We start from the raw sequence: 64687 nt of genomic DNA on the forward strand, positions 1-64687 counted from the left end.
ACACTCTCTTTTTACTACAATCAATTTCTTTGCAGTCTTTTTGCTTTCTGTGGGTGTGGATATTCCCTGTCACAAGTTAGACAGGACACAAGTACTTTTGAGATACTCCAGAGTTCTGCTGGCATAGGCATGTAGGTCATGGTGGCTAATCCCCTAATATAAATGCAGCTTTACTAGCCTGATTTTGCTTTTTTTGGTCACAGTACCTAATCCCCTAACAGAGATGCAATTTTACTAGCCTAATTTTGCCTTTTTTTTTTTTTTTTTTTTTAACTGCTGCAGTCTGTGGAAAGCAATCCTGTAGCTGATGATGGGCATTTACAGCCATAGTGCTTCACTGGTGTGTTACGCCACTCTCCCTATTTTGGTAGTATCTTCCTAGTCTAGTCATGACAAAAATATCCACCACAGCACTGCCAATGTACGCACGAGCAGCTCGAGCATGTATAAGTCAGGCATCATATAGAACTATTTGTACATGCAAACCCTGACCCACAGTGTGTTATTTGCAGCCCTCCACCAGATATCTACATTTGACCCTTCAATGTCAACAGAAATATCTGACTACCAGAACCTGGTTGTCATCTCCTTTCATTATCACAGGATTTTCTTGGGCCTTTTTCTGTTCTTCATATTCACAATGCTAAGCTTCCATATTAATTAAATGTCAACATTCACTAGTCTGAGACTATGCTATCCAATAAATACCTGCCTGAAGCCAACTACATGAAGGGTGGAACTTGCAGGATTTTTAATACAAATTATTTGTTCACAATGTTTGATCAAATTAATCAGTAGCAGAATAAATGGGAGCTGTAACCACAGCTGAAAAGGATGTGAAAAAAGTATTAATGCTGCTGTTGTAACTCATCTCTCCACTTTGCCTCTGACAGCCTTCATTTTGGGGGTCTTTATCTTCCTCTGGGTTGTTCCCTGTCTGCAAAACAGAACAGTTACTGGAAAGCTTCACACAAATAGAGCCTTATTTAGATCCTGTGGGGTTCTTTTTCTTTTCCAGGTGTCTCATTTTCAGTTCACTTAGCTCTTTATCAATCAAAAGTAGAAAAAACCCCCAAATCTTGATGGGAAGCCTAACAATGCACGTCCCTTTTCTCTCATTTGGTTTGACAATTTAAGCCACTGGCTGTAAGTGATGAAGCTCCCACGGGCCGATATTATTATCCTGATCCTCGAGGTGAGGAAGCTGAGTAAGGGAGGGGAGGGGTGCTGCCTGTCCGCCCCAGCCCCATGGAGTGGCCTGCTTCCAGGGGAGCCCCACGCTGGGGCTGCCCTTAATCTGCTCAGATAAGCAGCACTTTTGGGCAGGTCAGAAATGGCGTGTGGTGACACAGACCTGCCGAGAGCCCCAGGCCCGCTCTTCTCAGCAGCTTCTTACCGGGCAGTGACTTAGATTCTGCCCCATACCGGATCAGTCTCCTGCAGCTGGGAATTAATGGCTTCCGTGCAGGAGGAACGATACTTTCCTCATCAGTGCTGCAGATGGAGCTCCAAGCAACGGCCAAGGACGGGGACTTCCAACCCCCTGCTAACCGGAGGCAAATCGAAGCCGGGCTCGGCAGCGACTTCCTGAGCCTCTGCGCCACCCAGCTGCACTGCCAGCACCTGGGAATCTCAGGAGCCATCCAGGTGATCACAGGAATGGTGAGCCCAGGGTGTGCTGCAGGACTGGAGGTCGTACCTCTTTATCCGGCTCTTAGGGCTATTTCCCGCCCTCCATATGCTAGATTGCCTTCGTTTCAATGGGGTTTGCTGGGATTCGTGGGAGAAGCAGCCCCAACCAGCACCTGCTGCCCCTGAAGCCACCAAAGCACGAGGTGAACGGATTCTGCCATGATGGGATCCTGCGTCATTCACAGCCCTGCGCCTTCACTGCATCCCAACCGAGAGAAATTCGTTTAATTGTTTGTTGTTGCCTGTCCTTCAGGGGCATCAGGGAAGGACGAGGCAGCCCCGAGGCTGAGGTGTGTGTATGAGTTCAATGCTGCCTCTGAGTCTGGCTAACACGTTTCTTGTTCCTGTGCACTATTCCCATCCTGCCTTATTGCTGCCTGCTGCCGTGCTCCAATCTATGGCAGAGTTGAAAGCAGGAGGGTGGCAGCATCTCATAAACGGTGCTTCAAAAGTCCTCGGAAAGGACCTGGGATTTCAAAACAAAATGCTGCCACTAGCAGCACCGCAGCATTTTAATTACAATTCCACAGTATCTGTATCACAAAACCTGGCAATTTTAATGACAGAGTATTGTGATGCCACAAAGTATTTTTAGAACTAATAAGCCCTCTGCAGAATATTTCCCTGGAATGTATTAAGATCCAATTTCTGCATTCATTAGTAATATGAAATAGCATGTGGTAGATGGTTGTTTGGAAAAAATGCATTCAATGTAAATTGATTTTGTATTATCAGGAATAATGTGGAGAGGGGCTTTTCCAGCATCTTGAAGCTTCAGCCATTCCACTGCCTGCTGCAGTTTATGCCCTAATCTTGTGAGATTTACATAGCATTTTAATTTTCAGTCTTGCCCACGTTCGCCAGCTGAGGGATTCTTATTATACTTTAGATTAATTCCAAATTCACGCCACAACAATAGCAAAAAATAGAGTACTGACAAACCGAGAGGCCAAACATGACTCCATTAAAATAATATGTATCACTATTAATCACCTCTGCCTGTCCGTCTACATTCCTGCCGCGGTGCCTCCCTCTGCAGCAGCAGCAGCAGCAGCATCTATGAGTAAAGCCAGCTCTCATCCCTCGGCTCCTCCCTCCTCCCGCCGCCTTCCCGAGTGATGATGAAGAGCCGGGGAGAGTGGGAAGAGCTCAAAAGGGAGAAGCCCAGGCTGAAGAGGAGCCAGGCCAGTGCCGTTGTGTGCTGGGCTGCCCTTCCCACCTCCCCTGCTGCCTCATCGGAAAGAGTCCGCTCGTGTCGGCCGCCAAACCGAGCGAGCAGCCTTGTGCCAGCAGCCCTGTTGTCCTCGGATTTGTGCAGAGCTCAGCTGGTTGCCAAAGCTTAATGCTTCACATTGTTATTAACAGTTAATGCACATAAAAAATAAGGCAGGACTGATGACAAAGAACAAAAGCAGAGCAATAATAACCACGCTCCGCAAAATAAACCCCCCTGGCTAAGTGAGCCAAAGAGGGCAGGGCTCCCGCACAATTTGCCACCAGCCAGCCATCAGTTTAATCGGAGACCGGGCAGCGACCGGCAGTGACAAAGGGGACACTGGGGGCTCAGGCAGGAGGGCTGGCCCTGGCTGTCACCTCCTCAGTCCCTGCCACGGTCCGTGATGCAGAAAGGGAGCTGAGGAGCAGAAACAGGGCCTCGGCCCAGGGCAGCTGCTGGCAGCTGGAAAACAGGGCGATGAGTTGGGAGCTGTTCCTCTCGGAAGCAGCCAACAGACTGACAAGCCCAAAATCTGCTCAGTGCACAGCCTTGCCTGGCCCTGACCGTCATGTAGTCCAGGTTTAACACAGACCGTTTGGATCGGTCTCTCCCCCTTTCTGTGCTCTACACAATTACCGCCATTTGCTCCAGGTGGGAACATAGGACTTCTGGATCCAGCTAACAGCAGCCCTGTGCCTACAGGGATGGTGGGAGCCCTACTGCAAGGGAAAGCCCTCTCACAGCAATGGGGAGCAGGGCTGGCACGTCTCTTCATGACAGCAAAAACAGAGCCCCACACGCTGCAGACTTGCCCAAATGTGATTTTTGAAGGTCATAATATGAGGCTGGAATTGTAACGCCTGTTTGTGAAATTATGAGGCTTTAGAAGAACAATCTTACTGCTCTCCTGCAACTGTCTAGCCAAAGGCAGGTTCTGTTTCATCCCCCATATCATTAAAATATGATGCAGGAAGCTTCTCGTGGAAGGAGCTTTGGCAAGGTCTCAACCTTTGATAGAAATGGCCAGGACTGTGTGTGCAGGAAGTGATGTCTTCTGCTCCCCTCTCTTTTTCCAGACAAGTCCTCTATGTGTCAGTGTTAGCTGGAGCCTATAGCACGGAGGCAGCATTCACCAGAAACCACAGACATCTTGGTTCAAAGGAGAGCAAGGAAAACCACGCGACATTTACAGTGAGCATACATGTTTGATCTGGCTGTGCTAGCTGCTCACAAAGCACCCCAGCCCAGTGCGTATGGGCTCCATTTCATTTGAATAAAAACGCTTTGGGTAGCCATGGAGGAAAAGAAACAACTCGCGAGAAGCGCCTGCTAGTTTCACATGAGTAATCACTCATCTGAAACTGGTAACAAGAACATGCCCCTGTAGCCAAGCACATCAAACTTCAGCTTGACTAATTTGTGACTGGTTATCTCTTTGTGAATGGTATGTTGAATCAAATCTGGGGAAAAGTGGGTAATTAATGAATCAGTCAATGACACCAGCTCAGTTAGAGACAAAGCTCATCATCTCTGTCAGCTTGGGACTGTCATTTGTTGAAAATGAACAAACACCTAAAGAACGAACATATTTGCTGAAAAACATACTGAGCCAGGCAGATCCTGAAACGTTTGCAACACAGCTGGGCTTGGCTGCTTCCCTGGGTTACTGCTATACCACAGCTTTCCTCTACTGAAACAGCAACATGAGATGACGCATTAGGCAGGTTAGTAGTAAAAAATTATTTTTCTCTCAGTTCTCATTGCTGAAACCGCTGAGAGAGGCATTTCCGATTTCCTTCTGCAGTAGCAGCTCTGGCCATCATGTAGTTTATCTGACCTTTGGCTATGCCACACCATGAAATCAGACACCAGTAGGAGGGGGGCCAGAACAAAGCCTGGAGAGATTAATAAGAGCATTATTTGCGATGTGGCACAGGGCCATGAGTCACCGTGCAGCCAGGCTGCTGCACCTTCTGGCTACAGGAACAGCCCAAGTTCTGCATCAAGCTTTCTGCTTAGGAAAAAAAAAACCAAACAAAAAACCAAAAAACCCACACAAACAACAACCAAAAAACCCACACAAACAACAACAAAAAAACCCACACGAACAAAAACCCCAAGCAAAAACAAACAAATGAGAAAAAAACAAAACAAACAAACCCCAACAAAAATGAAAACAAACAAACAAAAAAACAACAAACTATACTTCTGTTCATTTACACCAAAACCTGACCAAATGAATGAATCAGAGAAGAAGGAAAAAAACCCACTCAACTGGTGTGGAAGCAAAATATAAAACATAAAGTTAATGTGTGACTTTCATTCAAAAGAGTCTATTCTTTGCATGATTGTTTGGGGCTTTGGGAGATTAACCAATAAAGAAAAAAATTCTTCTTGTTCAGCCCAATGTTAATGTTGGTGCGGTACTTTCATTAGCACAAAGATTTGCTCACACGCCCCTCTCATACCTTCCACCATCACAGTTGTAGCTTACTAGGGTGCAAATGCAGCTCTCTATGGCAAATGGAACTTCATCTTCTGATGTCATCATGTGCAGATGGCTTGACTTGAAGAACACTAAATTCTGTGCAGGTCAGGTTCAAAGAGCTTGAGGATAAAGAAATATATGTAATTATTATTATTAAAGTTCTATACCAAGCCCAGATAATAAGAAAAGGAATTAGATTTTTCTTCGACTGCATTTGACTGTAAGGTTAGAGATCAGTGACATCTTGATTAGGAAACAAGGATGATATGAATCAAGAGATTCAAAATTAATTAAGATGATGTGAATCACGGTGAATTGAACTTGAATATGAGTTGTGCTCTGTGTTAAGAAGTTCCCTGACTACCAAGCTCCAGCAGGAAAGACAAGACCAGGAGGAAGTCTGGGTGAGGAGCAGAGGGGATAGATCTGCTGGAAACACGGCAGCCTTTCACAGTGCACCCAGCCAGGAGGAGCCTGTAAACAGGGCTTCCTACAGGCAACTGGCATAAGTGTCCTTCTAACCCACCCTGATCCTTAGGGAGCATTTCAACCATCCAGGCATCTACTCAAAGGGCAACACAGCACTGAGCAGACAATCCAGGGGCTCTTCATACTGCACGAGTGATATTATATCATGTGAATGCTAGAGGCAACAGCTGGGGGATACCCTTAACTTGACTTCTAGTGGTGAATGTGGTCACATTATCAGCCTGGTTTTATCTTCTGTCACCATAATTAAATTCAGAATGCAGAAGAAGGCTGGGAAGGTAAGCTTCAGAGTTATAACTGAATATCAGAAGAAACCTCAGTTTACTCACAGAGTTGCTAAATAAAATCCCTTGGGACGCAACCATGAAGTGGAAATGTGGCCAGAAGATCCAAATGATTTTTAAAGACAACTTACTGAGAGGTCAGCAAAAAACAATCCTGCTTTGCAGAAAGATTTCATCGGAATACTTAATTGGCTACAGAAGCATCTTCCTGATGAAAACAGATGCAAAAAGGGAACATACAAGCGATGGACATGAGGGACAGTACCCATTTCCAGAAAGAACTGGCCAGTGGAATTGTAAGACTGCTGTCTATGACAGCTACAGTGACTGGGGAAGTCCCTGATGGTTGGAAAAAGTCTGACATTTCATCTGTCTTTAAAAAGACAAGAAAGGAAACAGAGACATTATTTGCTGATTACCGTCATCTCAGTCACTAGATCAGGGAGGGTGTCCCTCTTGGCATCCAGTTCTAAGGCCATAAAGGACAAGAAGGTATTTGGGAATAGGTAGTATGGATTTTCTGATAGCAAACCAAATTTTACCCACCACCTGCTTTCTAAAGATGAAATTACTGAATGTGAGAAAATTAATGTGCTGGGTGTAATGTACCCTGATGTTAGTAAGGCTTCGATACCAATCCACATAACATCATTTGGACGTCTAGAGGGTGTAGGCTAGAAAGACAGATTGTGTGGGGGGCTGAAAACTGGCTGGTCATGTCTGGCAGGTCACCAGAAAGCCGAGGTGCACCAAGGGGTCAGTACCGAGATCCACACTGTTCAGTATCTTCATCAAATACCTTGATGGTGACACAGTCAGATTTGTTGATTACTTAAACTGTCTGGACTGGCAAATGGCAAAGTTTCAATGCAGAGACTTCTTTGTACACCAGATCTGGGCCAACAGACACCTCATGAGGTTCAGCAAGGAAACATGATCTGTTCCAGGCTGGGAAGCACCTCACTGAGGAGTCATCCTGGTTAAAAGGAGTTGGGGATTAGAGAGGACACGAGGCCAAATGTGTCAAACTGGAAACAGTCCAGTGAAGCACTGCTGAGATCTGAGGCCTAGAGCAATGTGAGAGGGGCTGAGGGAGCTGTGTCTGTTTAATCTGATCAAGAGGAGGGTAAGGGCTGCTGGAACAGCTGCCCACAGCACTTTGAAGGGTGGTGTGAGGAAAGAGTCAAACTTGTCTTCTCAGTGCTAAAGGCTGTAAAAGTGGCCACATGCTGAGGTCTGGACATGAGAATACATGTTGACCAGAACAGTGTAACCCTGAAACAGGTTGCCCAGAGAGATGTGGAGCTTCTGCTTCTGGAGGTGCTTCAAGATTTAGCTGGAGTGTGGCTGACCTCTTCCACTGTTGATCGCTGCCCCATTTCAAGTAGGATGTTGGACTAGATAAACTCCAGAGGTCCCTTGATTCTACAAGTAACTAATTAAAATTACAACTATATGAAATTATAACAAAATATTATTATAAATAAAATCAAGTGTATTCATTTCCAATTTACAAAAGTTAGCTTAATATGCACTATTTCATATTTTTGCACTTCACCAGAAGCAACTATGCATTCCTGAGTAATGTTTAAAAAAACTCCAAAACCAGGGGAACAGTAAGTAACGACGAGGAAAGATTGTACCCCAAAGAGTCAACTTGATAGTTTGCATGGGAACAGTGAAACCATAAGCTTTCCAATGCTGCCAAAAGCAAGCTCAGACATACAGAAGGATGAAAGATTTACAGCGGAAGAGAGTCCATGCTGATGAGCAAAGATTAGAGAAAAGGCTTGGAGAATACAGTAAATGAATTTGAATTTGCAGAACATATTGCTGTCACAAAAGGAGCTAATATACAAAGATGAGTGCTCACCAACACGGATAAAAGGAAATGCCAAGTATGATGCAGTAGGTTACGTCACCTCTGACATCGGCATCCACGGGCTGTTCTGGTGGCCACCTCCTGAGTGGAATATAAATGAACTGGAGAGAGTCCTAGAGAGTCCTAGAGAGTACAGAGTGTCTTACAGTAAGAGATGGAAACATTTCAGTATGGTAGCTTTCCAAAGGTGAACATACTGGGGATTTCTGCACTGGTTCAAAGAGACAATTCTACATTTCTCAGCAACACAGGGGCAAAACTCGAGTTTTGCTGCTTCCTATTTGAAAGAAAAAGAGCTTTTACAGGAACTGTGGTGTCTTTTCCTCCACCTCCTGCACAAAGGCAGAGCCGCAAGCCCATGTGAAGCCCATCAAACCTGTACCAAGCCCTGCAAACCCCTGCTCCTGCCTCTGCCCCAGCACTGGGTGGCAAACTCGAAGTGGGACTGGACATGGGCAGAAGGGACATGGTTTTCCTTCTGCAGAACTGTTTCGCTGCTTCCTGGGGCATCTGCCTGTTCTACCCTTACCCAGCACAGAGTTTGATCTCTGCATATTTAGTCAAGGAACACAAACTCAGCATCTCTTAAAGCTTTCCCAAAGGTTGGAAGTTGGAGCTAGATCAGCTGAAACAAGAAACAAGCCACAGTTATGTACCCAACATATATATGAAATAAATAACGGTCGTTAACTATAGAAATAAATTACTGATGATTGGTGAGCAAACGCTATTAAATTAAATGCATGTTTGTCCCAAAAGCCAGTATTTTCTGCAGCTATTAGGCTTGAAACATGACTTATCCCTGGGTTGGCTAGGCAGGAGGTCAGCTAGATGTGCATGCTGGGTCTTTCCGGCCTCAAATTCTGTGACTCTGTGGAAATTATGTGTCAGAGGGTTTTTCTCATCGTAGCCAGACTGAGAGCTTGAAATCCACATGGTTACTGACAACTCCCAACTGTCAGTAAAGCTGTTTTACAGAAAGTGTTACATGACTGATGTCTCTACAACTGCACTTTTCCAAACAGATGGGGGAAAAAAAAGGCACCGGTCTCAAATCAAATTAGTCTTGATGGATTACGCAAAAGAAACTTAACACATGCTCCAAATTTTGAGAAACTTCTAAATATAACATCTCCATTGAAAACACAGTATATGACGGTGCTAGAAATATGTAAATACACACCCATAAAACTATTTTCACATTACAGAAGGAGGACCACTATTAGGGGCTGGAAAAATGACATTTTCTTTATGCAGGAGCCCCATGTCAGGGTTACCACACCTTGTTCAGCCTGAGAGATAAGCTCATTTTTGAAAGCTCACTATTCAACTTCTAGAGGTTTGTCCCTACAGAACACAGGGCAAACATAAAAATATTCCCATTGTAACTGATGTCATCATTGCATTTAGATATAATAAATCTGTGATATTATGGAAAAAATGAAAATAACCCACAAGAGAAAATATTAAACTCAGTTGCAGCTGGAAACATACTGTAATAAAGAATTAACTAGTGAGTCTTGGTCTACACCCTGGTTTTCATTCATTATAATTAGGCAGGGTATAATCTTATTTTGCCAAAGTAATTATGCTGGTAAAACATTCACTGCACATGCAATTTTACTCACATAAAGGTATGATGCATGAGTATATGTTAGGCCATCACCATTTCAGGAAAGAGAAGCAGCAATGTAAGAGTAATACACTAGTATACCTATATACCTCCAAGCAATTGAACTGGTTTAAAGGGAGCCATGGAGTTACAGGGGTACACTGTGTATGTTTAAATAGGTTCTTGAAAAATTAAAGAGTTATATTCTGAAGATAATAAGTCTTTTACAATTATTTGTAGGAATTAATAATAGTAAAAAACCAGTCTCAGATATAGGATTTGCAGAACAAAAATGCAGAATTGAAATCTGTAAGAACAAAAAAGACTGGGTTTTTTTTTCTGAATAATTTCAAATTACACGGGTAAAACAGGCCCTGAGAAGTATAGCAAAAAGAGTGTGTATAACAGAGGAATGATTTTCTCAAGAAAATTACATTTGGATTCATTTATAGCCATTTCAGTACTCCAAGTGATAAAAAGCAAATCACATCTCTAGGTTCTTTACTCCATGTAGAACTTGCTTTGAAAAAAAAAGAGAACAATGACAGCTTCCTAATTATTATTTTGAAGGCAGTTTTTAAAATAAGAAAAAAAATCTCCCATGTAATTCTCAAAAAGAATTCATATCCTTTCAGGAACAGCAGCAAAAAAATTGTACTGTAGCCTCCTACCTGGTGCAGGGCCTGGGACTTTTCTTTGGTAAGACTGTGGCAGGCAGAAGGGGCATAAAAACCATTGGAGCAGTAGACATTAAGAACATTAGCATGAGGGACAATTTTGGTCCTCTTGTCAGTGAACACATACAAGATCATCTTACCTGACTCAATAAAGACCACAGTGTGGCTCTGTGTGAGTGGCAGAAGAACATCCATTTTTCCACGAGAAGCACCCAGAGTACCACTGCAAGGAAAGGCACTTGCAGCTCTTGCAACAACAGAATTATAATTGGGGGCGTTGAAAAAATATTAACTAGTGCCTAAGTAGCGCCTTTTATTTTTTGTCTTCAGTATGTTTTACAAACATTAATTTTGATTCAGTGATGGATTATGCCAGCTTGCAGCAGCAGCCAGATGGGGCTCATTGCCACACCAGGCACCTACAAGGCTTTGCAGGGACTTTTATACAGTGGGAGGTGCTGCCTGGGAAAGGACCTTGTTCAGGCATGTGCTGAGTCAATGTATTTCTCTGGCAGCCTGCAATGGCAGAACAATTATAGCGGCCAAAGAGTTATTTATAACTGTCCTCCTGCAACAGGATTCTTGAGGGAGGATGTTGGTATGAACATTACTATTCTGTGTACACACACAGATACACACACCGCAGCTGTGCCACTATTTAATGCATGCACAGTACTCCTCTGACATGAGTCCTGGGGTTTATTTTCCGAGGAGGTCACTTATACATGGGGAGAAAAGAATGCAGCTCCAACCGCAGTCAGTCCACACCTCTTCCAAAAGCCTGGAGGCCTCCCCACAAATTGCTGTAAGTTCTTCATGAACTCATCAGGACTGACAGCGTGGGTAAGCCTCTGACCATACAAACAAACCTGAATGGTAATGTGGCTTCACTCACTTTGGCTTGCCTCAGTCTCACCTCCTCTCAGAAAGCAGCCACCACACAGCTTCTGAAGCTCATATAAGAGTGGGGAAAAGGAAGCTTATCCTTGAAAAACCCAGGGCTCCAAACCTGTCACCCTGCAGGAAAGCCACCCCCACTGGATCCTTGCTGGCTGCAGCACCCCCCGCTTGCTCATGTGGAACAACTTACAAAATCAGAACAGCGCTTAACAAGTTTAGCTAGTAATCTACCACAGATGAAGAATTACTTTCACAGTATTCTTACTTTGTAGTATTCTGGAATATGGATGAACCAGGTAGAAAAATGAAATGATCTGAATGGCAAATGCTTCACGTGCAAAATGCAGTCGTGTGTATGGGGCCTTCACACAACAGCGCCTTTGTTATTGTCCTGACTGTGAGCAGGTTAGTAAGGAACAGAAATAGTCCTTGGGCACTCCAGAATGTGTGCCTGTGAGTTTATTTTCTTTTTTTTGCAGTTTCCAATGCGAGTGTGCAGCCTGCCTGTCTGCTGCGAGAAGGCTCTGCAGTGGAGGAGATGCTGCTTCTCGCACTGAGGTTTTGTACATTTTCCTTTCCTGGCATTTCCCTGTGCAGGGGGAAAAAATGTGCATTTTGCATTTTGTGCACAGAAAATGTGAAGAAACTGGGAAAACATGACAGGGTGTTTTACTAACTCCCTCCACAAGCCAACATAATTGTAAAGAAAAACCAAAAGCAAAATCTCCATGAGAGAGAAAACAAAGCCTGTCTCTCTCTAGTCTTGAATCTCAGGGTCCTGCCTCATGCTTCACACATTTAAAGATGCAAAGCACATAATAGGAGCTATATCATAGGGGAAATAAATATGTCTGCATGCATTTCAAAGAAGCTAGGCCAAGCACGACCCTTTCTCCACCATTTTCCTTGGTTACACAGATCTGTTTTGTTATGAACTACCACAATGATAGGAGTTGCAAAAAAAAAAACCTGATTCAAAACCTGGGATTTAAATGCTCTTGCACACAGACTGGAGATGTAATCTTTTGTATTAATGGTGCTGAAATAAGAAGGTTTCGTTCATGGTCTTTCTATATTTATTTCATCTAAACAAACCCTGGTTCCCTTCAGGGGCTCAGAGAAGCTGGAAAGATTTCATAACTCTACTGTGTCAGAGTTTGATGGCTGGTTTTCATTCCAGACAACATAAGGGATGTACAGCAGCTATCAAAGTGCCAGTGTCAAAGAAATAGCAGAGATGTTGCCCTTCACAATTATTTTTATTCTAAGACTCATGTGTTTTGTTATATTTCCTTTAAAAAGAAAAAGGGGTGAAAATCCCTCTCCTTAGAGGCACTAAAATTAGCAATGCCAAAAATAGATACCAAAATTGCCTTCTTCCCCATTTATTTTGCTCAGATGTGAATGACGCTGCGTCAAACACAGAAAAGGAGTATATTAGTCTCATGCCACTGAAAAAACAAGCACATTACATGGCTGAAATGTCAAGTTTCCACCATGCATTTGATAATAGATTGTGTGCTCAGTTTCTTGTATCCGTTGTAGCAGCTCACTGAAGATTCGCTCTGCATCCACCAGCAACCAGCCTGCCCTTTGGACTGCAGCGCTTCAGCCAACAGGGGCTCTACCAGTCGCCCTTTCAGGTGTCACCTGCCCTGTCAGATGGCTGGGTATTTAAAAAATAGTAAATACTTTCTTAACAACAGAATCCTACACCTGATTGATCTTGTTTTATTTTATTATCCCATAATCTGCCACCACGCACTCTTCCCGCAAAGATTTCTGGCTACCATGACAGGTGAAAGGTCACACCTGGACATCATCCATCACAGGGGAATTTTGTCTGCACTGCAATTGAATGGGTGGTTGTTTGTTTTGCAGGCTGTGGTAAGCAGGTAGGAACAACTCCAGTGAGAAGAGTTGTACGCTGCCAATGCAGGTCCCCAGATGACTTCTATCATAATTTTAAGGCTCTGCATGTCATGAAATGCCCTAACTTTATGTTTCAGTCTGTTTCAAATTATACCAAATGCACATAAATCTCATTTGAAGCGATCCTCCTCAGACACAGGCTGTGACAGGGTCAGGGTAAAGAGAGTACATAATTAGGAAGGATTGCTATATCCTAGTTATCATATGAGGGGGGGGGGAAGTACTTAGACTACCTTTCTTCAACTCACTTACCAAAAACTGAGGCTGGAAAGCATCAGTGATCATACACATCTTCTCTGAAAACTCTGGAGAGGAACTGGCTTCTAGAAATACTTTTCCTTAAGCTGCAGCCTTGTGAAACCTGCTTGTCTTCAAAATCTTACAGCAGTAGTTGAGCTCATGAGCTGTGCTGTCAGCTGCCTGGTTTTAGACACACTGCTGCTGCAGGCTAGGAAATAAAAGTGGGGCCAGTACCCAAGGGATGGGTGAAGAGAGAGAGCCATAAGAGGAGAGGAAAGAGCCTGTATCTATGATAAGTGATCTGCTTAAACAGCCCCCAATCACTGACTGTTTTTCTCCCCCCACCTTGCCCACTCCTCGAGCAGTGTGGGATGCCACATTGTTGAAAGATGAACTGAAAACCAGCAAAAGAGGAAGACTAACACACCTCCAGGCACTGGAAAGTAAGTAGTCAGCATCTACAGAAACAGGAAGGGCCTAAAGTAGCAGTGGGCACAGAGAAGATGCTACCATCTTGATGAAGGTAAGAAGCGCTGTAAGAAAACAAAAAAGGCAAGTGAACAAATGAGCTGAATACATTTTCTGGTGAAAACAGCTGGATGAGCATCTCTGGAGACTAAGAAAAACTAGAAACAGAATGGAGAGATCATCATCTGTCCATGCTTATAATGATGACAGATATGACAGCCCATCCAATCCAAGCATTCCCATCCTTCTGCGGCACTTTCTCTTCCCAGAACAAAGATCCTCAGCAGTCGCATTAAGGTCAACAGAAAATTGACATTTTACTGCAGCCTCCTATGTTTTTATTTACTGTTTGCTATTTTGCTTTTGTATTTTCCTTTCTTCATGATGAATAGTAATGATCATTGCCTGCAAAACTGTGTTGCTTGTGAGCAGGCACAAGAAACATCTTTGCTGACTTGTAGCCTCTTTCATGAGCTGGATCCTCTAAGACGCTCCTTAGCACATTTGTCCCTCATCAGATGTCATGCAAGAAATATCTTTTTTAATAGTTGAGCCAGAAACTTTTCATTGTGGTGTTTCTCTAGCCCAAAGGCTCTGTACTTAGCTATGTTATTCACTTCTGTGCTCGTTGCCTCCTGTTAAATCCTGATCTATATGATTTCGGAGTATAGCTACATCTCTCCCTTCCCCCTTTATTCCAATAAACTGCCAATGTAGATATTTCTGTCACACTGTAGGGAATATGCCACCAATTAGCAATTATAAAACAGGTATGAGACCTATGACAGAAACTGTATTATCACCTAATGTCTATACATCTTCTCTGCGTTTTGCCGACCATTGTATAAGGAGCCATGTAAAATGCCTTGTCCCTGTGGAGGGAAGAGGGGGAAAGAATAACTGGTACCTAAGTACGCATTTCAGAAGTTGAGCAAATGTGTTTTGAAATTAAAACAAATGAGTTACTGACAGTTCTCTGGATGGTTGTTTCCACTCCTGAGTAAAGCTCCACTCTTCACTCCTCAGTCTCGGGCTGCCCAGATGGGGAGGGAAGCCCAGCATGGCAAACACCAGGCTGCCAAGGGGCTGGCAAGCTGCCATTGCAACTCACAGGCACAAAAAGGACTTTAGAAGGGGCCCTGGGAATTGCAGGCCAGGAAGTTTGCCATCCATCCTTATTAATGGCAGTAGGGTCTAAAAAAAATAAAGTCACCATAGAGAAGGACAAACATGGTCTATTGGGAATGAGGCATAGGGCTTCTGCAGATAGAAACTGGGTCTCACCAACCTACCACAGTCCTTGGAGTGCATCAGTAAAGATGGAGAGTGGGTGCAGCAGAAACAGAACAGTCCAATTTTGAAAAAACTTTTGATAAGGTTCTGCACCAAAAGTTATCAGAGAAACTAAGTCACCACAAGATGGGAGAAAAGACTCTGTAAAGAGTGAAAATTGGAGGCAGGACACGAAGCATAAGATAAGGCTTAACAGCCACTTTTCAAATTGGAGGACAGGCATCATCAAGATCTCCCCACTGTGGGATTGATGGTGGGACTGGCTTTATTCAACATTTTCAGTACCTGAACATGGGGGTGTACAGTAAAGTCCTTAAATTTGCATGTGACCCTAAGGTCTTTCAGGTAAGACACTCTAGGAAGACTTCATAAAATTGAGTGAGTTGGCGATGGGTCTATAAGCAGACACTAGAAGGATTAGCCTCTAACATAATCCAACCACTGGGGATGGTAGGGGAGTAGAGAGAGGACGGGCTGCAGAACATGACCAGGCTCACCTGCTCTCTATAGGTAGCACTGTGTCCTGTCAGACTCAGGCTGGATGGACCATTGGTCTGATGTGGCAGTTGGTGTCTTATGTTCTTAAATGTACTTCTGCACACCATTCCAAGACACTTCCCAGTTCCAGTGCACACCGTGATGGGGAAAATTCCCAGCCTGGCACTAAGCTTGAGATGTAAAAACCCATGGAATCCCTTTGCTTTAGTCCCCAGAGCCCATACTGCCTATTCCCTCCATGTTTTCATAGTAGTTGCCCAGATGGCAGGCTGACCTGCTAGGCACACTAAATATAAACCCTTCAAGGACCACGGGACAGTTAAAGAGAGAAGGAAACAGACCTTGCAGATGTGCTTTCGCACACGTGCACTCTCTCACTTCCTCCTTCCCTTTTAGCAGCCCCTGCAGAGTTAAGGTCTGTGTAAAAGTGACAAACGCTTGATTGGAAATCCCTAATTTCACCTCCTCACTGTTCCGTGGATTTCTCTGGGATTTCGTGAGCACCCTTTTAAGATCCAGGATCACTCAGATTTCCATTTTCCTCTTCAGCCTGCTAATACAGGAATACCCGTCTCTGGCCTGAGGGAAGGGCCATACTTTCCGTGAGCAGGGGCTGCTGAAGCTCTGCCCATTTCCTCTACAGCTCGGCCGCAGAGCAGGCGGCTGGTAGACGGCAGTGGCTCGATCGGTTCAATAGCCACACTTGGCAGCCAAAACCGGCCAAATTCTATTCCAAAGCCCAGTCTGCCCTCGATCACGCCAGGGATTCCTGAACCCACGCAGCACGTCCCTGTCAGAAATGCCACTACCGACAGGAGTGGAGCAGGGCAGCCGCGCTCCCGCTGCGCGATGAGCCCAAGTGCTCGGAAAGCGGGATCAGGGAAGAGAGATATAGCAGATTGTGTACTCTGTCAGCCCTTCGTGCTGTGCGGCTTCTGCAGCGATAGGTAAAGAGTGAGTTCTGTCTCTCCCAGCTCCTTCCGCTTCCCCGTTTGTTTGGGCCATCCTCTGAAGCCTTGTGTCCCCTTTTCCAAGGCCCAGATGCACGATCTCGGAGATTCCCGAGCTTCCTTTACCGAGGGAGGACTCATGAGCGCAGCCCGAAGAGAGATCTCTGCTACCACTTAGAGGAGCTGCATCCCAGCTCCCCTCCCCCAGTCCCTTCAACACCACCCACACAGCAATCCATCAGCATCACCCTTGGAGCATCTGGGGGCAACATGTAATTAGGAATGATGCTGTCTGCCATTTATAGACATACTACTGCAAGGAAAGGCTGGTGAAAGTAATACCCACCGACAGACATACCTTAGAGCGTGCATCGAACAGTAATGGGGAAAAGTAATGGAAAGGTGGAGTAAAGACACAGAGAGAAGGATGAAGGCAGCAGTGTACTCCACACAGCTGTAAACCAAAGCTGTCATTAAAATACACTCTTAGTGTGATTGTGACATAATTGTCTGATAAAATTTTCTTTTAAGAAATAAATTAATTCCGTACAATAAGAACACCCTGTCTTGCTGGGTAAGTAGGGCTGCATTTGCTCTGTGATCCTTTTACTCGGATACAACCCAGCAGAAACTGTGCAGGCATCCATACACTGCATTACCTATGCACAGGATATCATGGGGCCCATGGTGCTTTTCTCTCAAAGCCTTTTACTGCACGAGATCTTATTTGAGATTTTATTCACAGATGATATAGTGTGTCTCATCTCAAGCATGCCTGCTCCTCAGTTTGGGGATGTTTCTTTTCAGTTATTTTGTATTTTGAATCTCCACCTTAATTTTTTTTTTTTTTTTAATATATAAGAACTTGGTTGTGCTTGTCACGACACTGTAAGTATTTAATATGCAGGCTGTACATTCATTTTGGAGCACACATCAGGCTATTTTCACAGCAAAAAACAGCTGTTTGTGAGATGCTGTAACAATCCTACCAAGACTCAGTAACTAGCCTTGGAAAAAGCAAAGTCAAAATAAAAGGAGTGTGAACTATGGCAAGCAATGTGTGGAGTGGTAATTTAGAAGGGCTAAAGGAGATGTGAAGAGTAATTAGCCAAATAAAAAAACAGAGGACAAATTATTTAAGTGCATCATGACCTGAAATCACGGAACAGAGGGAGTATCTAAGGTCTGGAAAAGCATTGGAAGGAGCTAAAGTAGAGATTCCTGCATTTCTCCAACAGATAAAATCATGTGGGAGATACATGCATCAGTGAGTTTCAGTTAAAACAAATGAAAGAGAGGAGAAAAAAAGAGGGAGAAAGAGAAGGCGAAGGAAATCTGGAAGACAGTGACCGAACAACTATTTTGCTCAGCAGAAGAAATGGAAGGAAGCAAATGGATGAGCTGCCCACTAAGGGCACAGCAATACACCAACAGACAGTAAAGACCTCCGTTCTGTGCTTTGGGGGCTATGCTCTTTTGGGGCAAATGCTCTTCTAATGGAGAGTTTTTCAATTGCATTTCAAAGCCAGATCAAATCTCTCCATTGCTTTGTTCTTTCACTTGGTTTGCTCATCTGCAGCAGTAGAACTGGTGGCAGTTAAACAGGATGGAATTTATATCAGGCTTAGAAATTGTACTTGCTGCCTACAGTTTCCCTGCAGAAGAGCCTCAAATTATACAGCACTTGTGTGAAGTTGCAGAGTTTTGTCATCTACTCATCCCACAGTCCAGAGCACATCATGGGAGCTGCGCCATTGTCATCTGACTGCCATATGCCCAGGCCTGGAATCTTCCCTCAGTGCACAGTCACTCTCACATCAACAAAAGCTTTTGCCTGGCTGAGGGTTTTCAGGCCCAGCTCCCCAGACAAGTAGGATGGCCTGTCTGCAGCACTAGTTAACTAACAACCATCTTTTATCTATTCTTCATGTGTCTATCACCACAGGATTCCAACACACTAGCACCACATTTTGCTCATCTGCCACAGATTGGGATGAACATTCAGCTGAAATTTTATTAGCTGACTTGTAGATTTTCATCGATTACCTTTTAGTTTTGTGGATTTTTGCAGTTCCTCTAATAGCTATTGCTTAGGGGGTTTCACACTTAGGATCCCAACAGGTGACTTAGCTCTGTATAAAAGGATCTCTACCTCTGGTCCTCTGGACTGCTCACATTGAGGGGAAGGAAGAGGTACATCCCTCCTTCAAGATTCAAATAATTTTCATCAAGGTTAGAGAAAATTACTTGTGGTCCCTGTGAAGAAGGGAAGATCCAGATTTTAGATTGCTTTTGTAGTTCTGTGTCCTTCCTTTAGGTGTGCAATGATGCAGCTCTATTTTCAAACAGAAGGAATCCAGCTGAGAGCATGTTTTATTATAACTCCAGATGATGTTCAAGAGGATGAAAAACTCATTTTTCTCAGGTGGTCAGAGAAAATTCCCAGTAAGCTGACATTCTTTCTTCTCTCATCTGAATTCTGCAGAGGAATTCAAATTGTTTATAAAGCCATTTCAAAGACGTTTAAAAAAAAGAAAAAGAGGACAGTCCTGGACTTTTTCATATTTGCAATTGCTTTTCAATCTCTTAAGAACAGTCATTTAGGTCAGAGTAGTTAAACTGCTATAAAACAGCTGCTAAAGCAGTCTTCTATTGTAAATTAAACAGCAATTTTACCAAACATTCCCATTGCACGACTACATTAGCATAAACACAAATCAGGGTTTTAAAAAACACTTACAAGGGGGAGGGGTGGGTCTAATGTAGTGATTCATGACCTCATGATAATTCAACTCCATGGCAAAAATTTTATCAGATTTTGCTACTAGTAGGTCATCTGATATAAAAAGGATACAAAAATAAGGGGAGATGGTCCAAACTGGAACACCTCAGGGGAAAGGCAGATTTCCCTTGCTGTTGGTCAGGGTGATATATCACAGGCACAGCTATAGCTTCTGAGACAACATCTTCTTAAAACACTGTCATCAAAAGAGTTCATTTTCTTCAGTTTAACCAAGGGAATTATCACAGGAAAATGAGTTATGGTCAGCTACACATTGATGGCATTAGTGAGCAGTAACAAGAGTTAGCACTCACAGCAGTTTTCAACTTCAGAGCATTAATGAACAACACCCCTGAGACACCCTGAGGAAGTGGAAGTCCTCACTGTGTCAGAGCCAGCGAGGTAAGTTGGTGCACTGCTGTCAAGAGGACATGGGATGCAGGCAGGGAGAAGAGTCTGTAACCTCTCAGCCCTGTAGGTATATGCTCTGGGTATGGGTATACTGTGTCTTTTCCAAGGCAGGGAGTCTTAATCCATATAATTAAGGAGAGACTGATTTCAGTCCCACCTCTCTGGTTGTGACAACATACAAGCAGCACAGGTACAAGGCCTGCTCTCCTTGAACCCCTGTCCAGCCTTCTACCACCAGATTTCCCTGTCTCTCGTGTGCTCCAAGACCTTGTAGCTTTCACAGATAAACTGTTAGAGGGTTTGCTTTGTAGTGACCGAAAGCAAGAAAGTTTCATGTTGTTAAACTGCTTGTAGAATCACTTAAGTTATCCTCCTTTCCACTTCCATAAAATAAAAATGTCTGTAGGAATCACGATCCAATCCTAGGATGGCATGAGCAGCACTGCCACTGTGTCCCCAGAACAGGAGGCAGAGACAAGCAGCCCCATGACCAAACTCAGACAGCTACAGCGAGGAGGTATTACCCATGAAAGGAGATGGGAAACTTGAAGCTTCCTTAATATCCATTTCCCAAAGCAGGTAAGACTTGCAACACCAGTATGTTACTGATTCTTCTAAACTCCCATTCTGTCTCACACCCTGCATGGCTGGGAACTAGGTCTCCAACACAGAACATGATCCATTCCCAAAAAGCTCTAGAAAGATTTTCCTACCACTCCCTCATTTGAAGCATTGTTGGAGAAGAAAGTAGGAAAGTGTTTTAATCATCTCTGCTTTGTTTCCAGCGAGAAGCAGAGCTGTTCAGAGCACAGGTGATACAGACCCAGTGCCTGATTCTCATTGCAATGGAAATCAGGGGGTGTTGCTGACCTTGACAGAAATTAGTACCAAAAAGCTGGCATAAGTGAGCAGAGGAGCTGCCAATGACCTGCCCTCCTCCAGCCCCTACTGACACTTTAGAGGCGAGTCTTGTGAAAGCAGACTTTTTTGATTACATTTTGGTTGTCTATGCTTGCATGTGTGTAGTGTATATAGGGAGGGGTTACATAAAGATCAGGGCAGAGCACAAATGGGAGCTGTTCTTTCCAGATTTTATACGTTGCTTGAGTAACAAAAAATTAACTGCGCCCAACTTGGTAAACTCCCTTCCCTCTTTGTTCATATTCACTCCAGTATATCCATCATTTTTGATCCTCTACTGATTTCCATTGTTGGGGCTTATTTTCTGTGACTTGAGAACCTGAAATTACACTATATATCTTTGTAGTTCATTGAACTAACCGGCATTTATTTTAATTTAGTAAGGAAACATTTGGCTGGGTGTAACCAAATAAATACTGTGTCTAAACCAACACAAATATACTTTGCACAAGGCTATAAACCTGTCTCAGAGCTCTAATGATATTGCAAGTCAATGAAGCTTCAGTGTTCTCATTAGCATGATTCCATCAGACTCTATGTTGCATATTATTAATTTTTAACAATAGATTGTAATATAATTTATAGCACTGTGGGGCAACAAAGGCTGGATCCTGGTAGCAGGATTTAACCTTTTAGGTTGATAATGGCTTTAAAACTGACCTCATATTGAAAGAACACCACGTACAGGGGCCATCAGACCTAATTATAAATAGGACAACAGGGATAAAAGTCATCACTAGTCTGTATCATTGAAAACAAAACTTTCCTTGAAAGAAAGGGCACAGATCTGGTCACAAGATTATGAAGAGTTTTGCTGCTGATTTTGATACAAAAAAGTAATCAAAAACTTTGTTTTAAAGAAATACATTAACACACTATTCCTGGAAAAGGAATAAAGTACAGAATAGCTGATGTTAATCTGTGTACCTATTCTTTAACTCAGTTTGGAAGTAAGAACAAGCATATTTTTATTAAGAAAAAGCATGCCTTTCAAAATCTCTGTGAAAATACACTAAGCTGATGACATTAGTACCTTTGCATTGTTCCTCTTCACAGGTTGCTGATGCATGATAGTGAACACAACTGGTTTCTGCTACAGATTGTGGTCCATGAAATGTGTTTAAACCAAGTAAGAGTAACTTCTTGTGAAAGGCAGCACAAAACCATTTCCTGGTTAAACAGCATTCTCGTCATCAAAATATGCTTCAGTATTGCTTATACGTATTTTCTAATTCAGTCTTTTGTGCTGTATCTAGAAATACAGTACAGCAGTAATAATATAATTAGTATTTTCACTAGCTAAATTATAGAGTTGGCTGCAGCATAAAGCATAGTAGCATCAATATTATCAGTTAAATATTACACAAAAACGACATCAATAGTTTTAGTCAGGAGACATAATAATTTCCTCTTTCTCCATGATCCCTTTAAATTGTATCAGATAAGGAAACTCACAAAATACACTGCCTTTTGGTTCAACTCCAATTCTAAAAATCAGCATCTCCAAGATTTCTTAAGTAAATTTTTTTAGGTTCTTGAACGATATTCCTTTCTGAATATGGTATTAGTTATAAAGACCTTAAGTTCTGCTGCATCGATCTCTCATATGAATTTAATTTTCCCAGCACTTCTGTAAGTTAACAAAGGAGTATAACAGATACTTCACAGATGAAGATGATGAATCATAGGGATTTGTAATAATTATCCAAGACCATAAAAGCAATCCTATGTCAGTGCAAGAAGTGGAACCACTGGCTTTGCAATCCACTCCTACTCCATATTTCCTTTCTACCCTGGCCACATAGGGAGATCTAAAACTCCAACAACCACGATACTGGAAACCAAGCAGCCATTAAGGAAGATATTGAGGCAAGCATTCCTTCATAGATTCCTCACCTGGTGAGACAACAGTCCAGCACCCCTACAAACCCAGAAATCAGAGGACTTCAGTTTATACCAAAGTATAAAAGGTTATCCCATGGCATCCTCCGTGCATAAAACTCCCCTTTGGCCAAGCTAATTCACAACCCCCTAGACCGAATCAAGAACACTGAAGATCTACTCACGCTCTATCCACTTCCTAATTACAGTAACTTTATGCTTTACTTCACAAAATGAGATTCATTTCTTCCTCCACCAGTTCCATTCAGCTCCTTCAACATTTTGTTCATTTGTTTGTTAAGATGCAGATCTACAGCAGATTGATCGCTTCAGATGAGACAAAGCACTCCCTTGGTAAATCCCTCTGGAAATGCAGAACATATTATATACACAAGAGTTGAACTCCTTGAATTTCCCCTTTTCAGATCCTCTAGGTTTCCAGTCATTCAGATAAAGAATGGAGCTTTTGTAGGCCAGTTAATCCATCCACTGAATGAAATATGGTAAAAGTTTTACACATCCACATGTTCTTTCAAGGCCCTGGTTTACATCTGTAGATATAATAATAACTGTAGTAATGTAGACAAAAATCATGGCTCAGGCCCCCAGAGAAGATCTTTAGAGACTTGGGTTGAAAAGTCCCAACGCTGCAATCAAAGGAATCGGCAACATGATTTAAGGGCTGTCTCCGCTTACATTTATTTCTGCCAAAGCAGTGGCTTAATTTTCTTTGTGTGTCTTAATAAGCCACCTCTGTGAGAGGGACTCTTACTTGAAATGCCTGTATGTCCTAAGCTCAGAAGTAGGCACCATTGAGTGGTAAGCTGAGAAAAACATCCAAAGCGGGTGTGAGGCCCAAGCTGCAAAATGAGCCTGTTGTTCATCTTCCCTAGCATCACAGTCACAAACTAGCCATGAAAACAGCATTTGAATGAATTAAAATGCAAATCTACATTTTATTATATGAAATTGAGACAAATGATACACAATTGAAGGCTGCCAGGGTAGTTATTACACAGTTTTAGATGATGACTTAAGCCAAATGAAGGAATGGAAGAGAAACACCGCAGAAACACTTTGAGAAACACTACAGTAAAAAAGCAACTCTTGCCATAGTTACATTGATAAGCCTAAAATACAAATTAGCAATAATTCTGCTGTAAAGGTCTAGATCTGCCTTGTGCAGACATGTACCCCCATGGAAGCCTCCAGCCACAAGGTGTATGCGCAATGCAGGGAAGCTGCCTGCCAGCAAGGGACAACTGAGGGGGTCTCAAACTACACAGGAGAGGACTTTGCACTGCCACAGCCTAATGGGATGTGGCATTGTCCAGGAGTCCTGTGACAAGAGGCCAAACAGCCATTGGCCTAGGACAGAACTGCCTAGCCAAAGTAAAGATGTATTTATGCTAGGTCTGATTTAGACTGTGCTCTACACAGTCAGATTGCTTTGAAGGTTTGCCTTGTGCAATCATTTCCTTTGTCAGGAATCAGAAAAAGACTGTGAAAAGACTGTGAACAAATTGTTTAGGCATTGAAATTTAACCCTGTGGAATCCTTACAGTGTAGCACAGTGTGACACAGCAGGAGCACATTTGTCAGGGGACTGAAGCCTCTTTGCTCTCTCTGCACAAAACATATACATTAGCATTGTGTGGTGTGGGTGTGCTCCAGAGCACACCAGGCAGCTACGGGTACACACAGCTCCATGCCTCTGCTGCCTCCCATCTGCACTCAGCCCCCCGCACCATTTCTGCTCTGCTAGGGAAAATAAAGGCCTCAGATCCTTCAAGACTGTCTGGAAACCCTTCTATCACATTTTCTTTCAGGGATTGGGCAAGATTTAATTTTTAAATATCCATAATGCATGTTAGAATAAAAAAGGCATTTGGTAGAACCTAGTCAGTTCCAAGGCTCTTCACGTGATGTGGGCTAAGGAAAGAACTCAGCTGGTGTGGTTTCTGTAGCAGCATTCGTGCCACCAACAGTTTCTGTCTGTTAGGCTCCATACAGCAAGGTACTGTCCATCTCCTGCTCCTCTTGAAGAGCAAAGTCTGAGAGCACCAAGTACCTCACAGCAGGAACACATACATTTCTACATTTCTGTAGAAATAAACCTTAACACCAGGTAGCCCACCAGTGTTTCTGTGAACTGTTGAAATATACGCTGACAAGAATAAAAGAAAATTGACACTTGGAAATTGGCAAAGAAAAGCCACTGTAAATAATTTTCAACTTAATAAACTGAAAAATAAGTCTTGGCAATAAGTCTTTGCTCCTGTTTCACAAAAAGAGACAATCCCTGTTTTATAAACTCATTCAGTTATATGTTTAAGAAAGTAGACAAGTTGCTCTCATGCAGAGGTTTTCAAATATTGCCTTTCCTTGTGGCTGCCAGTATTTCAACATCCCGTTCCAGAAACACTGTTTATTACTTTGTGGGGAAAAAAAAGAAAGAAAAAACAAGACAAAACACACACACAGAACTGTTGCATACAAGGAAAAATGTGGTTAGAACAAAAAATGGTTAATGACAGTTACATATTAGGGAAGACTACAGGGTTGTTTGCTGCTCCTTCCTGCTGCAATACACCAGAGGAGTAAGTAAAATGTAAAAGTCTTTTCACTCTTCACAAGAAGGTAAAAATTATTCCAGGATGTTCTACAGACAGGCAAGAGCTCATACCTCCACGTCAATGTGATCTGCAGCTTCAAGACTAAGTTCCAAGTATGTTTCAACTCAATTCTGCAGCAATTTCAGCTCTTGAAGGATAAATCCTAAGCCGCCTTAGTCCCATCACTCAAATCAGTGGGACTCAAGTGTCCTCAGATTTCCTCTGAATGTCCTCAGAACTTTGGAACAGTGTTCCTGCAGCCAAGCAATTCTTCTGAGCCACACAGATGTGCTGGTGACCCACTAAGAGCCGAAGCTCCCAGGGTCCTTCCCTTTGTGTGCACAGAAGTTCTAAGTTTACTCTGTCCTTTTCGAGAGGAACGACACACACCTCAAACAGCATATTGCTACTTTCCTCTACAGTGAATCTTGCCTTAATTAGGGGGATTTTTGCAGAAGATGTACTACCTGCCATATACTATCATATCATGCAGAATGTACTATCATATCATGCATGTACTATCATATCATGCAGAATTCAGCCCTTGCATCATCATCAGATCTGATTATTTATTTATTTATTTATTTTGCTGCTAGAAACATGTTTGGAGGTGCAAAATCATATCACTTTACTTTCTCAAAAGTAGAGCAGGAAATATCTCAGTGCAGAAAGAATTCCATAATTAGAAAAGGCACAGAGGCCAGCTTTTTCCCCCTCATCAAGACTGGGAAGCTTTAAACAATATGCAAAGGCAAAAAGGGAAAATGGTAATAGTACTGAGAAGGCTAAAATTTGAATGAGATAACAAACCTTTCTTGTGGAAGGAAAAGGAAATGACTGATTCTAAAAAAGCTTCTGTGATAAATCATCACCCCTGCATGAAATTCCATTCATATATGCAGCAATATCTGGTAGCAATGTTAAACAAAAAGGAACAAAAACTTAGGAACAAACAAGTTTATAAAGAACAAAATATAGCTTGCTGGAATTGCTGAGCTCTTTCAGTAGTTCAAACAGTGGAAGGAGATTTCAGAATCAAGCAAGACTTTCAACAGCTGTATTTGTATTACAGTCATAAAGGCATAAATGTGAAATGCAGATCTAATAAAACACTGAAGTTTATAAAACCGGTTGGTAACTTTCCACCCTTTCCAGAAGTATCTCAGGATATCCAGGGGAATAATACCTGAAAGAGAAACATTTTGTTTGTGTGTTAGACTACAAGGCATGTTCTGTCTGGCAAAGTAATGAAACACTATGCATATTTCTACTGATCAGGAAAAAATCCTAGCATTAAACACTGGTCAAGGAATTCTACAATTATTCCCCCACAATGTTTTAAGAGCCTGCTTTTCAACTTACATTACCATTTATACTCGGAAGTTAGGTTTTCAGAAACACGTTTAGCTTCTTTTAGGGCATGTAGGTAAGTGGCTAGGCTTTAGATGGGTTCAGCTGCCATAAGCATTGTCTTTACTAAGGAATGTAGATGTTAAGTTCTTTTTAAATTATGGTCTTTAATAAAAAAGCAGAAGTTTACACAGAACTGTAGGCTGCCAGATGACAACAGTCTGATGCTGTTCACCAAACGTAAGCTCACATCCCAAAGCTAATGGGAAGTCTACATCCATATGTGTGAGAGACATTGATTCTGGAACAAAAAAATTTATCACAATGACCCTCTCTCTCTCTAATGCCAACTCAAGGGTGGGGATTATCCAGTAGGTTTTCATCAGAGTGGGACTCTATGGTGCCATTATTGTCCTGCTGTCATCCAGCTGTTTTTCCAGAAGGGACCAACTACATGCTTTCAATATGCAAGCATCAAAGTTGCGTTTAGTTCTTGTTTTCCAGGTTAAGATTATCTGAAATTTATTACTGTATTGTTCTAAAGACATACATCTCCATTTATTTCTGGTTTTGCAGGCATGTAAATTGCCACCTCTGACCACTGAAAGCCTCAGCTGTAGAGATGAACACACCTCCATGTAACGCATGCCTAAAATATATTCAAGTAAAAATCCCCAGTGTTTTCCATTGAGGGAAGATTCATTTACCCTGTTGATTTTCATTTTCTGGATGGTTTCAACGTAATTTATCTCTTTTCAAAACTCATATTAGTTCTCCAATTGTAAAGCTAACTTTCCAATGCAATACTATATACACTCTGCAAACAGCCTAAAATAACAGGTCTGCAGGACAAACCCTGAGCTGGAGTCTATCGTAGCTGCTCTGCCTCAGGCAGCACAACCAACATCAGGCAGTGGCATAGAAAGGCAAGCAGGAGACGCTCAAAGGGGCCTTTTTCTTAATTATATCCCAGCCTAGATGATGTTTTTCATTTACAGGGGGAAAAATAGCTGTAACAAAGAAACATTAATGATATCCAGAAAAACATAAGCAAATGTCCTCTTTCCCTCTGAAGTACTGGCTGCAGAATAAAGTTTCTTTATGATTTTGCCTTTACCCATTTGACAGCCACTGGCTCTTCCTTGTGGAGACCAACAGGGCTTCATTTTGTGTGACTTAGTTTGTAGTGACTATTAGCTGAAGAACTCTGCTGCTATAATTAAAATTGATGATGCAGATTTTCAGAGCCTGTAGAGGGAGTGCACGAGTACAACATCCTTTTGATGTGTTGATGGAGTGAACGACTGGTAAATGGATATCTAGAATCTAGGAGGGCATTTCTCTCATTATTACAATTTAGGATGGTGACATTTTGACTGTAAGCTATTTAATAGTGTTTCTGTATTCATTAAGGGCAAAGTTCAACTTGGTGCAGACAGCTGGTGTATGGTCCTTTTATATAACACTTAAGCCTCATGATGAGGCTGGGGGAGGAAGGGCAGCTGTGGGCAGACCAACTGTGCAGGAGAGCCTCTGGACCCTCTGTACATCAGAGGCAGTTTCAAAGGAGCCTCTGAATACACTAGTTCAAACACACAATTAGGAAAGTCAAGGATGCAACCAAAGGTTCACCAATACCTGTATTTTGGAGCCTAAGTGATCCAAAAATAAGTCACCAAAATAAACTTCCCACAACATTCATTAATACGAGAGTATTATCTGAAGTAGGATTCAGAGTTCATCTGGGTAGTGCAGGACTGACTTTTCTTTCCACTTTCCTGCAAGAGCCTAATTATTTGGGCTTTGTTTACAGACAAAGAAATTTGATTCCAAATACAATCCAAAAAGGAGAAAGTGTTCTAATGTATGTGTCTAGTGGTTCTGTTACCATTGGGGTAATCAACCAAATGTTACACTGTTCTATTAAAAAAAAATTCATATAAAAGTTAAGTTACTATTTAAAATCCTTCTTTTGTGTTGCTCCTGTGAAAAACATTTAATAATAAGTACGAATTTTTTAAATTTCATTTTCCCTACCTTACTATTTCCTCTGGATAGCAATTGTTAATAGTATTGATATATTCCTGAAGAAGTGACCCAGGTTCTGCTTTTATTTCTTGAACCTTTTTAAGTCCGCCAGTTGTTACAAAGAGACGACGTGCTTTACTGTCATGTGGTAACACCTACACACAGAATAGCACATTAAAAAAAAAGAGTATTTTCTTTTAAATGAATCGGTATGCTACCAGGCTCAAATATTGCTAATGTGTTTTTAATTCAGAGGACAGATAAAATGGAAAATCAGAGATACATAATCTGTAATGACTACTGTATTATAACACCCAGTTGTACAGGGAAAAAAAATCATAAACCAGCCCTTTATGGTTACAACATAATTTAACATGTACTTTAATACATAACATATATAAAATAATGAATTGAATATTTATCCTTACATAAATAATATTTCTTGAATTATTCCTACAGAGACAATAAGATCGTGGAGATTAAATAGATAATAAAAACAGAATACTAACATGGAATAACAACAGAATCTGTTCCACTTAAACCAAGTTATTCAGGTCTTTTATGTCAATTCCCACAGTTTAATTGTAGAGCTGAATTTTATATCATTATAATGATCTAGTATAGATTAGTGCATGAAAACAATACTGAGAATTGTTGCAAGTGAACAATGCAGCCTTGAAGCATTACATGCAACTATTAAACTCCTAGATATTAAAATCCTTTAACACACTGTGTAGCCATGGAAGCCTTTTACAAACACACACACACAAAGCAAAAACGTGAAGTTTCTGCAGCCAAAGGGGATGAGAAGCAGAAATGATCAGACAATAAGATTCTGTGCTCCCTGAGTGATGCCAATATGCAGCTCTGTCCAAAGGACTGGAGGGAAGGAGGGAGGGAAGGAGGAAGGTGGGGGCTGGGCCAGGCAAGGGAGAATGACAGCATGCAGTCCATAGGCCCACAGGGCTGCAATAATATTAAAAAAAAAAAAAAAAAAAAAAAAAAAAAAAAAAAAAAAAAAAAAAAAAAAAAAAAAAAAAAAAAAAAAAAAAAAAAAAAAAAAAAAAAAAAAAAAAAAAAAAAAAAACACAAAAAAACCACACCACCAGAAAACTGAAAAAAAAAAGACAGAAAGATGATGCAAGATGGCAGCTGCATCTACAGCAAAACCAGATGGGTTTAAAACCAACTCTGAGAGTTACAGACTATGAGGGCAAAAGCATGTGTAAGCTTTAACACTGGTCAGACAAATTAGGCCATAAATTTGACTGTATTTCAGAGTAAAACAAGAGCCTCAGATGAGGAAAGGATTGCCTAAAAGGATGAAGGATACAGGCATGCATACAGGCAAGCAGCCTTCATTTCTCTGATCCCTCCAGGCAGTACAAAATCAACAGACAGGTAAAGAGAAAAAGGAGGGCACAGACTTCTCCCTAATATATGCTCCATAGAAGTGTCAGGAACAACTATGATCTTTTTATCGTGGGAACTAAACAGACGTGTGTTTTCACATATCTCCCACAACAAGAACTGCCAAGGAGGAGCTAGCAAGGAGACAGGATATGGCCCTTTCCCTGCCTTCCTCCTCCACACTGTGACTCCGAGGCTGGATAAGACAGCAGAAAACTCTTGAAAGAGGCCCTGAAGACAGACAGCACCTCTGAGACACAGTCCCTTCCCCCAGTCCAAACCGAGGCAGCACAGAATAGCACAGTTCCTGAAAACTCCAGCAGTCCAACACTAAGAATGGATAGCATCCCACTCTGAAGCACAGCTTGGAAATAAGGTTTTTACTGTGCTATAAATAAACCCACAGAATACACCACAGCTCTAAGAATAGGAAATTCCCAAGCTATGGTACAGGGGAGAAAAATGCTTTTACTGCAGAGAACTTGATTTTAAAAGTATACTTCAGAAGAGTAAACAAGCAGAGTTTGTTTAATAACATATAGACAAAGAAGAAAAACCAAACAAAGCATCTGTTGATATGAAGGGCACAAAACCACTTCAATAGCAAGCAACATTCAAATATACCCTGAATAACCAATTGCTAGGCACTTGGCTCATTAATAGCTCCAGTCAGCACGCAAAAGTGAAATTCTGCAAATCTCCAGTCTTCATACAGACTCAGCAAGAAGACAGGACAAACCCAACTGTGGCAAGGCAATGTAATCACAAATCTGCACTGCCAACTGGAGTGCTTCTATATTCTGTAATAATCAGAACCGAGTATCAAGAAAGTTTACCTGGTCATTTCCAGAAAGAACATCTCACCAACTGAGCAGGTACTCCCTGCTATGTTACACTGCAGAGTGTTGCACAAAAGATATTCTACAGCTGAGCAGGATTCCCAACAGCAGCAAACACTGCAAATCTCCTGATTAGTTAGCAATTACTTATATAATTTTAAATATTTTTATTAAATTGTATAGCTTTCTACATGCTGCATTCAAATCAACAATGTAATTTTCAAACTTGAGAGAGATGAGAAAAAATTTGGGATTTTTACACTACTTGAGACTGAAAATTAATGAGGATAAAACTAGCGAAGCCTTTATATTATTGTAAAATACCTGACTTAAGTCACTCCTGTACAGACAGCTTGTTCTTTATCTAAAACAGATGTGACTGGGATTTATGTGATACATTGGCTCAGTGAAAATATTTGCACGTGAGTTAATATTCCACTTAATCTCAAGAGGCAAGGAAGAAAAAAACCACCTTGCTTATAAGCAACTGTTTTCCCACTCATAGGATGAATTATGGCAGATTCCAGATGAAACAGTATCCAGCTGTATCAGACAAAAGAACAGGATGCTCCAAAATGCTTTTGAAGGGAATGCTTGAGAATCCTTAAAGAAAACAACTATTAAAGAAAACAACTGGTAACTTTAGAGACTTCATCTTTGGAAAAATAGGTTCCTTGCTAAATGGGGAAAAATTAACATATTATTCATCCAGCAGAGCCTTTTCTTACCTTACTAAACTGCCCAATAATATGTTTCATAATACTGGGAGGAGCATCATGCAGCAATGGTTCAAGTGCTGGAAGATGCGTGCATTTCTGAAGAATGTTCTTTAAGGCTTTTTTAGCCTATTGAAATGCAAAATAAAATTTCTCTAGTAAGACATCAACGAAAACAACAAGAATTCATGTTATATATCACTGAAGTCTGATCAAAAAAGCAAATTGATCAGAATTTTCAATGAGCAATTTCTGAATAAAAACTATGATATCTATCAGGCCACTTAATGAATAATCAATTTTCTACTTAGATTTATTAAGCCTCAAACCCCACAGTGCATCATATTATGTTATCTATGGTCAAAGTAATGGCAATTTTCCTTTGACTATAATGAAAGCTGGAGTAGACCCTTTAAGTAAATTGAAGTAATGTAATATAATAAGAAAGTTAAATCAAAACACATTTTAAAAGATTGTATTTTAGAAGTGGCTTACTATGAGAGGCTGCTGGTCTGGGATAGCAAAGTGCCATACTGTCCAGGCAAGGAGGGAAAGAGAGAGTGAAACAATTGTGCATTGGTGCTTAGTTTCTGAAAACAGACTCAATGTTCACTGCTACAAACAGTAGTGACCTTCTTGGGCAGGATTACAGGTACAGCTAATTTGGCCTCAATATTTTTGGGACCACTGAAAATTACTACAGGAAAGTTATTTTACAGATCTGGAATGTAATATTTCAGTGGAATGTACAGAAGCACAGTGCAACACGGGAGAGCATATCCAGTTGTATTTATACTCTTCATTGGTTCACTTACTGTTGCTCAAAAATACACTACTGAACTACAACTCTACTAGCTACCGCACAACGAAGGCCCTAAACTTGAACAGTTGCATATTTTCAAGAGCAGAGCTTTTGATTAGCTGTTACAGTTTTCTTATAATTATAATAATAAAAATGTAAGAAAAACCACTACAGCAACTATAATATTTTCTACAAGAGCTTATACTTGCAAAGAAGAAGTAGATAATTAGAAACAAGTCACAAGAAATTATAGCATTTATGGGTGTATGCAACTCTGATCTAAACTGGGAAAAAAAAATAAGGCACTAGACTGCAGTGGCTGTACCGTATGATTTGGTATGAACCATATGCACACCCATTAGGAACCAGCCAGTCCTAATAAATGACACACAGCCTTCAGATACCCTGCACCCAGGAAATCTGTGACTCGATGAACATCAACAAAAACACATATCATTTAGTAGTTTTTAAGCACTTAAACCTCTTAATTACAATTAATTAATCACACTGAAAATACTGCAAATATACTTGCTTTCATTTTAAGATCTTCTGAACTGCGTGTGTCCACATAGATATCGAGCAGTGTGGGTAGCACGTTTCCTCCTGCAACATGACGTGCATGCTCAGCAGTGTGTCTTCCAATCTGTCCCAAGGCCCAAGCAGCTGCTGCCTTAATATGATCTTCATGTTCTTCTATCAAGCAGGCACACAGTGGTGGTATTCCCTGTAGCATTAATCAAAAGCACAACCTTTACAAATGTAAACCAGGGAAGGACAATGTGAAACCAATACAGATGGTTAGAAAATGTTTCTCTATTTACACTCTTCTTGTAAAAAACCCTGTAAGATAATGCATGCTAGTGGTGTAATATTTTTGCATCATCAAGACTACCAATAATTTTTAATAAATCTTAATAAACACAGTTAAAGAAAGAGAAACAGATTCAATGTTCTAAGTCAGAAGGCAGTTTGAACGAACATGCAAATTTAAGGGATAAAAGGAATACAATGACACAATTCAGGTTGTACTGAGTAAAAGTTGCAGTTTTGTCAAACTGAAATAAAATAATTTTAGTGCTATGAAAGCAGTTTAAGACCATAAGGGCTCAATCACTGAGTCTTTTTTTTTTATTATCCACAGAAATAAATTTCAACTTATCAACCTCTTCTTAAGTCCCGTAGTTCATGGTTGACTCATCCAATCATTTTCAGAAAGGTTTCTACTCTTGATTTGAAGACATCAGGAGATGAAGAATGCCATTACACATCCAGTTGTTACTAAAGTTCTTCTGGTTCGGATCACAGTCTTTATCCTTCCTTCACAGCTACTTACTTTATGCCAAGGTGCTTCAACATGAAGCATTTCATGATACTTCAGGTAAGGCAAGGTTACTAAAACTCTATCCCAGAAACCTTGTTCTCTATCCCATGAATCGTTTTTAGTGTTTTCTGCCATTTTTCTGGTTTTGATTTGGTTTGGTTTGGGATTTTTTTGCAAGTCCTTTTCAAATACAGAGAGCAGAACTATATCCTCTACTACTACTGACAGATTAACTTCTCTTTTCCAATAATGCTTCATCTTCTACTCTAATACTGCTACAGCAGAAGACCACAATGAAGTGTTTGTCCAGTATGATCCCAAAAATCATTTTTCAAAATTCATCCTTTCCAGATTAGAGTGCAGCAGAATAGAGCTATCACTTTACATCACAACATCATCAATGTGTAACTGCATGTGGTTATGCCACAGTGCATCTCTTTTAAATGGTTCCAGTTTACCAAGCCCTGTCCTCAGCACTGTGTACCACTACACAAGCTTAGTTTCCCCTGAAGCAGGGTTTTTTAATGGGCTTTGGGTTTATTGTTGTTGCTTTTGTGGACCATTCATTAACATATTTATTTCATGAAAGTTTGCATGGATCCCTACAAAAGCCCTCACTGTGGTTCCATTCAGTTATGATAGAAATCATCACTATTCTTCAAAAATTTAACACTTAAAGGCTTCTCCCGGAACTTAATTCCTGGATTCATCCCACTTAATGACAAGCATTCAACAGCAGGAGCGTATTTGCTCTAGGCATCTCGGAAAGTGGAGAGACAGACACATCCAGAGAAGGGCCTCCAGAGAGGGCAAACAAAAAGTGTGTATTTCTTTAGTTTTAAAATACAGAAGAGCATTTTTTGATCCCTCCTACCCTCCCTGCATACTGTATGTTATGTTGTAGCGATTTTCAATTTTTAATTTGCATTCCTACTAGACGACATTTCTGTTCTTCATTTTTATTGTTTTGTTGTTTCTACTCATACATTTTAAGTGACTGACACAGTGTGAAAATGGGCCAAAAAAGTTAGTGAAATTATCTCCTTCTGTCATTAGTATTATTTACATCAGACTATTATATCAGGCACTAATTTCACCTATTGCAAATATGGCAAATTCTCTCCCTTGTATATCATGGTCCAGCAGATTTTATTTAAACCTGAAAATGTATAGCTTAGCTCATTTGAAATGTTACTTGCACAACTGAATCAAACACTAGAAATTGAAGTCTTTTCAAGTCTGAAGATTTCTGTTGCAAGATACCCTAGTGGTACTAGCAGAGTCATGCTAGTGCAATGCAGAACATGCCATTAAACATACTTGTTTCAAAAAAGGTTTTGATGTAGCCACAAATATTCATTTTAAGAGGAAGCAGACTATAGAAATTCACTGACTTATTATCTGTACCCATGCAATTGCAACACAGAAAAATCATGCACTGTAATACAAACTAATCCAGGATATTTTATAAAAGGTTCAACGTCGTAAGGACACACTTTGATCAGGTTACCACATCATTTCGGTCATAGCAAGCAGCATTATTAGGAGAAAGTGCATTCGTCAAGAGCAAGTATATAATCCTGTCACAAAATATATCCTCTGCCAATGTTAATTCGTATCTCTACCTCAGAATACTGCTGAAGAATTATACCAAGACAACAAAGTGATAGCTAACCTTGGAGACAATCACTGCCATTGACAGGTTCTCCGAATGAGCTGCTACATAACCAAGCATCATGATGCCAGGCAGTCTGACAGTCCCTCTGCAGCTGCCAATACAATCAATCACAGCAGCAACTCCGCCTGAATTTACTATAAGCTGTGAAAGCTGAAAAGATAAACAAAAGAGATTAGATACTGTGAAATATCAACAGGCATAAAGCACTACATTAGAAAAGTCTTTTAATGTATTGCTCCTAATTTACAAAATAAAGCTGGAATAAGAGCGATGTATCATTCAGACTGTTGGCAACTAAGTGCAGCATGAAGTTTTCAGGAATGAAGCTGATTTGCTACGGTGTTTTTGATTGACTTTACTGCAAGGAAATCAGGATTCTGAATTCGTTATGCTGTATAGCATGAATGACATATTCTCAACTCCATTACCATACACAGAAGTGTGCACATGACAGCCTAATACATGAATGATCATGAAGATGCACCTACTGAGCCAGTTCCATACTAGTGCCCACTCATTCCCCAGCTAATATCATGTGTTCTGTGCAGCAACAGAGGGAAAGACCCACTCCTCCTCTGACCTGCATTCTCCGCAGCACAAAATCCTTTGTGAATCCTCCCACTGGGGCATGAAGCCAAGGACAACTGTTCTGGATGTGCAAAACTGACCCGGGCTGCACCATTCTGCCATGTCAGAGTACTCTGAGGGAAGTGTCCAGGGAACACACTTGATGGGCAGTGGAGTCTGTCCCAGAATGCCAAATTATACAGCCTTATAAATGATAATCAAGCTATGCAACTTGGTTTTTTTTCTGAACAGTATCACTTCCCACATCACTTGAGGGACAGTAGTAGAGTATGTATGATATCAACAGTGCATAGAAATTATTTCGTATTATGACTATTTTTTCCATATTGTTAAGTATATCACATTTTCCCGACAGATTCCAAAGCAAAAGAAACATGTTCTTAAAAGTCAAAATTAAATTAACAAAACTGAGGCACATAAATGTCCAATTCAGTTGATTTCTATAAACATGAAATTCACCTTTTCCCCCGGAGCCGTTAAAAAGGGATTGTTTCATTCATAAAACAGCCAGACGAAATTTGCAGTTATTACTTAGGAAAAAAATGTTCACATGATTGTGAACTGCAGCCAGTGGCAACCAAGCCTTACGTCTGGGCACAGCCATGTTCGCTTGGTGCACAGAGCACACTCCCCACTGCTCTATCCCTCAGCCCTCGCTGTGAGTCCCCCCCACCGATGACCTTCACGTGAATTGTACTGCATATGCACATTGAGAGCCGAGTCTCAAATGACACAGCCAAGTCCTCTAGAAATATCATTTGCCAGTGTGCCTCTGCTGCAACATGTGTTGCTTGAACAGAGTTGCTCAGAGATGGACAGTGGTCACTGTCACTGAAGACAAACACAGATTGTGACTTTCCACTGGGAGTCACTTCCTACAGCTCCTTTGGAGAGCTGCTAGCATGGCCAGCTCCCCTTGCATGGAGGATCCGGTGCTAGCAGCTCTTCTCTACCTGCAGTCGTGTGAGTTCGGTCTCTGGCTTCTGACTCCCCCTTTGATAATGATAATTTCTTCACTTTTTTGAGTAAGTGAAGTTGCATTGCCCGTGAGGTACAGAGAAAAAGCAGGAAGTGTGCCAGGACTGTAACCTTTAATCACCAGCTTAAAGAGTGGCAGGCTGAAGAAACAGCACAATATTCATGTTTAAACACTTCTCAATTGTTAAGCTAGTATCATGATATTGAAATGACTGTGTTCAGCATTAGTGTGTCCTACAAATACATTGCTTGTATTTCATTCCAAAGTCATACTTAGAGCCTTTTAATTATCTCTATGGTCTGACAGATTAACATAGTTACAATTATTTGGTTTTCCTATTTATTTTGTATTGATTTTGCCAAACATCCCCACCTTCCTGTATCAGCTATTGGCAAAAATACTGCAAATGCTGAGACTAAAATTACAAACTCAAGCTAATAACATAAACTACCATCAGTTTAATAATAAATGAGAGAATTTTTGACCTTCATTGTCATTGAAAAAATAATTAAAATGTGATCCCAACACCCCAGAAGATTTTTAAGAAGACACACACCATCTATTATTGTTACAGGATGATCATGCAATTTATTAGCTGGTATCATCACTTCTGTGAGGCTTTTCTCATGATATTTTTAATATCTGGGACTGACAATACTGTCAGCCTAGAACTCCCTCTCTGTGCAGATATCTCATACAATGAAGTAGCTAGGTATACATTTTATGATTCCCAGTTTCCTAACCCCATTCATATTCAATACACATCTCATAATATCAGCAAGCATTTCCATATTTTCCAATGAACATGCCAAACAGCTATTTGCCCTCCCTTTCGAAAAGCAAATGACAGAATAATCCTGTATTTTATTTAAAGTGTAAAATCTAATGATATGACCTTGTATTTGCATTTTCAAGGTTTTACCTCAGGCGAATGCTTTGCTATCTCTCTAATTAAAGTTGCACCATTTTTCTTGACATATTCATCTGAGTCCTTCAGGCATGTGAGCACAACTGGGAAAATTTCTGCTTCAACCACCAACTCTGCAAGATCCACTGAATGCTTTGCTATTTGGCTTAGAGCTGACAGCACCTGACGCTAGTAAATAAAAATTGTTATAAAATCAATAGTATACAAACATCCCACAACACACACTCCCCCTGCACACAAAAATCTATTGCATCAAGGAAAACAAAGCAGGATAGGGAAAACAATTACAGCTATTTTACAATTCACTGAGTCAATTCATGCACGAATATAATGGCAGAGAACATTCGCTGGTTCCTGAATAAAAGTTTCTTTTTTGTTTTATCCCATTCAAGCTTGTTATGTATTAAAAAAGAAAAAATATATAAGCAATTTAAAACTTTCATTTAAAATTTAGTAAAATCTACAGAAAATATCTTTATTTGCATAAGTTGGATCTGTCAAATCTTATATTAAGGATTTTTTATCTATTTGTTTGAAGTGGCAAAGTGTTGTCTTCTGTTTCTGTTAGACTAAGACAGAAAATTTATATTAAGAAACAATTTTTTTCTCCATTAAACTCTAGTGATTAAATCTTTGACATTAACTATTGGATAGTACATTCTAAAATACAATAAATTTACTATTAACTGGTTTATTGTATAATCTTAAGTATGCAAAACCTTTTCTGTAACTGAAATGTGCAAATTTTATCTATTAAAGTATCTGTTGCATTCTTTATATACTATATATTTCTAAAAAAAAAAAACATACTATTCACTTTAAAGATTAGTTTAGCTGTTCCTTACAGAGCTGCAGTTTTTATCCTGTAGCTAAATTTGTGAATATAACCAGAACTCTTTGTCACTAACTACGTAGTTACATGTTGTTACCACCCAAACCAAGAGCTTCTAAACAAATATGCACATCAGTGTCTTTGATTCAGTATCGAGTAATGACTGGTAGAATGGAGATTTAAAAAAAAAAAAAATTAAATGTACCTTCAGTTTAGCATCAGGGTTCGGGATCATCTGAGCTAAGTGAGCGATAGCTCCTGCATCCACTACTGTCTGTGCTAACTCTGGAGAATGCTTTGAAATATCACTGAGAGTTGAAGCAGCAATCCTTTTCAAAGCAATTTCTGGCTCCTGGATACAGAGCACTAAAAGAGGAACAGCGCCTGCATCCACCACAGCTTGTGACAGTTCTGTAGGTCCAAGGAAAGTAATTAAGTGAGTATGGGTGACTGACCCTTGTGCAAGCCATTTTTCACCCTGACAGATACAGCAAAGGAAAAAGGGGAGGGTGTAGTTCACTGTCTCGACATCTGCATTTCAAATCAGCCCTCCTGGTTTCATAAACCGTGTGGACCAATCCACAACTGAAAAGAATGCAGGTCAATAGATGGACCCCCATTTACATGCACACATTTGAGGTAGATTAGGCTGAAATGGTTTGTTATTCTGTTTTCTTTTTCTTTTTTTAAAGTAAGCAGATGTCAGCTGTTTAAACCCTGGCTATTCTACACTGATCAATAGGAAAGCATTTTATGCATGGCTAACAACAACACAGAAAGCCAAAGTACCAAAATTTTACCAACCACCTAATTAGAGAGCATTTTACCCTCTTTAAATGATAAGCAGATATTAGCATAGATCAAATGCCAAAAACAAAAATACAAAAAAAATACATAAAAGATTTATCTTACATAAAAGATTGGGAAAATGGAACTTGCTGATCAAAACTAGTCTTTGCTACCATATATGGGATGAGACAGAATTTATACTTTAATGACATGAAAATGTTATCATACACAATTAGAAAAATGAGAAATATCATCAGCGAGATATTGTGTGTCTAAGATTAGCACAATATCCCTAACTAACTGCACCTTACATTAAAAAAAAAAAAAAGAAAAAAAAAATCTGAGCATATGATTAGCTGACGGACAAAAATTACACTATTAGAAATTCATTATCTCTCTCTGTGTATGCAGCATTAATCACAGTCCTAAAATGAGAATCACTGAATATCAGAAGCAAAATTTATATTATAACCAAGCTGTGCTATTTTAAAATAGTGTTGAAAAAGTGGTAAAAATCATAGGGGATTCAAGAATCTATTAGGTTCTTCGTTCAGTTTTGCTACACCTTATTATGCATATCCATTATTATCTTTAACATTTATCTTGACTTACAGTACCATGGCAACATATGGCTGTTGTATTTCAAGACTCTAACTTAGCTTTTGATTTATAGTCCATCCATAAAGAGATTTTCATACTAAGAAAAATACAGCATACTTCATTAAATATACATAGACTAATATAGTTTTTCATGAAATCTGTAAGTCATGTCATCATTACATTAATATCCAAATAACGTTCCAGACCGGATTTGTTTTCAATTAGTGAGTTATAGCCACACATTGCAATACATGTGATAAGTCAAATATTTACACTATGTTATTTTATGATATAATATTTTAAAGAAAATATAAATATTACATCACAAAATTATATTAAATAATGCAGTACTTTTTAGAGTAATACAAAATTAACCCTACAAGGTTCACTTTTCAAATATCTATTGGACTGAAAATTTAGCATGTGCATCCTCAAAATACACACAAATCATAAGATTTCAACAAAACTCAAATGCTGTATCTTCAGTTTACATATTTGAAGTGAATTGTACATGAAATGTATATAAAAACAAATCTGAAAACTAGCTACAGTCAGCTTTTCATGGAAAAAAGCCATACTCGATTTCTTCAGATTGTGTTTTGATGTGTTTTGGTACGCTGACCAAGTGGAATATATCGTGATCTACTGACCGACAGTCCAGATTTATCTCTCTGACTGTGCCTCAGAAGCAACTTCAGACCAACCAACTCAGCTGCGTACAGTCTGCTAGGAGACGCTAATATCAAAAATATAAGGTCAAGAGGGACACAATACTAATTAGAAGAATGGGTGTCTTTGATGCCTTATGAGCTAAAATCATGAAGTTCAAGCAGGGAGAGAAAGAGCAATATTTTAAGGTCACAGCTACACCCAGGCATGAAAAAGTAGCCATAAAAGTTATTTGAAAAGAGCAAACTAAATCTGATTCAATTTAGATCAGCTCTTGCTGTTAGAAGTCTGATATCATTTAAATACTGATGGTTACTGTTGGTCATGGGTAATTAAATGGTTGTTCTTCCAGTGGTGTTTATAAGGTTCATGGCTAATAACTTACCACATGGAGGGCTGGACCATGTGTCAGAAGACAAGTTGTAAATGGACTGTCAGAAAAACAGAAAACTACAGAAAAAAGAAAATATAGAACTTCCCATGACATTTCCCTGAAAACTCAGCTCAAAATTACATAACTTATCAATGATTTTATTATAAATTGCAGTTCTTCTTTTTTTTTCCTCAAGTAAAGGCTCAATTAACCTTCCTACTTGGTAGAACATTTTTAATGCAGACTATACACCAAAGGATTTACGGAACTTTGCCATCCAATTACAAACACAGACAAAGGTGAGGGAAAAAAATGAAGGCTGAGAAGGAGTTAGAGAACAAAGTTGTCAACAAGAAATTTTTTAAAACAAATATTCAGTCAAAAAATTAAATTTTTGTAATTTGGAACAAATTACAAAAAAGCTTTTCCAAATACTATGCCAAGGCTGCATTATAAGGGCAAAGACAAGACTGATAGCTGAAGAGGAAAAAGGCAGCAAAGAAAAACTAATGTATGAACCTCATTTAATTCACAGGTTTTGAAAACCCTAGGCTTCACCTTGGGCTGCAGCCCAAGGAACCTGTCCAACTACATGATGATCAAGTTCAACTTCCTCCATGAGTGAAAGTAGGAAATATAATTCTACATGTGCTCAGAAACAAGACAATTAAGGCTCAAAACTGACCATAAATTAATTGCTTTTGCCCAGATCAACATGAGGAAGATTTTAGCAAATGGAGATACGAGACTGAAATGGATGCAGAAGACTGATAAAAGTCTTTTTAGTTTAAGATGTCACCAGTTCAATTAGAAATTGTACTAGGGTTGCACTGATTTGTCTCAATATAAAAGTACTCATCAGGGACTAAGAAATTAATTCAAAGTAAGTTGAGGTGTCATCATGATTTTATGTGATCAGGAGGAATGGAAAGCTAACAAAGAGGAGTGAAGATCCTAACTACATACACACTGAAATCAATGCAAAATCTTATAGGATTATTCTAAATTGTTTTAAGGTGTTAAAAAAATATACTAACTTTAACTAATGTTCATGTGTTGGCAACAATAGTATGGATAAAGCAAAAAAGATTAGGGAAAAAAGAGGAGGGTGAGAAAGTGAATGTGCAGGTAGTCCCATAGAACAAAAAACTGGCCCTGAACAATATCACATTCACATAGCGGAGCAGCAGCAAAACCTTTGCTTGGGACCAAATGTAAGTTTCAGTTCAGACCAGGGTTCTCAAACAGACCCTGCTGTGGTAGCAGGTGTATCCACAGGAAACATGTTGTGACCAAATCAACCACCAATACTGTACTTTTCTGAGGACTGTGTAACCATGTAATGGCCACATAGGAAGACCCTAATCCCCACAAGTAGTCCAAAGGCTGCACTTCAAAATCACAGGTTTATGCAGGTCACTGTGCTAAAGATTCCACTGGAACCAGTGGGAAAACCTTTCATCAGGAGAAGGATGGAGGTTGGGCTCAAATCACTGCAGAGCTGAGCAACCTGGTCTAATCTTGTAGCAGACGCAGCTTAGAGCAGGAAGCTGGACTAGAGACGTCCCGAGGTCTCTTCCAAGTTGAGCTATACTGTGATCCAAAGTGTACCACTGTGTGACAGAAAATAAGCAAAACTCTGCTCTCAGCAATATGCTTGAGTATAAATAGTGGAGTTTTTTCGGTTTCCTACCAATTTACAATATACTGAAACAAGTATGAGACAATTAATAAATGCCACCTATAATGTAAGCAAAGAAAATGGAAAGCCAAATTATTTGCTTACTTTAAACAAAAGAATTTTGCATTTTAGAAGTAACTGATTACGGTATAAGTAAATTTTACAAAATATTTTTCATGGACTTGATGATATTTTTGGCATTTCAAACACTTTACACTTCTTTTTAAACACAAATATTAGAAATAATGAATGGCAAATTACAGCACACTGATCTGTACACTTTGGAGTACGACCAGCATCTGAAATTAATCTCAAAGGAATCTTCAAGAAAGAAGAGAACTGCAAGAGCAGTTCCTAAATTTTGGAATCTGACCTGGCAGGATTTCTATTGTCTTGAAATCTCATGAGATACTTGTCTTGACCTAAAATCTCACAAGCCTTCGGGAGACATCTGTTCACAGAAACTAAGAGATTGTTGTATGAAGTCAGTTCAGAGCTTGCTAAGCAGAGAATGTTTCCATCAGGAAAAAAAAAAAAAAAAAAAAAAAAAAAAAAAAAAAAAAAAAAAAAAAAAAAAAAAAAAAAAAAAAAAAAAAAAAAAAAAAAAAAAAAAAAAAAAAAAAAAAAAAAAAAAAAAAAAAAAAAAAAAAAAAAAAAAAAGCCTTGATTTCTGAAAATGGAAGTCTTCTCATGGAACATACAATGCAGTTCTTAAACAGCAGATTTACCAGATCATGGATGGAATTTCTGATTAAAAACAGAGAGACCCTGACCACTGCAAACTGTTATCACTGAATGCAGGGAACCTTTGACTGCACTCAGGAAGACAGAGGTTCACATCCTACATAACACACATTAGGACTTTAATCTGTCTCCTACATACACCCCAGAGATATGCTGTAATTACTGAACTTTTCTTGCTGGGGCAAATAAATCTCCCTACCCCCCAGTTTTTTCAAGAGAGAGAAAAAAAGTCTCAATATTATCCCACTTTGGAACTGAAACAATTTTTGAAACTGAAAAACTTTTTGTGGGTGGGGAAAACCATTTCATACCCAGCTCTATCTTTAGAGTTAAAGCTGCATTATATGTCCACAGTCAATGACAGAAAATTATAACTGCCAAATTTTGTAAACACAAGCATGTGAGCCGAATCCAGAGTTTCTTGAACAGTAAACACCAGATGTTGATAAGAACAAGTTCACTTATCTCTGTATCCCATCTCCAACAATATCCTGTTGCAAAGGCATGCTTGTAGGAGTGTAAGAAACATACCATGCAGAGAGTGATCTTTTCTCAGTATAACACCTCTACTTTCAATAATTATTTTACAGACTTCCTGTGTTATAAAGGAAGGTAAATCCCCTAAATTAGCTGTAGCTGGGCAGAGGAAAAACAATTTTTCCAGGGATATTTCGGTGGGGGTTTTTTGGGCTTCGTTTGTTGTTTTTTGGTGGCTTTTTTACTGATTGCATCTAGTGATCTGTCTATGTCCTCATGCTTGCAGCTTTGCAGCACATTTTCAACCTTATTTCTGAAAATGCGGTTCTTATTGCTGTCGTAAATTGACATAAGGTATGCACCCATTCACCATCAGTGAATAAATTATTATTCATACCCATGGAATAAAAATTTGTACGAAGAATTTGTTGTCTTCGATACCCCCACATCACCTCCGTCTTTGCAAACAATGCTGTCACAGAGTGAACTGGATCATCCTAAAGATCCATCAGCATTCATGCAGTGAATAGCATGAAGGGCAATTGAAGTGAGTCAATATTGATTTACTGACATAACAAAACTGCAGAAATGTTTATGTTAAGAGTAACACCGACACAGACACACTATGCACATTTACACAACTGAACACTTAATGATATCTAAATAAATATATATCAGATGGAAAGAACAATTATTTTCCACCAAGGGTGGGATTCAATCCTGGTGACCAAAAGACAAAAAGATCTTTACCAGAGAGGTGCCCCAAGAATCAATTTGTTCCCCAGAAAATGCAGTCTGTTAGAAAGGTGCTAACAGCTTTGGAGACTGTCCCAGTACATTAACCCTGTAAGTGAGAAGGGGGAATCCCTCATGCCTTCTGCAGTCCAACATTCTGTATTGATTAAAGAAATAAAATCACTTTCACAGTCTGTGTACATTTTAGAGCTAAATACAAAACCATGAGTTAATGTTATGAGCCTAGAATTAATTTAATTTTAAACAATATGAACCCTAGCCATCTCTCCCACCCCTTCGAGACAGAAGTTTCTTCCCTCAGTTTTTTGATTCATAGCTCTAAAACTTTTACTTGACCTATATAAATAGCTGGTAAAAGAACTATCAACCACATGGATCAGGTTTTAAATAGGAACATGACACCGCCAGTGAGTTATACAACTGCCTGAAAGATAGCAGTGAACTGCTCAATATTGGATTCCCAGGATCTATTCCTGACTCTCAGAGAGGAGTGTGCTCTACTGGCTAATGATAATATAGTCACTGCAATGAATTTGGCCTATTTATCCTGCAAACACTGCTGTAAGCTGAATGAAACTTGCTTCTCTCTAGGCTTGTCCATTCCACTATGTATATAAAGTAAGAACTAATGTCAAGCAAAAGAACCTTTGTTCTGCAGTAACACTCACACAATACATAAAGATTCAGAAATCTCTTCATGAAGAGGAATAACACATCTCCTCTTAGAGCACTTCTCACAACCAAGCACTCCTGGTGTCAGGTATGCCAGTTTCCCACAAAACGTACAGCATTGTTGGAATGGTACAGTTACATTAGGGTTTTATCCCAAATGCTGCAAGCATTAGAATTTTATAACATTAAAGAATAAAAAGTATCTTATTCTATTTATCAAAATAATGCAATTTATTATAATTATCACCTAACATTAGGTTGAAAGATAATATATGAAACTTGTTACCTGGATTGTGTCGGGCAATATAATCAAATGCCCAACATGCACCTTCTTTGACTCCTGGGTCAAAGTCTTCCAAGCAAATCACCAGTGCTTCCAGTGCTCCACACTGAACTACTGCCTGAGCTAGCTGTGGAGAATGTTTAGCAATCGCTCTTAGCACAAATGCAGCTGTTTTCTTGTAGTAACGCTAGACAAATCAGAAAAAAAAACAAAACAAACAAACTTTCACTAACATTAAGTAGTTCAAAGCATAATATAGTACAGACGTGCCTAAATTAGACTTTTTTAGCAGCAGCAATATCTCATACTGATCCAAATCAGGACCAGTAGACATCACACAAACAACAAACCTACAGTTCTTTGAGACAGTTCACAATCTAAAATCTACAGTAAGGGCATAAACAAACAGAAAAAATGAGAGGGCCAAGAGGATATGGGGAAAAGATAATAGTATAGATAAGTCTGTTTGTTCAAGTGAGTAGTGAACGACAAGAGCTGCAAAAACAATAGCTCTTAACATATTTATCCAGATTACACAGGTTATGCAGGGCAAGCTCCTAAAATCATTCTATCCATCTGTGATACTAGCAAGGTTTTACAATTTCTAATGCAGATACCCTCAAAACATCTCTATGAGAAAACATTGTTTACATTTACAAACAGGAAACTGAGAGCATTAGATCCAATAAAATGGTTTAGGATCTGAATCATGAAATGCCTAAATACTGCCCAAAACCCACAGCTAAGATCCTGAAACCCATCCCTCCCACACCCAATCCTGAATGACCCTACATTTTGACCAAGCACCCTGCAATTTTACTCCTGCATGTGTGCAGAAACAGCTCACTTTGTACAGGACTAAGCACTTGGGCACCTCTGTCATAAGTGCAAGCAAGTCTAAGGTCTTGTCTCTGTTCTGTCCATCTTCCTCAGTGCTGGACCAATAAATGTTTGAGCATGGACATATAATATATGACACTGCACAATCACAGGGTTCCCATGTAAACTGCAGCAATAGTTGTAGTTTCTTCTAAAAGCATAGGAAAAGTCTTCCCCCAAAAAGTGACATTTCAGTCTCCTCCTGCAGTTTCTTAACTCTCACTGGGGTATGGAAGCTGAACATTAAGTTTCTTCCACTGCTTTACACTTTCAAAATCTAGAGCCCAGGTAATGTACTCTAGCCAGAGAAAACCGTGTTGTGAGACAGTTCTCATCCCTCATAGGGGACATAAGTAACCTACTGCTAAGTTCATGTGCCCAGAGTACACTCTCCAGCCTGGCCATTGACAGATCATCCTATGGGAAAGCTCTAGAGGACTCTTCTTCCATGTACCACTCGGCTTTGATCTCATCCCAAAATGATTGATTCTCCCCTGCTCTGCACAGGGAGCCTGGCCACTTTACAGTGCTAGATTCCTACTCTCAAGGTACCCAAAATTTAAACATTGCAAAGCCCACATCCCTTTTGGATCAAGTCCAGAAAAACAAAGAACCACGTGAGTGCTTTTGTGCATCCTGTAAAGTGCCCCAACACCTTTAAAAGTCTGATCTAAAGCACTAAGGTACGGCAACCAAGAAGTACCTGCAATGGCCCCACAGGAAGCAAAGTGGACCCAGGCCACTCCCTGGCCCTGAAGGAAGGTGACACAGCATATCCCATTCATCCACCTGAACTCCTCCTTCCTCAAAGCACAATGGCCTCATCTATGCTACTGGAAAACTATCCCTGCCTTGTGTTACCTTTAAACCACGTCCAGGCATTGTTGAGTAGTCTGATGGCTGGCATTGGCTAAAACCACATCAGAGAGCATGGTAATGATTAACAAGCACAGTCATCTTCCAGTGCTCAAACACATGCCCTTACCTTCTTTAGTTTACCAGTACTGATATAATTCTTTAATGCCAAAAATCCAGTCTTCTAAGTTAAGGCCTACAAGCAGGTACATTAAATATAATTTACAAGCAAAGCATTAAACCTCATTTAGGGGGAACAGAAGTTAAGGGAAACAGAACAGACAAATGGTCAAATTCTCAGATAATTTAAGTTACCCTAAATTTTGATGAACTCAGTGGAGCTATAGTTTTTTATATCAGTCTATGTCTGTGCAAATATGGGTATGCTATTTCTGTTAAGTAATTATGCTCCTGGCAAAGAAAAACACTTATTTGTTTTTATTATTCAAAACACATTATTTACAAACAAATCATATTCACAGGCAACAGTCAAAACACACTGTAAAACGGGACTTTGCTCTGTTTAATTGATAAAACACTGATCTGGGATGTGACCCTGTAACTGTTCTCCATAAATCAGTGGAAATAGTATTCATTGTGTACTCAAAGAATCTCATCCTTAAATATAAGACGTTGATGCATTACCAGTGAGTGGAATGGAAATGTGGGTTTTTTGCCTAAGAGAAGTGGCAAACTGTATGCATTACTAAACTCTGCATGAACTGGATAATGAGTTTCACTTGCTCTCAGTCACCAAGGCATATTAGGCTTTCCATGACCTCAAACTAGTCTTGCTGCTGCCCCAAGTAATTCTAAATTACAGCTATCTGAGTGTAATGACAGCATGGGCAGTAACATGGAAGAGATAAATCAGGGTACTCCAGCTAATTTAGTGAGAGGTTTGAGTTGTAGCAGGGGACAGTTTCCAAACCAACACAGAGGGTAGTTGTGTTCCACTTCTTCCCTTAAAAATAGAAATAAAATAACCAAAATGCTTATAAACTTGTCTAATTAAAACCTTAACTTTCTTTCCATGCTACACCAGTATCTTGCCATCAAAGTTTTTCTTTAGCTTTTTTTTCCCCATGATTAATGATTCTATTTGCACAAAAAATATGCAATGAGTACTTACATCTATGTTTCCCTCAAAAGACTGAAAATTAAAATATATAGTTTCCCAAATTGTATTTCCATTGAAAACCTACTTCTTCTAAATCAAAAGTGCAACCTTAGTATGGCCATGATATCAGTCCACTTAACTCTCGGCTGTCTCTCTCCAGTTTTTAGGAACCTTACTAGGAAGTATTTCAGTTAATCTAGGTTAGCATCACTGGAAAATCAAAGCTGGAGGAGACATGGAGCTTGAAGAAAAATGTGTAAAAGGGAGTAAAAGAGACCACCAGATGTATTTGCATTGCAATTGTGACTATAGTCTATACTTTGTTTGGTTTTGACAAATATGAAAACGAAAACCTTTCAGTATATATATATATATTATACATATACTGAATATATATATATATTTTTCCTATGCCGGTGGTTTGATGTTTCTCATGCTACAGATTTCCAAAAGCCTGTGTTTGGAGATATTAAATATTTCATTACAGAAGTTGGGGGGTTTATATGTATTTTACAATTGTCTGGTATTACTGACAAATCCTAGTCACTTATCACCCCAGCTTTCAAATAGTCTCAGTTTTAAAGAAGGAGCTTTCACAAAGCAACATCCAACATTTTAAAAACATTTCAGTGCAATGAATGTATTTCCTATAGTGCGTTAAACAGTAATATGATATTTTAAAGTCAAGCTTATTGGAAGTCAAACTTAAGCACACAGTGATCTTGCAGAAGTTCAAACACACACATGCTGCTCTGACTTCAGTGCATTTAATGTCATATTAGAATAACAACAGATGCTGATACAGAAAGATTTCCCCTTCCCTGTGCAGTAGTAAAAAAAAAAAATATTACTTAAGAAAACAATCATGCCTTACATTCTCCTCAGGCAATGAACACACGAGCTGTGGAAGAATGCCTGCCTTCACAATTGCCTCTGCCAAGTCCACATTATAATCAGCAAGTCTCCCGAGACCCAAGGCAGCAGTCTGTCGAACACTTGGGACAACATCCAGCAAAAGAGGTCTCAGCAAAGACACTACACCTGAGGTACAGCAGGAAGAGAAAATCCCATTTGGTAAGCAGACATATTTCTAAACATTTGCCTTTATTCATAAAAACCTACTCTTCCAGGTAATAAGAATATGTAGGAAATCCAGGTGTTCTGCTGAAATGAAGTTGGCACTTGGATAGCACTGCTGTTTCTGACTGTTTTTCATAGGTACAAAACAATTCTGAAATATAAAAAAGTCACATGTAGAAATAAACTGTATTCAAATATCTGTAAAATACATGTCTTAAAGTTTACATGAGAAAATAAGGTATATTCAAACATATATAAAATGCATGTGTTTACATATTCATGGAAAACTCCATCCAGAGGCCCTGGTGAGAAGACATTGTCTTGTCACTCATTTATCATGCCAGCAGAACCTCTACACTGAATTACACCAAATTACATTTCATCTGTTATAAGCAATGACTTGATTTGGAGACCAAAACCCACATTAAATTACACTCCAGATAGAAGAGTTGAAGATTTTCTTATCATGTTATTATTTATGACGTGTTTCCACTTCTGCCTTCACAGTGTATCAGTTAAGCATAAAGAATATGAAAGTACCAGCAAGGGGAACTATAAGTAACCAGAAACTGAATGACTGGATAACAAAATGGCAAGTGACATGGAACTCAAACAGGATACCCAACCCCAACCTTTTATATGCAATGATGGACCCCGAACAGATTACTATCAACCAGAAGAAAAATCTCACTGTAAGAACAGACAGTTCTGTGGAGATAGCAGCTCTTGCTCAGTAGCAGAGAAGAAACTTTACCCACAGAAGTACACAGGGTGTTCAGGACTATTTGGAAAGGGGTAGAGGCCAAAGCAGAGACCATCACTATCCTACATTTAATACCATCCAGTAGAGTGGAACTGAAAAATGTACAGTTAAAGGCAACAAGGATGATCCAGGATGACCAATCTGTATCTGAAAGCTCCTTCTACAGTTAAACTAAGACTCTTCAATAAGGATAGAAATGAGATCCACTTGGTTACATAAAAAATGTGATTTGTAAGGTCTGGGAAGGGAAAAATCACTTGTATTGTGATTCTTGAAATGTGCTTTCCCTCTACCAGCCAGCTGCATGAATTAACACTTTAGAGCTTTATACCTCAGCCAGAAAGCAGAGCTCTCCGAAAATGCAGATATGCTACAACTGAATACTGAACTCTCAGAGCTACACAGATTATCTTCACATCAGCTCTCTCAGTCCTTTCCACAACATAGTTTTGGTAACGAAAGGAAAGATTTAGTTGAGCGACTGGGGAAGAAAGCAAGACTTCCTTCCCCAAGGACTCCTGCGGTTATTAGCAGTGAGCAAAGGTCTTTTGGTGCGACAGTCCCACAACAGGGAATCACGGCCTAATGGAAAGTAACGCCCAGGCGTTCAACAGGCACACCATGACAAAGAAAAGCTGAGGACCTCAGAGCAGGGAATAGTCCAAAGGAATGGAGGCTACAACAATTACATCCATAGCATACTTCCTTATACAACGACACTGAAAAGAAAAGAAAAAAAAAAAAAAAGTAAGTTGAGCAGCAATATAATTCTCACCTTTATTTTACATCAAAACCAATTGCTCCAAGAAAGAAGAAAATAACCTAATAATCTATACATGGCTCTGAAGGAGCTGGGAGTGCAGAGGCAGAAAAACTAACCATGGAGGCCACGCTGCCCACTAATGAATTTGTGGGAAGGTCAATACTCCAGACAAAAGCTGCACTGTCATGAGAGGTACAGCCTCCCAGCATGTTCACGAGTCAGAATAAAACAGGTCTCAGGGGGGTACACAGTAAAAGGAGAAAAGAGAAAAGTAAAATGAAATTGTGGTTTCTAACAGCACTACAGAAGCACCAAAAATGGCTCTGTAATATGCATTAATTGAACATGGACGTGTAGGACCTATGGAACAGGTCTGCAATGTGCTGGTGCCTGCTCACACTTCTGTCAAAGCCACTGGGAGCTGAAAGAGGCCTCCTGTGTACAGCTGACAAAAGATAGATCCTCCAGTATTGTAAGATCAACGTGAATTCATTTAGCACTTTGCAGAAGTCACTACTTAGAAATGCGGTCATCATATTGACATTTTCTCACAAACTCCCAAATAGCAGGTTTGGTCTCATTAGCAAGTTATGCTTCATATAAAAAAATGCACTAAGTAATTTATATGACAAATTAAAAGTAAAAGCAAATGAGTTGGGACCAATACTATATATCATCTGTTATCTTCTCGTAAGTCATCTGCACCCTCTGTGGGAGGGCATTTCTTGTCCTTCCCTCTAACATCAGTTGCATGGTCAAACTGCTGCTGAAATTCCTAAGTGGACCTCATGCTGTTCTGACTCTGTCTACACTGAAGGTATTTCAGTGAAGCAGGAACAGTTAGAAGTAGTTCACTTGCATTTAGTGTACACATATTACATTTTACTTGAGATGATAATATGAAATAAGATTATGTCATAAATTTTAAAAAGAAAAAAAATTAGTTTTATTGATACAAAAGAGACTGTTAGAAGTGATTGAGGGAGAGGGAAAGGAACACTTCACAGTGCAGTGTCCTGACCCTAAAAAAGCCAAGACCTGATGGCTGGGACATTGAACTAGGATATGTCCAACTGGTAACGTCAGTTCTGGTGATGGTCTCGAAATTCACTGAAATTTAAACAGATTAGAATCACTTTACCCAGGAGCTAGGTCCGGACCACATGACGCATTTCTGGTCTTTGTGACATAGCTACACACTGCAAAATGTAAAACCACATACAAGAAAGTCACACATACATACACTTTGAGTTGTCCCAAATATGAGATTTATATAATTTGTATTTTCAAGATTAGCTGATACAGATTTCACTTTTTAGAACAGGGTAAAAAGCCTTGAATCTGAAAATATTTCCATGCAGCATGCCTCCCCATGACCAATACCATTCATTTCATGGCAGTATAAACTTTGTAAAGTTGGGTAATAACATTTAAGCATCAGCACAAAATGTTCTACTGTGAATTATTTTAATTGGTACAGCTTAAAGTGAGGAAAAAGATGAAATGTAAAATGGGAGTTACTGTTTGAAGAAAGAGCACAAGATGCTACAACAGGGTTAGAAAAAAAACAGGTTTAGAAATAACAGCAATTGTGCTGATCCTCAAGGAGACTATATTTTCTTAAAGTGATGTCTGAATGTGAAAAGAGACAGTGGACAAATAATTATCATAGAGAGAATTTTCAAGGAACAAGACAAAGAAAAATCAATTCCTGTTGCTGTACAAGCCTTATACTGACACCAAATTAACTAAGAATTGAGAGAAGTGCATAGGCCTAGATTATGCCTGCACTTTGACATAATTAAAAACTTTTACCTTTACTTTCCACCTTCTCTTAAGACCACTTTCTTTCTTTGTGTTGAAATGCTATCCATCATCTCCAACTACTCTGTAAGACCAAAGATGTGAGCAGTTTTCACCACAGTCATGATTTTTACATCTTCAGAAAACATAGTATTTCTTTCTTTACAGCACTTTTTAAAAAAAATAATTAATTCTGACAGCATGGAAACAGCTACACAGATTCTATAGTCTCCACTAAAACACCTATAGGAAAGCCAAGATATCCACCTTCTCTTCTGACTTTTGAAGATAGTGCTGAGAAGGGCAGATGTGCCTGAAACAGGATGAAGCTTTCTGGCACTGTCCCCTGCTCAACTCTTTCTCCCAGAGTCATCTGTGTTTGGCGAGCTCCTCAATTTGATCTCTTCCTTTCAGCTATCCTGACTACAGCTAAGTTTACCCCTCTTCTCCAAAGAGGTCCAAGCCAGGAATCCTATCAGCATTTTTAATTAAATTCAAATGTATCTAACATTATCTTAGAGTGGAAAAATAGGCAAGAACCTTCCAACAACTTCCTTTTACTTTACCATTCACTCAAGTGAACAAGGCCGTACAGATCAGGGAGTAACAATGTCTTGCTGCTGAAACTTTAGAACTCTTAGGTCTTCTTCCAAATAAGTCTGTTGTGACAGAAGTAGGAAATTCATTAACTCTAATTCAAAGGCAACCACACACAAAGTAAACTACAAAATAAGGCATTTAGACCATTGCACTAGATTTGTTTTGGAAGAGTTCCCACTAGCACTCAGAAACTGAGTAACAAAGAATTACTGCCAAATATTCTCTCTTGCATCACAGAACCTTGACTGACCTTGGGCAAGGAATGATTCCCCTTTCTATCCTCAGTTTCCCACTCAGATTTGTTTTAAATAATGACACACTTTAGAAGCTGAATCACACACACTTCTCAAGTGGAGATGTTATACAGGCCTGATGTACTTTCTTTTAGCAAGTAAGTGCTGGCTGCTGCTTATCTGGGAAAAAAAATCACTCAGAGCAGCAGTAGGTTCCAAATTTTTTTCTTTTTTTTTTTTTTCCAAGTTTCTGTAGCCAAACAAATAGTCGCTATTCTGGAGATAGCAATCTTTGCTTAGTCATCTTGATTTCTTGGGGAAAACCATCTGGAATCTATGCAGAATACTTCTACCCTCCTCCCATCCCCATCAAATCCTTATCAAACTTGACTAATCACAAATCAGAGAAACATCACTACAGTGGAAATTCTTTCCATTTCTGCACCTGAAGATGACCGCTCCTACCCTATTCTCCTTCCTTAAAGGAAAGTTTATTTCTGTTTTAAAATGTGGGATAAAGTCATTTTACACTACTGCTGTTTCTGGACTCCCTCTTATCTTGAAGATTCTGTCCTTCTTTGGATCAAAGATAACATCTCATTTTAGCGTGCTACCTCTCACATTAAGAACATTTACTGAGCTAACACTGGCACTCACACATTTATCATATGAGCTTCATTTTCCAGAGCTCCTCATGTCAAATTCAGCTGAATTAACAAGGAAATACAATGGAAATTTATTTCTGCCTCATCCCAACTCCCTATCTTCAACTGCCCTTTGTTAGAAGCAGCATAGCAGTGAGTTTAAAGTCTCCTCCTTAAAACAAATTTCTCAGAAGAGTAGTGAGAGAGAATTTTCACACTCACTCATCTTGACACAGCCTCTTCCAGAGACAACACAGTATGCATGTCTCAAGTACAGACTCCTCAAGTGTGACTCGCCATGAGAAAGGACTCCTCACTGCGACAGTTCCATGCACAGCACAACTACAATCCTTCAAAGATCAAAGGGAACATGAATACAGTTTGGTAACACAGACTCTGGGTAATCAAGTAATTCGTACAGCAATTACCAGATGGTGTGGGACATAATGCAGATTCAGTTTGACAGTATGACTGGAGATTTCTGAAGGATTGAGGAGCAGTAAGTTTCTCTTCCTTAGATGCCAGACCCTGTTTCTGCATTAATGGAGCATAACTAATCCTGTTCCAAGAGGATGAATTTCTGAAAAACCTCTCAAGGGGCTATTAGTGGCTACCACACAATCCTACACAGACACACCAAAACCAAGGTGGTCACAAGGAGCTCTCTCTTCTTAATGGCCACTTGTTAAGATGAGACTGAAGTTTCTAACAAATTCTGGTTTTGGTATTTTACTTGCAAATCTCCAAACAGGTCAGGAGGCTAAGGAGAGGAAGAATCCTGGAGCAGTTGAGCTTCCATTTGATTGAGTTACAGGAAAAGTCAAGTCCTCCAGCTTCAGCTGCATTTACTTTCTCCTTTCATCTCTCCTACTTTCCTTAATATGCAGCCTCCTTCCTCTCTTCACCAGGTACCACCATGTCATCAAGCCTTGGGGAAAGCCACTCTCCACACTTGATCTGCTACAACTCCCAAAACAACCTTCTGCCTTTCATGCCACATGGCATACTTCTCTCCCACTTCTCCTGCCACAAATGCTCAGCAAAACTTTTACCTCAAAATAAAAAATAAAATAAAAAATAAAATAAAATAAAATAAAATAAAATAAAATAAAATAAAATAAAATAAAATAAAATAAAATAGCGCAAAAAAAAAGCATCCTTCTCAAGAGAGAACACAAACCCCAGTGTTGAAACTGGCTACATGGGGGCACTGGAGTCTGTACATGCATATCCACTTTCAAGGCCCAAATGCTTCCAGTAAGTTTTCTATAAAGCACTATGCTATCAAAGCACATTCTTTAACATTATGCAAAATGTGGAACTATATCCTAAAATTGCTTCCCAGAGTCTGATCTTAATTACAGGGCCAAGTGTTCAACTATCACATTCAAAAATGGTACACTTAAGATATGTACAATAGAAAGAAAAGTTGATGGGCAGAAAGACTCAGTTGGAGGAGAGAAATAGATTTGAACAGCCTTTCCTCAATAATAAAGGCTCCTAAAACCACTCCAAAGATGTGGAAATATAGCTCTTAAAACCTGTCACCAGTTAGCTCTGAAGGTGAGAGAAACCTAACACTGATGACAATCACCCTTTACTTACATAAAAACAGACCATAAAGTAGGGGAAAATCTGCCATGCCCCAAGGGTTTGTGGTGGAGCCCCAGTCCGACTCAGATGAGCCCTGCCCCCAAGCCTCTTGCCAACATGAATTGTGAGGAACAGATACAGGAGAAAATGCCTAGAGGTAAAAGGGGAGGAGAGGGCTCAGTCCTGGACTATAAGACCTCAAAAGCAGCTTGATATCAGGCATAATGGAGAGGAGACCTGGGCTCAGGGTCGTGGGCTGATGGAGTGGGAGGACTGTTGGAAGAGACTCACTGGGAAAGGATCTTCCTTTACACTGGTATTTTGGAACTTTCTTGGAACTCTGCAGACTGCTCAGCATGTAGGTAAGGCAGAGGAACAGCGGTTGAAGTTATCTGTCCTAGATGATAAAAACACCGCAGCAGCAAAGAGAAGGGAACCCAGGTGTGTAGGGCCCCAGCACACAGGCTGCTGTACCACACAGCTTCAGTGTTTTTCCCACGTTCCATACTCAGTTTTCCCTATGAGTTCCACAGCCATTATGCTTAAGAATGTGATTAGCCCCAAGAAAGGGGTTAAAGAGTTGATCTTGTAATATCTTTAAAGTCAAAGGCTAAATTCCAAGACTAAACTGTTTCTTAATCACCATGATGGCCTTAAATAACTTACATATCAAAAGCAACACTCATCACCATATGTTCTAATGCAAAATAAATAAATAAAAAACAATACTGTCAGATAATGCAAAAATGAATACCCAGATGTTAGTCAAGTCATACGCTGATATAAGTATTAAATATGAATTGTAAATGCCTCTAAAATAAAAAAATTAAAACAAAATTCTATTTCAATGGATTTCACTGCATTTCACACAGCAAAAAAGTATTAGACCCTCAGTGATTACCACTCTTAGAAATATATTAGTACCACCTCAGGGTTTCTACTACATCTATTAAAAGACAGACAGCTGCCTAAATCTCAGTGCAAGAAAGAGAACTCAAGTTCTCCCAGGTTCTGCCACTATAATTGAAAATGGTCTGTTTCTAGGATTTTAAATTTTGGAAGGATGAAGGGGTGTGGAGCTGAATAATGCATTCTAGTACCAAACTTCATGAGCAGTAGCTGCCAAACGAATAGATTTATTTTTAAAGAGCATGTTTAAAACTGCTACTATCAAAGTAGCTTCTCCCATTAGTCACCACGCCTCCAGAAACAAGATTGTCATTGTTTCACATGTATATTTACTAAATGGAAAAGTTTTTAGTTTGGAGGAGATTTTTTTTTCAAAGCATCCACTAATAAAATGTTCAAATGACAAACCCTGTAATTACTATTCATAGTAGGATTTAATAATAAGAAACAACTTTATCAAAGCCAGAGAGTTGGAAAACACAAAGAAATGAGTTCTGAGACAAAGGAATTTCTCTGATCATTCCTTGCACACCCCTACCACCAGAAAGCTGTTAAGCTCCCAGGCACTTGCCCCCTAGGACACTCCTGACCAGGACAGAGCCAGCGCCATGTAAATGTGTCAAAGTCCAGGGACAGATTCCAGTTCCCTGGTTACAACAACTTTGAGGAGTTCTGTTCAGTGAGAAAAACAGGTCCAGAACTTGATGAGCTACAGAAGTCTCAGAAGAGAGACGCCCTGAGAAAAGGTGCATTTCCTCTTGGCCCTCTCTCACCTTCATTCCAGCTTCCCAGCAGTTTTCCTTACAGGTCATACAAGAATGGTACCTTAAGGTTTCTCAGTAGCCAAGCCAGCATAAGGTACTCCTGCCTCTGATCCCAGCTGCTTGCTCCCCTCCAGGCTGCAGTCTCCAAATTTGCAATAATACCACTGCTTGTACCTGGTCTAATACCACAGATGCAGGGCTTATAGTATAGTAGAGAATTTCCTTTTCAACTACCTTTTCAATACACTTCCATCTTTCCTGATGTTAATATGGTGTCCAGAAACACCTCTGTAAAGAGTAAGGTCTCAAACTAGTATTTATTTTCCTTATAAGATTTTAAGTATTTATAAGGAGGACTTCTAAAATGGGATCAGATGCTTTATTCCTTGAGCACTGATCTTTCACTGCTGCCAGTCTGAATTCTTAAGGGCTCAATTTTGTTCCAATTCAAGTCACTGTAATCTTGCCTTCTGTGCCAGCCAGTAAAATACTAAGCCCTGACAACTTTTGAGATGCAACAAAAGAACCCTGCAAGGTGCCCCTGACTCCTATAACTAATATAAAATTACAGCAGACAAAGACTTTCCTCATCTTCTTAAAACAGTGATCTGCATAAGGGATGGCTCGAATTCCTATTCACCAGAATAAGAAACAAGCCCCTCAATCACTTTATGCATGGATTTTTACAGAGATTCACGTATAGACAGATATCTTTCTTAAATCATTGCTTCAGTGCTCAAGACCATAAAAGATACATCAGTGATGTGCTAGAGAGCTATGTCTCAAAATATAAAGGTTTTAATAAAAGGACCAAATTTTATTTAGTGGGAGGGTTTAAAAAAAATACTTAATCACATTTGACTTAGGAGGAGGTTTTAAAACCTGTATCTAGAACATCCAGAAAAGGTGAAAATGAACAGCTATCATTTCAGTTATATAACCAACTATGTTATTTAAAGGCACAGGTGAGAAAGATGACAAAATATTTATGGGCCATTCAAACAAATTGTAATAGGAAACACCGTATTTGCAGACATTCCCCTCTTTTCCATCACCTGAAAAACTAAAGCCTGTGGAAAAGCAGCTCAGAGAAAAGAGCCAAGAAGGATAACCTACACCAATGTACATTTCCACATTACTACACAGAGCCTGATCCCTGTAAAATTAACCTTCAGACCAGCACCAGCTATGTGCAAAAGGAAGTTTCGGGCCTCTGAACTGATTATTTGTTTTGCACAAGTAAGAAATCAGTTCTGAGCTAGTTATCAACCAGATTACATCAAATAATTATTTTAAGAAGAAATGCAATGCATAACGAAAGTTAGCCTGGCACTTTGATTGCTTTCTTTAAATAGAAACTTTCTGCATTTTTTAATATGCTGAGCTGCAAGAAGCCTGCCTAAATGGGATCTCTCTCTGTGAGCTGCTAAAACCAGAACTGTAAAGGGACACAGAGGGACCTCTTCATATAAAGAAGACACAAATTATTCCTATAGCCAAGATGTCCCTTTGGTAAACAGGGATCACTAGTGTAAACTACAGCAGTGGCATTAACTCACTGGAAGATTAAAAACAAGACAAAACCAAAAAAATAATCAAGAGCCACAGCAAGGTAATACAAAAGGCTTCGTGTCAACGTGCCACTCCCATAATCAAAACAAATGTTTCATTAGAATGGAAATGACAGATACTCAATAAAACAATTTTAATAAAGTTGCAAATACAATAACAGAAAGTTGTAAATATTTACACCAGTGGCTTTCATTTTTTGTTTGCTTTTTTGATACCACTGTATTTGAGAAAAGACTGGCAGCTTTACGAGACCTGGGAAACAAGTATTAAAAACAAAATCTAGATAAACCAAAACATAATCAATTCATTAATACCACATGGCAAACCCACAATTGATCTACACCACATTTTCAAACTGTCATTCAGGTAATCGATTACCAAGCACTTCTTTTTCCTCTTTTAAGCTCAGGAACTCTGGCCGAGCAGAGTGGCCCAGTCTGCCAGATGCCAGCAGCACAACAGCTGGTAGAAGTGCTCCTGCAGCTCCTCTTTTTAAAAGTTCGATTTGTTTCACGAAATCTCACGACAAGAATGTAACAAAAGCAAATCCCTCCCAAACTGAACAAATCTGCTGACAGAAAGCATCGAAGAATTTAGTAACAACTTTTAAAGCCAATATAAAAATAGTTTATTCAAAAGTAAGACTTCCTTGGCAACTCAGCACTGGTTTCATCGGGAAGTCCAATTTCTGTACTTAAAGCTACAGTGGAAGCTAGAGGAAGTAAATGAAGAAACGGGTTATAGCGAGAAATTTTCCTTGAAGTAAACATGAGGTCACAGCCGGAGTCACCCCACTCCGCAAAGACCCGCGGGACACCCGTCCGTCGCTGACCAGCGCAGTCAACTTCTCCCGCGCCGCGGGCGACTCGGCAAAAATAAATTCTGGAAAATAAATCCCCGGTAACTGAGTGGCCAACGGGGGAGGAAGGGGAGAAAGAAAATAAGACCAGGGAAAGGGCCCGGTGGCCCCGCGGGACCTCGCAAACCCCCGCGGCCGCCCCGCCCGGCCCCGCCGGCCCCCGCGTACCTGCGCTCTGCAGGGTCTCGATGCTCTGCGGGCGGGCGGCGAGGTCGGCCACCCCCTGCACGAACTGCGTCCGGGCGCGCTGGTACTGCTCGAACACTGCGGGCGGCAGCGCCGGGGCGCCGGGTCAGCGGGCGGGCGGGGGCCACGCCGGCCCCGACCCCGGCCCCGCAGCCCCGATCCTGGCCCCGGCCCCGCGGCCCCGGCCTACCTTGTAGGACCTGGCGCTGGCTCATGGCGGCGCCGGGCGGGCTCCGCGCCCGCGGGGATTTCCGCGCCTGGGACGCGTCTCCCCGGCAACCGGGCGGAAGCGGGGCCGCGGGGGGCGGGGCCTCGCCCGTGACGCCACCGCGCCCTCCCGCCGCTCCCGCTGCCGCTCCCGCCCCGCCCCGCGGACGCCGCGCGGTGCCCCGGCCGGGCCTGGGCGCGGCGGGACGGGAGGAGATGGGGTGGGTGCGGGGCCCCGCGCTGTGCCCGGCTGGGGGCGGCTCGCACACGCTAGTCACAGGCTCAGGTGCCGGTGCAGGTGCGGGCATCGGCATCTACGGAGGTGCGCGGGTCCGTGCGGACCGACAGCCCCTCGGAGAGGGGACCGCCACTGTGCCACGCACACGCAGCACCCGTGGGGGGCGCGAACACGGCGTGACATCCACACGTGTGCAGGAGCTGTGTGCGCTCACCTCTCACCGGGAGCTGCTGCCCCAGGAGCGCCGGGAAAGGACGGGCACGGGCAGGGAAGGAGCAACGCCCGCAGGATCAGAGTGCCAGGATCAGAGCAGGGACGTGTCCGGGCGCAGCCGAGGCGCGGCCCCGGGCCCCGCCCGACGGAGGCTCGGGGGGTGTCGGGCTGCTGGCCCGGGGCCTGCCCACCCCCACTGACATTTGGTGCGCACCCGTGGGACGCGCTGCTCCGCCGGGAGCGAGTCCCTTGTCCCGGTCCGCTGCTGCGCAACTTGCCAAGGGCCCGGCGGGCAGGCAGGGAGAGCCGTACCGCTCCGGCGGAGTCCAGCGCATCGCCCGGCTGCTGCTCTGGGGTTCGCCTGACGGGCTCCCGCTCCCCTGCGCTCCCTGGGTGGGGGAGAAATAAAAAGAAAAATAAGAAAAATAATTAAAAAAAAAATAAGGGCACTCCAGAGCTGCGCGACCCCGCCGCGCCTTTATTCTTCTGGGAGGCGGGTTCTTTTAGTTTTTTCTTCCCTTTCTCACCACTGATGCGATTGCTCCTCGGGGATCTCCGCTCTTGCCCGACGCCGCCGCGCCGGCCCACGCAGGGGGTTTTTGCGCAGCACGAGGAATGAACTTGTCCTGCGTGGGGCCGCGGAGCCCCCGTCCATCCGCGGCCGGCGCGGTGCGGACAGCGCGGACGCCCAGGGACGAGCCCGTGGGCTGCGGCCACCGCCTCCGCCGGGAGCAGCGGAGGAAGAACGGCGGAAGAAGCGCCGTCCCTCGCTCAGTCTGTATCCGTCGAGGTTAATGATCAGCCCGAGCGTACCCACCCGCGCAAGAGATCCGCGCAGCGCCAGCTCCCCGCCCCGCTCAGCCGCGGTGGCCGTGGGTAGCATCCGCTCTCTCCGCGCAGGGGGAGCAGGGGGGGAAGGGGCACGGCGATGAGAGATGGTCCGGCAGCAGCCCTCTGACTCTGCCAAGCACAGGTACTGGTTATTCCTGTGCACCATAACAGTATTTTTAAAAAATTTTTTTCCAACAGCGTATGATTCCGGTAGATAAGTTGGACACTGTCTTCCACTTTTCCCATCTTAGTGCCTGGCCATAAAGACTAATTAGAAATAATTCTCTTCAAAACCGGGCGGCAAAGACATGGTTTCACCTATCAGTAAACACAGCCTTGGAGGTCTGTATAGCAACTAATGCAAACGGTGGGACGGGAAAGTTAAATCAGTGTTATCAGGGTTTGAATAGAAATAGACTCTACATCACGTCCAGTATCTTTTGAGAGCGATTCCCAAGACGCGGGATGCTTGTGAACCAAGGTAATAGTTAGCTCTGCTATCGATCAGGCTGCTCCAAGTGAAATTTTAATCCACAACAGAAAATCAGAGGTAATATTCCATTAAAAAAAGTCTCTTTCTGTAGCCACTCTATATCGCACAGTGACTTCAAGATTTCATAGGCTAGTAATTTGTCCTCCAAAACTCAAAATGTAAAAAATCAGACGGCTGACACTATACAAACATGGTATTTGATAGGTAGTATAAAGTTTTGTCTCATACCATAAAGTTGGAACGTTGAAGTTACTTCAGCCACATTTTAAAAGTTTGGAAAAGTGTAAGAAAGACACTAATATATATATTTTTTTAATCACCTATGTGTTTGCTCAGCTGAAAAGAGAGGGGCTAACACAATATTGTGGTCTAAAATGAACTATGCGTTTCTAGGGGTATTTAGTGCCAAAAAAATCTCTTTAACCAAACAAATTAAACAGGGGGTGTGCTATTCTTTACAAATAAAGGAGACAAATAAAATCAGATTGGTGAGAAGGTCGTTTGCCACAGAAAATATTTTGGGAAATTATCACCATGTGTACTTGAGAAAGGAACAGCTGTTAAACACATTTCTTTATACTTATTTCTGTTCTTAAGTTAAATAAAAAATAAACAAATGGTGATGAATTACTTCCAGAGGTTTAAAAAAAAATAAAAAAAGCAGATGTGTCGATTACAGATAAATTGATTTATCTGTGTAATTAAGTCTAATGTTTGGATAAGGAACAACAAAACGCACCCTGAGTACCACCACGATTTGCTGTCACACTTCGTTGCTTGCTAGTGAGAGTCTATTCACATGGTTAATAATAATAATGAGGAATAAACACCATGCAAATGCAGTCTACGGAAATGTCACCGGTTCTCGCAAAAGTACTGAAGACGGAAAATCATTTATGGAAATGACGTAGTTGTGAGACTTCATTGCCTACTGCTGGGGTGCTCATTAGTGGGAAACCTGTATCCTTAAGCGGGTGGTGTTAGTAATGACTGTGTTACCGCACACGTCAGCTTAAAAAATAAACCGGACGCCAGGGGAATAGGCAACAGTTACCCAAATGAATAATGTGCCTTCGCTTTCTGGTGGGTGTTCTTTAATCTCAGCCTTTGATTCACTCGGAAACATGCCCAAAGTGGGGCAGATAAGCATCGTTTTCCCCAAGATGGGGAAGGGCGAAGTTGCTCCTGGAGTTTTTTGGGGATGAGGCGTGCCCGGGTGATGGGTTTTCCCGGCTTGCTCTCGTCCCCGCGGGTGCGAGGCAACAGGTGACTCAGCGTCCGCACGGGAGAAGCCAAGTGCTCCGCAGGACCCCCCGGCTGGAAAGGCACTGGGTGGCAGGTCTATTGTCGGGCTCGCTGCCCTGCGACGGCTCATGCCCTGCGGTGCCTTGGCTGGTCCAGCCGTGGATGCTCCACTACGGCTTAAAACGGCACGACGCCCATTAAAAGGTGAGGTCTTCCCGCGCCTTAATGCAGCGCCTTCCCGGCTTCGGGACAGCCCGCCGGAGCTGCGGGTCAGCTGGAGCTGGAGCTGCCCCCGGCCGCCTCCCGCGCCGGTCGGCAGGGTCGCCCGATCTGCCTCTGGAGGGTCTCCTCTGCTTGCCAGTAAATTGTTCAAGGCGTTGAGGAGATATTTACAGGGTTACAGAAATTAGAGGGTTTAATTCTGTGTTTGCACGACTAAGCGCATCTGGTGGGAAGAGCAACGCGCAAACTCTTCCGCTCGCTCCCGCGGATCCGAATTGGAAACACTGGGTTTTCGAAAGCCAGGAGGTTGCAAGTGGAGAGGTTAGTGGGAGTGAATGGGATGTAGGAAACTGAAGCGCTCTCTCGAAGAGACTACACTGAGTGAAGAATCTTCAACTCCACATATAGCCTCTAATAAAATAAATTTGAATCCTTGAATAATATAATTTTCAAATTTAATTTGGGCTTTGCCGTTACCTGATTTTAGCAAAGACTCTATCAGAGAGACCATAGCAGTGGAGAATTCTCTTTCACACACACCCTCCCCCTGACCTTTGGCTCGGGGCTTCGGGGACTCACACCATTCTGGGGTCCCCTCTCCGGATTTTCGGCGGTGAGTTTAGTTTGGGAGACCTTCCTATAGAGTAAATTAGTTCTGTGAGGCGAAGACAGAAACGTCGAGGCACTTCAAACGCTCTAGAAAGAGGACTTCTCCTTTTTCTTCACTTAAGAGGACAACGCTGGCATTTGAACAGATATTTTTGACTGTAAATATGTAAAAGGTACAGATTTTGCTAGTAGAGATTGGTGCGTCGCCATTACAGTAGGCAAAGACTGAATAAAAATTTTAAGGGATAAATAAACCGGAA

The 64687-nt window shown here is 40.9% G+C and overlaps 1 protein-coding gene across 1 annotated transcript; it reads right to left on the reverse strand.

The window, feature by feature from the left end:
* Positions 1 to 25786: 25786 nt before the first annotated feature.
* Positions 25787 to 60656, reverse strand: SPAG6 (sperm associated antigen 6). The gene is made up of 11 exons (XM_027887617.1): positions 60560 to 60656; positions 60352 to 60447; positions 49475 to 49641; positions 45750 to 45933; positions 38908 to 39113; positions 37865 to 38038; positions 35373 to 35525; positions 32909 to 33100; positions 31587 to 31703; positions 28619 to 28764; positions 25787 to 26417 (listed from the first exon to the last, which is right to left on the reverse strand). Exons 1-11 carry the CDS (start codon positions 60582 to 60584, stop codon positions 26351 to 26353), a joined length of 1527 nt encoding a protein of 508 aa, XP_027743418.1. The 5' UTR covers positions 60585 to 60656; the 3' UTR covers positions 25787 to 26350.
* Between the last annotated feature and the right edge of the window lie 4031 nt (positions 60657 to 64687).

Source organism: Empidonax traillii, unplaced genomic scaffold (genome assembly GCF_003031625.1).
Source record: "Empidonax traillii isolate 1590-97213 ecotype Southwest subspecies unplaced genomic scaffold, ASM303162v1 scaffold217:size1918799, whole genome shotgun sequence".
Taxonomy (NCBI): Eukaryota; Metazoa; Chordata; class Aves; order Passeriformes; family Tyrannidae; genus Empidonax; species Empidonax traillii.

Excerpts from the sequence above, each read along its gene's own strand:
- SPAG6 (XM_027887617.1), bottom strand. The coding sequence starts at position 60,584 with ATGAGCCAGCGCCAGGTCCTACAAG. Across the intron at positions 45,934-49,474 it reads GTTCATTGCCTGAGGAGAAT|CGTTACTACAAGAAAACAGC; the intron begins GTAAGGCATGAT and ends TGATTTGTCTAG. Across the intron at positions 31,704-32,908 it reads CAGAAGATCTTAAAATGAAA|GCTAAAAAAGCCTTAAAGAA; the intron begins GCAAGTATATTT and ends GCATTTCAATAG.